The sequence below is a fragment of the Arachis stenosperma genome, chromosome 7 (genome assembly GCF_014773155.1).
Source record: "Arachis stenosperma cultivar V10309 chromosome 7, arast.V10309.gnm1.PFL2, whole genome shotgun sequence".
Taxonomy (NCBI): domain Eukaryota; kingdom Viridiplantae; phylum Streptophyta; class Magnoliopsida; order Fabales; family Fabaceae; genus Arachis; species Arachis stenosperma.
In genome coordinates this window covers 27,131,422-27,203,510 of record NC_080383.1, presented here as the reverse complement: position 1 = coordinate 27,203,510, position 72,089 = coordinate 27,131,422, and the positions used below count along the sequence as shown (strand labels likewise).

The 72,089-nt window shown below is 37.6% G+C and overlaps 1 protein-coding gene, 2 non-coding genes and 1 pseudogene across 3 annotated transcripts; 3 read left to right on the top strand and 1 right to left on the bottom strand.

Annotated features, from left to right (window-relative positions):
* Positions 1–33,367: 33,367 nt before the first annotated feature.
* Positions 33,368–33,475, bottom strand: LOC130943183 (small nucleolar RNA R71). Its single transcript, XR_009071712.1, has one exon. It is a non-coding gene; the product is annotated as a small nucleolar RNA R71 (small nucleolar RNA).
* Positions 33,476–40,877: 7,402 nt separating this feature from the next.
* On the top strand, positions 40,878–40,985 carry LOC130942546 (small nucleolar RNA R71). The gene has a single exon (XR_009071114.1). It is a non-coding gene; the product is annotated as a small nucleolar RNA R71 (small nucleolar RNA).
* Positions 40,986–55,512: 14,527 nt separating this feature from the next.
* On the top strand, positions 55,513–59,846 carry LOC130941292 (sorting nexin 2B-like). Its single transcript, XM_057869737.1, has 6 exons — positions 55,513–56,489; positions 56,634–57,044; positions 57,222–57,431; positions 57,830–58,090; positions 58,775–58,861; positions 59,484–59,846. The coding sequence occupies exons 1-6, from the start codon at positions 55,863–55,865 to the stop codon at positions 59,562–59,564; spliced, it is 1,677 nt and encodes a 558-aa protein (XP_057725720.1). The 5' UTR covers positions 55,513–55,862; the 3' UTR covers positions 59,565–59,846.
* Positions 59,847–66,026: 6,180 nt separating this feature from the next.
* LOC130940813 (inositol transporter 1-like) overlaps positions 66,027–72,089 on the top strand; it is a 6,341-nt pseudogene continuing 278 nt past the window's right edge.

Below are 72,089 nucleotides of genomic sequence, written 5' to 3'. Positions count from 1 at the left end.
ATGAAAAAGGAGACATGTTACTGAGGATCTGAAAAATCATAAAAATGATTCTTGAAGCAAGAAAAAGCAGTGAATACAAAAAAAAAAGGGGGAGAAAGAAGAAGAAAAGAAAAAGAAAGAAATAAAAGTTGTGATCCAAGGCAAAAAGAGTGTGCTTAAGAACCCTGGACACCTCTAATTGGGGACTCTAGCAAAGCTGAGTCACAATCTGAAAAGGTTCACCCAATTATGTGTCTGTGGCATGTATCTATCCGGTGGTAATACTGGAAGACAGAGTGCTTTGGGCCACGGCCAAGACTCAATAAGTAGCTGTGTTCAAGAATCATCATACTTAACTAGGAGAATCAATAACACTATCTGGATTCTGAGTTCCTAAAGAAGCCAATCATTCTGAATTTCAAAGGATAAAGTGAGATGCCAAAACTGTTCGGAGGCAAAAAGCTACTAGTCCCGCTCATCTAATTTGGAGCTAAGTTTCATTGATAATTTGGAGTCTATAGTATATTCTCTTCTTTTTATCTTATTTGATTTTCAGTTGCTTGGGGACAAGCAACAATTTAAGTTTGGTGTTGTGATGAGCGGATAATTTATACGCTTTTTGGCATTGTTTTTAGTATGTTTTTAGTAGGATCTAGTTAGTTTTTAGTATATTTTTATTAGCTTTTAGTTAAAATTCACTTTTCTGGACTTTACTATGAGTTTGTGTGTTTTTCTGTGATTTCAGGTATTTTCTGGCTGAAATTGAGGGACCTGAGCAAAAATCTGATTCAGAGACTGAAAAGGACTGCAGATGCTGTTGGATTCTGACCTCCCTGCACTCGAAGTGGATTTTCTAGAGCTACAGAAGCCCAATTGGCGCGCTCTCAACGGCGTTGGAAAGTAGACATCCTGGGCTTTCCAGAAATATATGATAGTCCATACTTTACCCAAGATTTGATGGCCCAAACCGGCGTTCAAAGTCACCCTCAGAATTCCCAGCGTTAAACGCCGGAACTGGCACCAAAATGGGAGTTAAACGCCCAAACTGGCATAAAAGCTGGCGTTTAACTCCAGGAAGAGTCTCTACACGAAAATGCTTCATTGCTCAGCCCAAGCACACACCAAGTGGGCCCGGAAGTGGATTTTTATGTCATTTACTTATCTTTGTAATTCTTAAGCTACTAGTTTCCTATAAATAGGACCTTTTACTATTGTATTTTCATCTTGGTTCTTCTGGTTCCCTCTCTGGGGCCGAAACCAATGATCACTCTTGTTCTTATGTATTTTCAACGGTGGAGTTTCTACACACCATAGATTAAGGTGTGGAGCTCTGCTGTACCTCGAGTATTAATGCAATTACTATTGTTCTTCTATTCAATTCCGCTTGTTCTTTGGCCAAGATATCACTTGTTCTTCAACTTGATGAATGTGATGATCCGTGACACTCATCAACATTCTCACCTATGAACAAGGTGACTGACAACCACTTTTGTTCTACAAGCAACCAAGGCTCTAGTGAATATCTCTTGGATTCCTGATACACGATGCATGGTTGATCGCCTGACAACCGAGTGCTCGCCTGACAAACGAGCCAGCCATTCCGTGAGATCAGAGTCTTCGTGGTATAGGCGAGAACTGATGGCGGCATTCAAGAGAATCCGGAAGGTCTAACCTTGTCTGTGGTATTCTGAGTAGGATTCAATGATTGAATGACTGTGACGTGCTTCAAACTCCTAGCAGGCGGGGCGTTAGTGACAGACGCAAAAGAATCACTGGATTCTATTCCGGCCTGACCGAGAACCGACAGCTGATTAGCCTATGCTGTGACAGAGCATAGGAACGTTTTCACTGAGAGGATGGGAGGTAGCCACTGACAACGGTGAAACCCTTGCATAAGCTTGCCATGGAAAGGAGTAAGAAGGATTGGATGAAGACAGTAGGAAAGCAGAGAGACGGAAGGGAAGGCATCTTCATACGCTTATCTGAAGCTCCTACCAATGAATTACATAAGTACCTCTATCTTTATCTTTATGCTTTATTCGTATATCACTATACCCATTTGAGTCTGCCTGACTAAGATTTACAAGGTGACCATAGCTTGCTTCATACCAACAATCTCCGTGGGATCGACCCTTACTCGCGTAAGGTTTATTACTTGGACGACCCAGTGCACTTGCTGGTTAGTTGTGCAAAGTTGTGTTTATGCCATGGTATTGAGCACCAAGTTCTTGGGGCCATTACTAGGGATTATTTGAGTTGTGAAAAGTAGTGATCACAATTTCGCACACCAGAAGTCAATATCCTCGTTTTGGCCTTTTGCTTCTAGTTTTTTCTTGGAGCTTCAATCCAAGAATTTTTTAATTTTTTTTGAAGACCTATTTGTAATCAATCGCTCTTTCTCGTTAAGAAGTTGCACCAGTTTTTATGTCTAATTTTTGTAAAGAGATTCAAGTTTCAAATTTATTCCAATAGCCAATGCATAGGCTATAGGAACTACCTCTGTTGGATCAAATGCATAAGATACATAATCCACATAACTTTGAGGTTTTTGGATTTGTCATTTTTCTCTTTGTCAGTTGCAATATTGTATCGTTCTTCTTTTCTAATTTCTTCACATGTATTTCTACCATCTAATTCATCTTGTTGTTCTACTTTAAGTTGAGCAGCACCTAAAGTACTAGGTTGATTTTCTTTTTCTTGCTTTAACTTCCCACCATCAATTTCTAACTAAACCTGCTTATGGAAGCCATGATCTATATCTGCATGATAATAAACTTAGGGCAACCTACTTTCTCTATACACCACAATTTGTAGCCTTACTTTCACAACTCGTGCATATTCTAGAAATATACATTTATTTGCACTCGCCATAAGTTTACCGACACTCGTATGGGCATACGTAGTGAAATCAAATATCTTTAAATCTAAATAACTTATAGGTTGACCGAAGCATACTTCTTGTGGAATTTTTAAATCGATTACAGTTGATTAAGATCGAGTTTCTCGATAAACGGCTATATTGATCGCCTAAATCTAAAATGATTTGGGAAGACCATCATTGATTCTCATGCATCGTGTTCACTTCAAAGGTGTTCTATTCATCCATTTTGCAATTCCATTCTGCTGTGGTGTTCTAGGCAGTACAGTATGGTGCCTTACTGTGCTAGTATTTCTGCAGAACTCAACAAATTCTTGACTACAAACTCTCTACCATTGTTGGTTCTGTGTCTCTTAATTGATCGTCTAGTTTATTTCTCGAGCATGATCTTTCATTGCTTGAATTTACCAAAGCGCTTCATCTTTTTTCTTCAGGAAATAAACTTATATTTTTTTTTTTGGAATAATCATCATCAATGAGAGAAAATAATGAGCTCCACCTAACGAGTTAATAGGGACAGGAGCCAAATGTCTAAGAGGACATACTCCAATACTCTCTTGCTATTTTATTTACCATAATTGAACTTCACTTGTTTTTGTTTTTTAAAGACACAGTTTTCACATAATTACAACTCTTTATATCTTTTAGCAAGTCTTTACTAACAAGTATGGACATTCCTTTCTCATTTATGTCACCAATCTTTATATGCCACGGTTGTATAGCATCATTATCGCCTTTTTTAGAGGATAGAACAATACAATTTTCAATGACTATGTTTTTTTACAATGGATAAATCCCACCATGAAAGCTTTTTTTTCATTACCCCCATTGAGCCTTTCAATACTTTCATGAAATAACATTCTCACCAATAAATTTGTAATCTTTTTGACAAAGGCATTTAATGAAACGAGGTCTCTAATTCTAATGTGTCATGAATAAATCAAAACTGATATCATCATCTAATTCTATTCGCACCTCTCCTTTAGCTACAACTGGAATAAATATGCTATCCTCTAGCCTGATCTTTTCTTTATTACTTTTGTAGGAGGTAAAAAAAAGTATCTATTAAGCGTCATAGTGAAAGATGCATCATAATTCAATCCAATAAAGACGATTAAAACAAAACTAGTGATCAGTATCACCGTCATTAAATCTTTCCAATGGACTTCTACAACGTGCTGAAATTTGCATGGCAGATTTAGATTTTTTCATATGAAATCTTGTCAATGGGAAGTACTAAATAAATGTATATCGAGAATCCATTAATCAAACAAGGTATATCTTCTGATCAATATAGTAAAGCTCTACATCCAAGCAAAATCCTTATCTAAGTTTATCCAAGTTGTTGTAACAACTTTTCAAATCTCGCGCTCCTTCTCCTTCTCCATTTCTTTCTCCTTCTCCTTCTCCTCCTCTGATTTCTTCTTCTTCTTTTTCCAAATTTGCTCAGGTTCTTCTTCTTCTTCCAAATTTGTACACGCAGGTTTTTCTTCTTTCCTTCTTCTTATCCTCCTCTTTCTTCTCCTTCTCTTAGAGATTATCAATTCAATTCAATTCAAATCAGAACACCTGCGTCCATTTAGTTCAATTCAATTTATAATTAACCGAACATGTTATTAAGGTAAAACAATGGTATAGTACTAAGTGTATGGAACATTCTCCATTATATAAAATCAAATTCAAAATAGCTTTCTGCATAATGAACCGAACACGTTATTAAGGTGAAACAATTGTATAGTACTAAATGAACGGAACATTATCCATTATATAAAATCAAATTCAAAATAGCTTGCTGCATAATGAACCGAACACGTTATTAAGGTGAAACAATTGTATAATTCTAAATAAACGGAACATTATCCATTATATAAAATCAAATTCAAAACACCTGTGTCTACAATTTAGAGATTATCAATTTAACTCAATTCAGAATACTTGCGTCTATTCAATTCAATTCAATTCAATTCATAATGAACCGAACATGTTATTAAGGTAAAATAATTGTATAGTACTAAATAAACGGAACATTATTCATTATATAAAATCAAATTCAAAATAACTTTCTGCATAATGAACTGAACACATTATTAAGGTAAAACAATTATATAGTACTAAATAAATAGAACATTATCCATTATATAAAATCAAATTCGAAACAGCTTTCTGCATAATGAACCGAACACGTTATTAAGGTAAAACAATTGTATAGTACTAAATGAACGTAACATTATCCATTAATAAAATAAAATTTAAAATAGCTTTCTGCATAATGAACCAAACACGTTATTAAGGTGAAACAATTGTATAGTACTAAATGAATGAAATAATATCCATTACATAAAATCAAATTCAAAACACATGTGTCTACAATTTAGAGATTATCAATCCAATTCAATTTAGAACACTTGCGTCCATTCAATTCAATTCAATTCAATTTAGCAATTGCATTCCGAGGAGAAGGAGGAGGTATGCGTGAATTTGAAAGAAGAAGAGGACGTATGCGTGTATTTGAAAAAAGAAGAAGCACGGGAGAAGAGAAAAAGAAAAAGCGCATGTAGTGACGTTCTTTTAATGAGAGTGGTTTTTGTTGGTGTTGGACTTACTTGGATAAACTTGGATGAAAAAAAATACTTGGACGTGTAGTAATTCTGTTCGCTAATTACTCTGAAGCCAAAAACCTAAAAGAATACTATCATGAGAACGAAGCATCACATTTGGTTTTTGGCATCAAACGAATTTAACTAGAAAATTTATGAGTTTTCAATTAATATTACTTAACTCTTGGTCTTTTATTTTTTCTTTAAATTTTCAATATTAAATTATAAATTTTTTATCTGAAATAATCCTTTATTTTTAATCTTAAACCTTTTAAAATAATGAAGGTATTAAAAATAAGAGTAAAGTGACAATTAGGTCCATGAGCATTTCGCGTTCGGACAATTTAGCCCTTGAAAAAAAAAGTACAAATAGATCCCTCAGGAAACAAAACATGGACACATTACATCCTTCTATTAGTAAGACAAACGGCGCCTCTGACATAGACTGTTAATGTGTTGAGGTGTCCGTTAAATGCCACAGTGGAATTACTCTGAATGGGGAGGACAAATTAGTCCTTCTATATTGCTTGGATTTAAAATGCTTCAAAACCCTAAGTTTTCAGAATTTCCAATTATTCACTCTGAAACTAAACCCTAGCACAACGCATAATGAATAGCACCGAAAGCTCCAGAAGCACAAGGCGGCAAAGAATGGAAAGGAATAAAGACAGCGGTGGAAGTTGTAGGGGTGACTCAACACATGGAAGAGGCTTCAGCAATAAAATCGCGCCCAGGTATAATTGTTAGCTATATGCAACAATATACAAGTCTGAAACAGTAGAGAATCCAGATAGGTTGTTTTTAGGATGCCCAAACTATAGGGTAAATGTAAATTCAAATTGTTTTTTTTATGAGTTCTGAGTGTTCCTGTTGAATTGAAATTTATAGCTGCTATTCATTGTATATTTTTTGTTGTATTTACAGGACAATTTGCCATACTGCAAATTCTTTAGATGGTTGGATGATGTTGCTGGAGATGTGGAGGTTGAAAGTTCTAAGCAGGGAGTGGAGGATAGATTAATTGATTTAGAGGAGAGAATTCTAAGAATGGAAATAGATTGTAGAAATAAGGAAACTCCAAGAGAAATTACTGGTAGTAGATTTAGGAATATTGTGTATTTTATGGCTGGTTTCTAAGTTGCAATAATTGTGAATGTGTGGAGCAAGGGTTCTGGGTGAATCAAGTTAGATAGTTGAAGCATGAATGTAGTAGTATTTGTAATTGTATTATTATGAATGCGATAATGAATAACTATTTTTGAATCATTGTATAATATATGATGGATGTTGGTGTTAATGAATCTGATGTTTACATAGATGAACTGAAAGAAATCAAGTAACTATAATGAGCATAAAAGCATTGTTATATTATCTAAGCTTCCAAAATATTGTTTCCAGTTATATGGGTTGATCCAAAAAGAGGCTGAACACTTGTCTATGTTACTAAATCAAAAGGAAACCTACATAGCAACATTATCATAACTGCACAATATATTGTGCCTAATTCAAAACAGGATTTAAGCCCAAAGAAAGTTTATCCAAAATATTAATCGATTACAGCCAAGTTACTAATCCATTATATCCAAAATACTAAAGTTTCATAGATTGAAGACTTCAACTAAGGCTTAAATCTAGGGGTGGGAATGAAGTGAAACATTCTTGAAGCTATTTTCGAACTTGTTGCAGCCAGAGTTTTTGCAGAAATACCATCAGTTGATCTTATTGGTTGTTGTGGTGGAGGTTGTTTGGGCCTTATAATTGATTGCTTTTTTCTGAACAAGGCTGGATTCGGTGGCCTAGCATCACAGGATTTTGACTGGACCTGAGTTGGATTTTTTCCTTAGGTAGTAGTTGTTGAAGGGGGCTTAGTATAGCCTTGAGATTGGGTTGTAAATCTGATTTGGTTTTGAACTGGAGCAGGAGTCCTAAGTTGGGCTTGGGCTTGACCAGGACGCCTGAACTAGGCTTGGGCTTGACCTGGAGACCTGAACCTTGTGGACCTTCTTGTTTTCCTTTTTTCTCTCTTTTACAGCATCTTCCAATTGGCCCTGCGATGTTGACAAAAAAAATCATTATGAACCACATCCATTTGATATTAAACACACAAATACAGTAGACACAACATCATCCACAAAGAACTTACAGTTGCATCAGTTACATTAGTGTCAGTGCCAGTTGTTACAGGTCCATGTTGAACAGCATCATCAGAATTATTTGCAACATTTGTATTAGTGACAGCTCCATTAGTCACAGACCCAGGTGGTGCAACATTTTGAGTAGTGACAACAGGATTATAATTTTCTTCTTGGACTGGCTTTGCCTAAATAGACATGAATGGTACAATTGCTCCAATATCACACTAAGCTTCTAAATAATCGATGAACTATTTTTCAGTCTAGGACCACTAAACCCTCACAAGTTAGTGATAGGATATTTACATCCCTAATACAAACTATAACAGACAACTAAATCCTTAAAAATAGTGCAAATATACAATTAACTAAGATTACCTGTGGTTGTGGGTCCGGTGAAGCAATGGTTTCTTGATTCTCTGCTTGGGGAGCACTGTCAGCCTATGGTATATCTTCTTGTGTATCATTCTTTGAAGAGGACCTGTCTCTTTTTTTTTTCTTTCTTAGTTATTGGAGCTCCTTTGCATGTTTTGGAGTAATGGCCAGATTTGCCACACTTGGTGCAAGTCACACTGAAGTTTCTCCTAACTTTATTTGCATTCAGTAGTGGCTCAACAGTATCTTTTCTTCTTGCATGTAGCTTTGGTTGCCCAATGGGTCTCTTAAACTTGGGTGGAATAGGTCTTGATCCTTTTGCCCTCTCCCAATATTGCTCACTCGGAACAGGTTGAACACAATGTTGGTATGTAGCATTGAATGAGCTCATTTGCAGCCATCGGTGACAATAGTCTTCAGGTCACTCATTTCTCCAGGCTATAGCAAATATAGCATGCACACACAACATTCCTGACACAAACAAGTTAACAACAACAACAAACCAAATCAGAAAAGCTAACAAACTATATCTACAGCTACTGTCCAGAAAGCTCTATGGATAGGAAATGTTTGATACTACCTGTGAGTTGCCACACATTACATGTGCAGGTGCTCTGGCCTAGATTTATTGACACCTTCTTTCCATCACACTGAACCTCATATTTGACTCGATCATCATCACTAATCCATTGTGGCTGTCACTTATCGCTAGCCTTCTTTAGTATCTCCATCTTTTTTTTGTTGAACTGGTGCAATATTTCCCTTGTACCCACCCAAAAGTCTCTTGTGATTTGTCATCCTTCTCATAATATAATATCTGAGTTCTTCACACATAGTCAATACTGATTTTGCCCTGTAATCCACAATCCTTGAGTTTTAGACCTCACACATGTTATTGGTCAAATTATCTATCTTAGGCCAGTGGCTAAAGTATGCTTTGACCCATACAGCAGGCTCAAACTTAGCCAAATAGGCCCATGCTTTATCATTTATCTTCTTTAACTTGTCCATGCTTCTTTTAACTCAACTGCAGTCATACATCTAGCACACTCCCACACAGCACCTTTAGTTTGCTTATTTTTGTATTACTTCAAAACATTTTTTCAGATGTGCATCACACAGTTTCTGTGATGTGCATTGGGCATCACTTCTCGAAGTGCAGGAACCAGACCCTAACAAGAAACACATATAATTCAAACCATGCTAACATGTGAAGAATACATCTAAATTTTTACCTTTTGTTGGTCAGATATAAAGCTCCATCTGTGTGTTTGGATGTCTCCCAAATCTTTTAGCAATAGAGTCAGAAACCATTTACATGTTTTCTTGGTCTCTGATGCAACCACAACATAAGCTACCACATAGAAATGGTTATTTGAGTCTTGAGCCATAGCAGATAATAACTGTCCCTCGTAATAGCCCTTTAGAAAACACCCGTCCAACCCAATCAATGGGCGACATTCTGCCTTGAAACCTTGCTTACATGTATCTAGACAAATATAAAGCCTGTCAAAAAGTGGAAGAGATTGTAGAATTGGCTCAACTCCTAACAAGGCTGTGCTGCCAGAATTATTTCTCAACATCTCAGCTAGGTAATCTCTTAATTTACCATACTGTTCACTTTCCTTGTCAATTACTAACTCCCTTACCTTTTTAAGTGCCCTTTGCATACTTTTGTAGTGAATTTGCATGTTATAATCCTTTTGTGTGAGCTTTGGACGTGTCTGTAATCGCTTCTCAAGTTTCTCAGTAAGCCATCTCACATCTGCCTGATTGCTTCCAAAGTCTTGATTGCATGTATGCTCATGAAAAAAAAGTCTTGATTTGAAAACAATCTTCACTTGAATTTCATGAGCAAAAAATTAAGGAGGGACAATATTCCTCAACACACTTGGCTCTTAACCTCAGCTTGTCATTCTTTTGCCACTGTAATTCTCTACCTTGAGCTACTGTCTAGTCTTTTAGCACCCTTTTGAACTAGTCCAAAGTGTCAAAATTTATACCAATTTCTAGTTTCACTTCTCCAAATTCAGCATCCTCCTAGAAGTCATCAAAACCAGTCATGTGAACATCATTCTTTTCATTGCTTCCAACAGGAGTGTACAAGTCTTCTAATTCATAATCAAAGACTTTTCCATCATCTGACTCCTTATGAGCACGTGTTTCCCCCAAAAAGGATCCTACAAAAGGGTCATCCCCAGCCTCTTCAGCATTATGTGCATGTTCATGATGTTCATGATGGTCTTCATCCCCATCATCTCCAATTTCAATTGGGGTTTGACTTGAGTTGGAGTTCCCCACATGTTTTCTGGTCTGTTGTTGCAATCTTGAACTCCTCCTCACCTTCTTATATTCCTTCTTCTTTTAAGGTTTATGGGAATTGCTAGTTACATGAGTCTCTTTGTTAGTAACTTTTTTTCCTTTTAGAGAAATCACGTTCTTTCTATTTGGAGAACGGTTACTGTCCGCAACCTTCTTCTTTTTTATCATTCTTGGAGGCTCCTCTTCAATATTAGTGTCTGATTCGTCAATACCAGCCGGTGGAAAGCTTGTACAGCTCATCTTCAATGCTCTTGTAACCATCATCATCACTATTGTCATCATAAAAAATAGGAGGATCCACAGCTTCATCACACCCTATAGCATCTTCTCAAAATATATATAGAACTCCTCTCACTTCTTGTTTTGCATTTTGTGCTCCCTTAAAGCATTGATATCTGAATCTCCAAAAATAGGATGCAAACTGGCTTCAAAACTAGCAGCATTCGGATAAAACTACATCATTGCTTTGTAATCATCGTATCCCAAACTCTTGAACAATTCCTTCAAGTCAAAGAAGTTCATAAGGTCCAGATCCATCTCTAGAAACCTCTCAACTAACACATCCCGGTAACTCAACTCTCCCCATTTGTTCCTCACAAATTTTTCTCCATGGTGGAACACAGGAATAGCAAATTCCTCCATCTTTTCAATACAAATAAAATTATCATTCGAATAAATTGGGACAACAATTAACTCAAGAATCAGGAATATGTATGTCTTTTTTTATTATGACATAAAGTGATACTAGTCTTTCTGCTAATCATTAGTTTCAACAAATGCATAAATATTTCTAAATGTGACAAAATGTGTCATGCAGACATGTTAAAAAATATGGGACCACCATTCTTTGCAGAAGACTAAACAATTTGTTCCAATCAACGGGACCACCATAAAAGTAACTGATAAAGGGTTACACTAACTGACAAAAGTATCACCATTTTTTACCTTACTCGAGGATGTCCCCGCTAACACCAGTTCCCTTGACGCTGTCTTCGTCCTTTCCGATACGTTGAAGAAGGATCGTCACTTTTGTTACTATAGAGCCAACACTCTTTGACTCCAGCATCTCCTTAGGGTTAATAGGTAATAACAATGGGTAACTGAAGGTTAAAGGCAAAGTGAAACAAATATAAACGAAGGAAACCAAAAAAACAACGTCGTCCTATTACATATATGGCAGTAACGGACACGTCTCAGAACAGCAAGGCAATTCCGTTCCGTTTTGACACATGGACTGACGGAAGGATGTAACGTGTCCACGTTTCGTTTTCTGAGGGATCTATTTGTTACTTTTTTTTCAGGGGCTAAATTGTCTAAACGCGAAATCCTCAGAGGCCTAATTGTCACTAATGGGGCTAATCGTCGGTCTAGAAATTCACTAATGAGAATCGCGTTGCAAGTATGGTTCCAAACCGACAACTAACCCTTTATCAAAGTTTAAATTTTGGTTGTCACAAGTTCAACCCCAATAAAAATTAACTGAGAGTATTACTCTCGGGTCGTTCTCCCTAGGAATTACAATCAAGTGCTCAATTATTGGTTATGAAGGAAATCAGAAGTTGAGGTAGCAATTAATAAGAAATCTAAATAACAAGAAAATAAATGACAATCAACTAATAAGAGAAAGGAAAAGAACTCTTGGCTAAGGCGTAGAAATTGAGATCACCATCCTTGTCTACAAACCATATATTGACAACTATGAGGAACCAATCTCATCAAGTCTACTTCTATTTTTGAAGTACGTTATATAGGTTTGATCAACATCAACCCATAAGTTCCAACCTAGCTACTAATTAACTTAGTAGTGGGTTAGTGTTAACAGGTATCGAATTGACCAACAAGGGTTCCCAAATCATCAATCCAATTAGATCCAATGACTCAAGATTATTAAATTCTCTTAGCCTAGGCCAAGAGTGTAGAAAACTACTCCATAAATAGTGAAAATATTTTGTCGAACACTTGGTAGGCAATAAAAGCAAACTTCATGCAATTCAAAAATTAATAGAAACTATAATTAGACCAAGCAAGAAATCAATAATAATAATGAAAGCAAATATCAAAAGATATGAAAATGTAAAATTGCATTTAAAAGGAATTGAGTTTAACAAGAGAGTTTATGAACTAAAATTGCCAACATAAAGAAATTAACAAGGGAAGTAGATAAACTAGGACACTCGAACAATAAAGAGTGAGGAAAACTGGATTCAAACAAGATTGAAACCTAACCCTAAAAAAATTGAAATAAGATACCCTAAATTATAGAGAGAAGAAAGAGTTTCTTTCTCTAGAATTTTATCCTAAAACATGATCAAAACCTCCACTATGACTTCCCTCCCATTCCCCTTTAAAGGCTTCAATCCTTAGCCTTTATCCATTCAGAATCACGTTGGATTTGGGCCTGGAGCCTTGCAGAAATTGCCAGCCACGTTTTTCATAATTGAGTCATGTGCTGGACGTTACGCGTGCGCGTCGGATGAGCTCTTCACAAGTCACGCGTACGCGTCATGTTGCACATGCGCGTCGGGACCAACTTTTCCAAATCTCTATTCTTCATGTTCCTTCCACTTTTGCATGCTTCCTTTCCATCCTTTAAGCCATTCTTGTCCTATATATAGATCCTGAAATCACTTAACAACACATCACGGCATCGAATGGTAATATAGGACAATTAAAATGTAGCATTTTTATGGCTAAAAAAGCATGTTTTGAACTATGAAGCATAATTAGAAAGAAATCATAAAAGCATGCAATTTATATGAATGAATGTGAAAAACATTGATAAACCCATCAAATTCAACACAAGATAAACCCTAATATTGTTATTTTTATTTAATTTTATAAACTTGTTTGTCATTTATTATTATAGCTTATAATTATTAGACATTATCAAAAATATATATATAATATTATGTGTAATTTATTATAATACGCATATAATATTTAAGATAATATTTTATATAATAATATATGTTCTAATTTAAAATTTTATAATATAAAAATTGTTAAAATAATAATATTAAAATTTAATTTAATCTTTACTTTTTTAATAATTTCATATTTAAAAGTGATTTTATTTATTTATTATTTAAATAATATTTTATTAATTATAATTATTTTTGAATTTAAATACCCAGACATAAATCACGTTAAAATAAATTTAATTTTAATTAAAATTAATTTCTTCACCAATTCATTGTCATATTTACCTTGGTGCACAAAAATACCACTAGGAGTTTGTTTGATTTGAAGTCCAAGGAAGAATGTGAGTTCTCCCATCATACTCATATCAAACTCACTAGTCATTAGTTTTTCAAATTCTTCACACAAGGTTTCATTTGCCGATCCAAATATAATGTCATCCACATACACTTGAATAAGCAAGAAATGATCATCAGATTCTTTAATAAAAAGAGTAGTATCCATAGTACTTATTTGAAAATTATTTTGCAACAAGAAAGTGCTAAACCTTTCATATCAAACTCTAGGAGCTTGTCTCAAACTATAAAGTGCTTTTACAAGTTTAAAAACATGATTTGAAAAATTTTTGTTTTCAAAGCCGGGGGGTTGAGCTACGTAAACTTCTCTATCAATAAATCCATTCAAAAAGACACATTTGACATCCATTTGAAATAATTTAAAGTCTTTGTGGGCAACATAGGCAAGCAATAATCTTATTGCTTCTATTCTAGCCACCAGAGCAAATGACTCATCAAAGTCAATGCCCTCTTCTTGATTGTAACCTTGGGCCACTAATCTAGCCTTGTTACGAATCACACTACCATCCTTATCCAATTTATTTCTAAAGATCCACTTGGTACCGGTTACCTTCTTGCCATTAGGGTAAGGAACAAGAGTCCAAGACTCATTCTTTTCAAATTGGCTTAACTCTTCTTACATAATTTTAACCCAAGAAGGATCTTCAAGTGCTTCTTTCACATTTTAAGGCTCCAATTGGGATAAAAAGGTAACGTTGTTGACATTGGCTTTCTTCTTGCTTGAGGATCTAGTGGTGACTCCATTAGAAGGATCCCCAATAATAAACTCATGAAGGTAGTTCTTCAAGAATTTCCACTCTCTAGGTTTATCTGACGGGTTTTTAGTTTGGCTTTGACTTGGTTCATCAATGCTCACAGATCCAGAATCTCCTACTTCATCAGGAGACAAAACCAGATTATCTCCTACACTCTGATCTGTAGGGTTAGAGCCATCATTCTCCACGAATGGTGTTGGTTTATCATTTCTTTGTTTCTCTTGTGGATTCAACTCAGTTTCAATTCCGGCGTCATCCTCTATAATAGAACTTGGAATGCTGTTAGTGTCACAAAATAAAACATGTATGGATTCTTCTATGGTTCTATGTTCTTTGAGATAAACTCTATAAGCTTTACTAGTGGTTGAGTATCCTACAAACATACCTTCATATGATTTTGGATCAAATTTTTTAAGATTATCTTTATTATTTAACACAAAGTATTTGTGTCTAATATGTGAAAGTACTTAACATTTAGAGGTGTTCCTTTCCATAGCTCATAAGAAGTTTTCTTTAACCCTTTTCTAATGATGGTTCTATTTAAAATATAGCAAGTTATGTTCACAGCTTCTGTCCAAAGAAATTTTGGAACTTCATTCTCATAAAGCATTGCCCTAGTCATTTCTTGGAGACTTCTATTTCTCCTTTCAACAACCCCGTTTTGTTGGAGAGTTCTATGACATGAAAAATTATGAGAAATTCTAAATTCATCATAAAACATTTCAAAGTCTTGATTCTCAAACTCCTTTCCATGATCACTTCTTAGACAAGCTATTTTTAAATCCTTCTCATTTTGAATTCTTTTACAAAAAAAAGAGAAAGCTTTGAATGCATCATTTTTGTGGGCCAAGAAAAGAACCCATCCAAATCTAGAGTAGTCATCAACCACCACTAAACCATAGTATTTTTCTCCCAAACTTTGGACTCTAGTAGGACCAAAAAGATCAATGTGTAGCATTTCTAATGGCCTTTTGGTAGAGATTCCATCCTTGGGCTTAAAAGAAAATTTGGTTTGTTTGCCCAATTGACATGCATCACAAGTGATATCTTTGTCAAACTTTAAGTTAGGAATACATCTAACCAAATTTTTCTTTACAAGCTTAGAAATTTGGTACATGCTTGCATGTCCTAATTTCTTATGCCAAATCCATTTTTCAGATTCTATGGAGTTAAAATATGCTACATTTTATTCTTTAAGGCTACGTTTGTTTATTGTCTTTCAAATACATGGATATAGATACAAATACACAATGATACATAAATTTTTTACAAGACACACCAGTATAAACTAAATATAAATTTTACCCCTATATTATCACCAATGGGATAAGGATAAGAGTAAATTACTAAGGATAAAAGAGTAAATATTTGTGTCTTATTCAATGTGTCTCAGTGTCTCATCTTTTTTGAAGGACACCAAATACATGTCTTTTATGTATGTTTGTGTATCACAGTGTCCTTCAAAAATCCGTGTCTTAGGAAACAAACAGTGAACGTCTACCACTGTGTCTATGTATTAGTGTCTGTGTCCATCAAACAAATGCAGCATAAGTTGTTCTAGAGTGAGTCCATACACATTATTACACCTCTTTGCTACAAACAACGTCTCACCGGATTTTTCATAAATGACTAAGTATACCAATTTTTTAAAAATGACCAAGTATTCTAGGTCGCATAATTGACTAATGCTTAGTAAGTTGTGTTTTAATCCGTTAATAAGAAAAACATCATTTATAAAGGAAAAGAAATTTTTACCTACTTTACCTATGACCACTATTTTTTCTTTACCATTATCACCGAAAGTCACGAAGCCTCCATCATACTTGTCTAACTTGATGAAGAACGTTGACTTTCTGGTCATATGCCAAGAGCATCCGCTGTCTAAGTACCGCATGTTGTCCTTCCTATTGGATGCTAGGTACAACTACAAGAAAAATTCTCAAGTGACCTTAGATATCCAAATCTTTTTGGATCCTTTAATGTTAAACCATCTCCTTTGGCCAAGATCATTAAAATTGCCAACTATTTTGTAGACCTTATCACCAATTAGTTTTTCAATTATAAGTCATTGAATGGAAAAATGTCCATCTCGATTGCATAAATGACAAAATCTTTTTTGACGCTATTTTTTTTAGATTAGTTGGGTTTTGAAATCTTATGTCATCTGAGGTAGAAGCCATGTTTGCAAATGGTGATCATTCAAAAATAATTTCAGATTTCTCATGAAAATCCAGCCTTATCATAAAGAGGTTTTTGACTAGACAATAATTTATTTAAATTTTAAGAAATTTGAGTAAATTTGGCCAGATCTTGTTTTAAATGTTTGACCTCTTTGTGCAACCTATCATTTTCTTCAAAATAGTTTAAATATGCAATCACTGAATGTTGTTTCTCACAACCTTTAATTTCAGCCTTAAGCCACTTGTTTTCTTCAACAAGATCAACAGCGGTTTCGGCTTCCGTTAATTTATCTTTGAGAAAAGCATTTTCAACTTTTAAGATGTCATTTTGAGTTTCAAGATCATTATTTTCATTTAAGAAACATCTTACTTTTTCAGTGAGATGATCAATCATGAGATGAAGGTCTTTATTGGAATGTTTAATATACAAAAATTACCTCATCTGGTTGGCTATGGTTGGCCATGAGGTAGGTTTGAGAGTTATTTTTTGGATCCTTATTTTCATCTGAATCATTCTCCAGATCTTCCCAAGAGGCCATAAGCCCCTTCTTTTTGTCTTTTCTGATCTTATCTTCTTTCTTCAGTTATTTTGCTTAAGTCCTTCTTTGGTCTTCTTGAACTGCACCCTTGCTTCTCTTCCTTTCACCTTCATCATTTTTCTAAATTTCTTAGCAAAAAAATAATCTCGTCATCAGATAAATTATCATTGGATTCATCATCCAGAGACTCAGCAAATGATTTGAGAGCAATTCCTTTTTTGTGTGTGTGATGAGCGGATAATTTATACGCTTTTTGGCATTATTTTTAGTATGTTTTCAGTAGGATTTAGTTAGTTTTTAGTATATTTTTATTAGTTTTTAATTAAAATTCACTTTTCTGGACTTTACTATGAGTTTGTGTATTTTTCTGTGATTTCAGGTATTTTCTGGCTGAAATTGAGGGACCTGAGCAAAAATCTGATTCAGAGACTGAAAAGGACTGCAGATGCTGTTGGATTCTGACCTCCCTGCACTCGAAGTGGATTTTCTGGAGCTACAGAAGCCCAATTGGCGCGCTCTCAACGGCGTTGGAAAGTAGACATCCTGGGCTTTCCAGCAATATATGATAGTCCATACTTTGCCCAAGATTTGATAGCCCAAACCGGCGTTCAAAGTCACCTTCAGAATTCCCAGCGTTAAACGCCGGAACTGGCACCTAAGTGGGAGTTAAACGCCCAAACTGGCACAAAAGCTAGCGTTTAACTCCAAGAGAAGTCTCTACACGAAAATGCTTTAATGCTCAGCCCAACCACACACCAAGTGGGCCCGGAAGTAGATTTTTATGTCATTTACTCATCTTTGTAATTCTTAAGCTACTAGTTCCCTATAAATAGGACCTTTTGCTATTGTATTTTTAATCTTTTGATCACTTTAGATCTCTAGATCATCTTTGGACATCTAGTTCTTAGATCATTGGGAGGCTGGCCTCACGGCCATGCCTAGACCTTGTTCTTATGTATTTTCAACGGTGGAGTTTCTACACACCATAGATTAAGGTGTGGAGCTCTGCTGTACCTCAAGTATTAATGCAATTACTATTGTTCTTCTATTCAATTCCGCTTGTTCTCGTTCCAAGATATCACTTGTTCTTCAACTTGATGAATGTGATGATCCGTGACACTCATCATCATTCTCACCTATGAACGTGTGACTGACAACCACCTCCGTTCTACCTTAGATTGGGTGAATATCTCTTGGATTTCTGATACACGACGCATGGTTGATCACCTGACAACCGAGCGCTCACCTGACAACCGAGCCAGCCATTCCGTGAGATCAGAGTCTTCGTGGTATAGGCTAGAACTGATGGCGGCATTCAAGAGAATCCAGAAGGTCTAAACCTTGTCTGTGGTATTCTGAGTAGGATTCAATGATTGAATGACTGTGACGAGCTTTAAACTCCTGAGGGCGGGGCGTTAGTGACAGACGCAAAAGAATCACTGGATTCTATTCCGGCCTGATTGAGAACCGACAGATGGATAGCCGTGCCGTGACAGGATGCGTTGAACATTTCCACTGAGAGGATGGGAGGTAGCCACTGACAACGGTGAAACCCTTGCATAAGCTTGCCATGGAAAGGAGTAAGAAGGATTGGATGAAGACAGTAGGAAAGCAGAGAGACGGAAGTGACCAAGCATCTTCATACGCTTATCTGAAATTCCTACCAATGAATTACATAAATATCTCTATCTTTATCTTTATGTTTTATTCATCATCTATACCCATTTGAGTCTGCCTGACTAAGATTTACAAGGTGACCATAGCTTGCTTCATACCAACAATCTCTGTGGGATCGACCCTTACTCGCGTAAGGTTTATTACTTGGACGACCCAGTACACTTGCTGGTTAGTTGTGCGAAGTTGTGATAAAGAGTTGAGATTGCAATTGTGCGTACCATGTTGATGGCGCCATTGATGATCACAATTTCGTGCACCAAGTTTTTGGCGCCGTTGCCGGGGATTGTTTCGAGTATGGACAACTGACGGTTCATCTTGTTGCTTAGATTAGGTATTTATTTTTCAGAGTTCTTAAGAATGAATTCTAGTGTTTCAAGGTGATGTTCTTATCATCACCAAAGCTGATTGATTCTCATCAATTTAGCTCTTGAATGCAATGTCCTGCTGAAGCTTGGCTAGCCATGTCTAATTTCTTTAGACTAAAGCTTTAGACTAACATTGCATGATTCCTGGAATTCTCATTAAGAAATTTGATACCTTTATTTTCTTCTTCCACTTAATTTTCGAAAAATCCAAAAAAATTTTACAAAACCATAAAAACCAAAAATACTTTATGTTTCTTGTTGAGTCTAGAGTCTTATTTTAAGTTTGGTGTCTTGCATGCATTGTTTATTTGATCTTGGTTCTATTTTCAAGTCAATAGTACAGGGAACTGAAGATTCAGAACATGCAGCAGAGGAATTACACAGAAAAAGCTGGGCGTTCAAAACGCCCAGTGAAGAAGGACAGACTGGCGTTTAAACGCCAGCCAGGGTGCCTGGTTGGGCGTTTAACGCCCAAAAGGGTAGTGCATTGGGCGTTAAACGCCAGAATGTGCACCATTCTGGGCGTTTAACGCCAGGATGGCACAAGAGGGAAGATTCTGTTTTTAATTCAATTTTTTTTTCAAGTTTTCAAAGTTTTTCAAAATCAAATCTTTTTCAAATTATATCTTTTCAATCAAATATTTTCAAAATCAATTTCTTTCCTTTTTCAAAGATACTTGCTAACAATTAATGATTTGATTGAACAATTCAAGTATGTTGCCTTTTCTGTTGAGAAAGGTTTAATGTTTGAATCATATCTTTTCTTGTTAGGCAAGTCATTAATTTTTAAAATCAAATCTTTTTAAATTGTTTTTCAAATCATATCTTTTCAATCATATCTTTTTAAAACCATGATTTTTCAAACATATCTTTTTAATCACATCTTTTTCAAAATAGTTTTCAATCATATCTTTTTAATTTCTAATTTCAAAATCTTTTTCAAAAATTACTTGATTTCTTTCCCACTCTTGGTTTTCGAAAATCAATTAAAGTTTTTCAAAATGTTTTTAAAATCTTTTTAATTTAATTTTCGAAATTTCTTCCTCTCTTCTCACATCCTTCTATTTATGGAGTACCACTCCTCCTCAATGCACAATTCGAACTCTATCTCACTAAGTTCGAATTCTTCTACCTCTTTCTTCTATTTTTCTGTTCCTCTGACACCTCAAGGAATCTCTATACTGTGACATAGCGGATTCCATATTTTCTTGTTCTCTTCTCTTTCATATGAGCAGAAGCAAAGACAAAGGCATTCTTGTTGAAGCTGACCCTGAACCTGAAAGGACCTTGAAGCGAAAGCTAAGAGAAGCTAAGGCACAACTCTCTATAGAGGACCTAACAGAAATCTTCAAAGAAGAAGAACCCATGGCAGCCGAAAACAACAACAATGCCAACAATGCAAGGAAGGTGCTGGGTGACTTTACTGCACCTACTCCCGACTTCTATGGGAGAAGCATCTCTATCCCTGCCATTGGAGCAAACAACTTTGAGCTTAAGCCTCAATTAGTTTCTCTAATGCAACAGAATTGCAAGTTCCATGGACTTCCGTTGGAAGATCCTCATCAATTCTTAGCTGAATTCTTGCAAATCTGTGACACTGTCAAGACTAATGGGGTTGACCCTGAGGTCTACAGACTTATGCTATTCCCTTTTGCTGTAAGAGACAGAGCTAGGGCATGGTTGGACTCACAACCTAAAGAAAGCCTGAACTCTTGGGAAAAGCTAGTCAATGTCTTCTTGGCAAAGTTCTTTCCACCTCAAAAATTGAGTAAGCTTAGAGTGGAAGTCCAAACCTTCAGACAAAAGGAAGGAGAATCCCTCTATGAAGCTTGGGAAAGATACAAACAACTGATCAGAAAGTGTCCCTCTGACATGCTTTCTGAATGGAGCATCATAGGTATTTTCTATGATGGTCTTTCTGAACTATCCAAGATGTCTTTGGATAGCTCTGCTGGAGGATCTCTTCATCTGAAGAAGACGCCTACAGAAGCTCAAGAACTAATTGAAATGGTTGCAAATAACCAATTCATGTACACTTCTGAAAGGAATCCTGTGAACAATGGGACAAATCCGAAGAAAGGAGTTCTTGAGATTGACACTCTGAGTGCCATATTGGCTCAGAACAAGATATTGACTCAGCAAGTCAATTTGATTTCTCAGAGTCTGTCTGGAATGGAAAATGCACCAAGCAGTACTAAGGATGCTTCATCTGAAGAAGAAGCTTATGATCCTGAGAACCCTTCAATGGAAGAGGTGAATTACATGGGAGAACCCTATGGAAACACCTATAATTCTTCATGGAGAAATCATCCAAATTTCTCATGGAAGGATCAACAGAGACCTCAACAAGGTTTCAACAATGGTGGAAGAAACAGGTTTAGCAATGGCAAGCCTTCTCCATCATCTTCTCAGCAACAGACAGAGAATTCTAAGCAGAACCACTCTGACTTAGCAACCATGGTTTCTGATCTAATCAAAACCACTCAAAGTTTCATGACTGAAACAAGGTCCTCCATTAAAAACTTGGAGGCACAAGTGGGACAGCTGAGCAAGAAAATTACTGAACTCCCTCCTAGTACTCTTCCAAGCAATACAGAAGAAAATCCAAAAGGAGAGTGCAAGGCCATCAACATGGCCGAATGTGGAGAGGAGGAAGAGGCAGTGAACGCCACTGATGAAGATTTCAATGGACGTCCACTGGCCTCCACTGAGTTCCCCAATGAGGAACCATGGGAATCTGAGGCTCAAAATGAGACCATAGAGATTCCATTAGACTTACTTCTGCCTTTCATGAGCTCTGATGAGTATTCTTCCTCTGAAGAGGATGAGTATGTCACTGAAGAGCAAGTTGCTAAATACCTTGGAGCAATCATGAAGCTAAATGACAAGTTATTTGGTAATGAGACTTGGGAGAACAAACCTCCTTTGCTCACCAAAGAACTGGATGACTTGTCTAGGCAGAAATTACCTCAAAAGAGACAAGATCCTGAGAAGTTTTCAATACCTTGTACCATAGGCACCATGACCTTCAAGAAGGCTCTGTGTGACTTAGGGTCAAGTGTAAACCTCATGCCTCTCTCTGTAATGGAGAAGCTTGGGATCTTTAAGGTACAAGCTGCAAGAATCTCACTAGAGATGGCAAACAATTCAAGAAAACAAGCTTATGGACTTGTAGAGGATGTTTTGGTGAAGATTGAAGACCATTACATCCCTGCTGATTTCATAAGTCCTAGAGACTGGGAAGTGCATGGATGAATCCATCATCCTTGGCAGACCCTTCCTAGCCACAGCAAAGGCTGTGATTGATGTTGATAGAGGAGAATTGATCATTCAAGTGAATGAAGAATCCTTTGTGTTTAAGGCTCAAGGATATTCCTCTGTCACCATGGAGAGGAAGCATGAAGAGCTTCTCTCAAAACAGAGTCAAACAGAGGCCCCACAGTCAAACTCTAAGTTTGGTGTTGGGAGGCCACAACCAACCTCTAAGTTTGGTGTTGAACCCCCACATTCAAACTCTAAGTTTGGTGTTGGGAGGTTCCAACATTGCTCTGAGTATCTGTGAGGCTCCATGAGAGCCCTCTGTCAAGCTACTGACATTAAAGAAGCGCTTGTTGGGAGGCAACCCAATGTTATATTTTATCTATTTTCTTTTGTTATTTTATGTTTTCTGTACGTTGATGATCATGAGAAGTCACAAAATCAATTGAAAAAGCAAAAACAGAATGAAAAGCAGGAAGAAAAACAGCACACCCTGGAGGAAGAACCTACTGGCGTTTAAACGCCAGTAAGGCTAGCAGGTGGGCGTTTAACGCCCAGTCTGGCACCCTTCTGGGCGTTTAACGCCAGAAAGGGGCACCAGACTGGCGTTAAACGCCAGGAAAGGGCAAGAACCTGGCGTTAAACGCCAGAAATGGGCACCAGCCCGGCGTTTAACGCCAGAATTGGCTCAAAACGCATTTTCTGCATGCCATTTGGTGCAGGGATGACTTTTCCTTGACACCTCAGGATCTGTGGACCCCATAGGATCCCCACCAACCCCACCACCCTCTTTCTTCTTCACCCATTCACCAATCACGTCAATACCTCTTCCCCAAAAACCCTTCACTTATCAAATCCCATCTATTCTCTTCACCACTCACATCCATCCTTCATAAAACCCCACCTACCTCACCATTCAAAATTCAAACCACTCTCCCTCCCAAACCCACCCATAATGGCCGAACCCTACCCCTCCCCTCACCCCTATATAAACCCATCTTCACTCCTTCATTTTCATACACCCTAAATACTACTTCTTCCCCTTCTGACCGAATCACAGAGCCATCTCCCTCTCCTTTATTTCTTCTTCTTCTACTCTCTTCTTTCTTCTTTTGCTCGAGGACGAGCAAACCTTTTAAGTTTGGTGTGGTAAAAGCATTGCTTTTTATTTTTCCATAACCATTTATGGCATCCAAGGCCGGAGAAACCTCTAGAAAAAGGAAAGGGAAGGCAAAAGCTTTCACCTCCGAGTCATGAGAGATGGAGAGATTCATCTCAAGGGTGCATCAAGACCACTTCTATGAAGTTGTGGCCATGAAGAAGGTGATCCATGAGGTCCCTTTCAAACTCAAAAAGGGTCAACTTTGATCAAAGGTTGGACCAAGTCCTCACAGACATTTGTGAAGAGGGCGCCCAATGGAAGAGAGATTCAAGAGGGAAGCCGGTTCAATTAAGAAGGCATGACCTCAAGCCCGTGGCTAGAGGATGGTTGGAGTTTATCCAACGCTCAATCATTCCCACTAGCAACCGGTCTGAAGTTACTCTAGACCGGGCCATCATGATCCATAGCATCATGATTGGAGAAGAAGTAGAAGTTCATGAGATTATAGCCCAAGAACTCTATAAGTAGGAGTTGACATAGAAGGAGACATCCTCATTGATGAGGACAAGCCCATCACTAAGAAAAGGATGGAGCAAACAAAAGACCCCACTCATCATGAAATCCCTGAGATGCCTCAAGGGATGCACTTTCCTCCACAAAACTATTGGGAGCAAATCAACACCTCCCTAGGGGAACTGAGTTCCAACATGGGACAACTAAGGGTGGAGCACCAAGAACACTCCATTCTCCTCCATGAAATTAGAGAAGATCAAAGAATCATGAGAGAGGAGCAACAAAGACAAGGAAGAGACATTGAGGAGCTCAAGCACTCCATAAAACCTTCAAGAGGAAGAACAAGCCGCCATCACTGAGGTGGACCCGTTCTTTAATCTCCTTGTTCTTTATTTTTCTGTTTTTTTTGAATTTTATGCTTATGTTTATCCATGTTTGTGTCTTATGATCATTAGTGTCTTAGTGTCTATGCCTTAAAGTTATGAATGTCCTATGAATCCATCACCTTTCTTAAATGAAAAATGTTTTAATCACAAAAGAACAAGAAGTACATGATTTCGAATTCATCCTTAAAACTAGCTTAATTATTTTGATGTGGTGACAATACTTTTTGTTTTCTGAATGTATGCTTGAACAGTGTATATGTCTTTTGAATTTGTTGTTCATGAATGTTAAAATTGTTGGCTCTTGAAAGAATGATGAAAAAGGAGACATGTTACTGAGGATCTGAAAAATCATAAAAATGATTCTTGAAGCAAGAAAAAGCAGTGAATACAAAAAAAAAAACGAAAAAAGGAGAAAGAGAAAAAGAAAGAAAAAGAAAGAAATAAAGTTGTGATCCAAGGAAAAAAGAGTGTGCTTAAGAACCCTGGACACCTCTAATTGGGGACTCTAGCAAAGCTGAGTCACAATCTGAAAAGGTTCACCCAATTATGTGTCTGTGGCATGTATGTATCCGGTGGTAATACTGGAAGACAGAGTGCTTTGGGCTACGGCCAAGACTCAATAAGTAGCTGTGTTCAAGAATCATCATACTTAACTAGGAGAATCAATAACACTATCTGGATTCTGAGTTCCTAAAGAAGCCAATCATTCTGAATTTCAAAGGATAAAGTGAGATGCCAAAACTGTTCGGAGGCAAAAAGCTACTAGTCCCGCTCATCTAATTTGGAGCTAAGTTTCATTGATAATTTGGAGTCTATAGTATATTCTCTTCTTTTTATCTTATTTGATTTTCAGTTGCTTGAGGACAAGCAACAATTTAAGTTTGGTGTTGTGATGAGCGGATAATTTATACGCTTTTTTGCATTGTTTTTAGTATGTTTTCAGTAGGATTTAGTTAGTTTTTAGTATATTTTTATTAGTTTTTAATTAAAATTCACTTTTCTGGACTTTACTATGAGTTTGTGTGTTTTTCTGTGATTTCAGGTATTTTCTGGCTGGAATTGAGGGACCTGAGCAAAAATCTGATTCAGAGACTGAAAAGGACTGCAGATGCTGTTGGATTCTGACCTCCCTACACTCGAAGTGGATTTTCTGGAGCTACAGAAGCCCAATTGGCGCGCTCTCAACGGCGTTGGAAAGTAGACATCCTGGGCTTTCCAGCAATATATGATAGTCCATACTTTGCCCAAGATTTGATGGCCCAAACCGGCGTTCAAAGTCACCTTCAGAATTCCCAGCGTTAAACGCCGGAACTGGCACCTAAGTGGGAGTTAAATGCCCAAACTGGCACAAAAGCTGACGTTTAACTCCAAGAGAAGTCTCTACACGAAAATGCTTCAATGCTCAGCCCAAGCACACACCAATTGGGCCCGGAAGTGGATTTTTATGTCATTTACTCATCTTTGTAATTCTTAAGCTACTAGTTCCCTATAAATAGGACCTTTTGCTATTGTATTTTTAATCTTTTGATCACTTTAGATCTCTAGATCATCTTTGGACATCTAGTTCTTAGATCATTGGGAGGCTGGCCTCACGGCCATGCCTAGACCTTGTTCTTATGTATTTTCAACGGTGGAGTTTCTACACACCATAGATTAAGGTGTGGAGCTCTGCTGTACCTCAAGTATTAATGCAATTACTATTGTTCTTCTATTCAATTCCGCTTGTTCTCGTTCCAAGATATCACTTGTTCTTCAACTTGATGAATGTGATGATCCGTGACACTCATCATCATTCTCACCTATGAACGTGTGACTGACAACCACCTCCGTTCTACCTTAGATTGGGTGAATATCTCTTGGATTCCTGATACACGACGCATGGTTGATCGCCTGACAACCGAGCGCTCGCCTGACAACCGAGCCAGCCATTCCGTGAGATCAGAGTCTTCGTGGTATAGGCTAGAACTGATGGCGGCATTCAAGAGAATCCGGAAGGTCTAAACCTTGTCTGTGGTATTCTGAGTATGATTCAATGATTGAATGACTGTGACGAGCTTCAAACTCCTGAGGGCGGGGCGTTAGTGACAGACGCAAAAGAATCACTGGATTCTATTCCGGCCTGATTGAGAACCGATAGATGGATAGCCGTGCCGTGACAGGGTGCGTTGAACATTTCCATTGAGAGGATGGGAGGTAGCCACTGACAACGGTGAAACCCTTGCATAAGCTTGCCATGGAAAGGAGTAAGAAGGATTGGATGAAGACAGTAGGAAAGCAGAGAGACAGAAGGGACCAAGCATCTTCATACGCTTATCTGAAATTCCTACCAATGAATTACATAAATATCTCTATCTTTATCTTTATGTTTTATTCATCATCTATACCCATTTGAGTCTGCCTGACTAAGATTTACAAGGTGACCATAGCTTGCTTCATACCAACAATCTCTGTGGGATCGACCCTTACTCGCGTAAGGTTTATTACTTGGACGACCCAGTACACTTGCTGGTTAGTTGTGCGAAGTTGTGATAAAGAGTTGAGATTGCAATTGTGCGTACCATGTTGATGGCGCCATTGATGATCACAATTTCGTGCACCAGTGTGTCATTTTTCAAGTAAGTGGTTTCAAAAGCAGGTAATTTTCCTCTCAATTCATCATAAGTCATTTGACTAATGCCGCTACTTTCGGCTATGACTATGGCCTTAGCTTCCACTCTTTTTAGAGACTTCTCGAAAATTTTCTCACTAATATAGGTTAAAGATGAGTAATTCTCATAGTATATAAACCGTTGATGATGACGGTGAATCTTTCGAACATTTTGTCAATAGATTTTCCTTTCTTTATAGAAAATATCTCGTACTCTTTACACAACATGTCTATTCTGGTCTGCTTTACTTGGATAGTGCCTTCGTGTGTGACTTGGAGCTTATCCCAGATCTCCTTTGCTATTTTACACCTTGATACCTTTCGATATTCCTCGAAACTGATAGCACAGTTAAGCATGTTGACAGCTTTAGCATTAAGCTCTATTTTCTTTTTGTCTTCATCATTCCATTCAGCTTCAGACTTGAGAACAACTACACTATCTGCTCCTGTTTTGGTAGGGACTTGGGGACCATTCATGATGATCTTCCATATGTTATAGTCCAGCGATTAAACAAAGATCTTCATTCTTTCCTTCCAATAGATGTAGTTATTTCCATTGAAGAATGGATGTCTGTTGTTGGATTGCCCTTCTATTAGAATATAGGCCACCACGTTGGAACCATTGTTTCTCGCCATTAGGATCTTTCCTCGAAGCTGCAAAGTTTGATCTCTTTGTGACCAAGCTCTGATACCAATTGATGGTTATCAGTAGCTAAGAGAAAGAAGGAGGTTGAATCTTAGCCTCCTTTTCTTGATAACTTTTAACTTAGCTTAACCAAGAGACTTTGAAGATATTTTAGTTTTTCTCTCGTATCGAAATACGAGACACTTTCTTTTTGTCTCCTAAATTTCAGAAACTGAGATAAAGTAGAGAAAAGAAAATTACACACAGATGTATCCTGGTTCAGCAACCCAGTGCACTGTAGCCTACATCCAGTCTCCATCAATTTGTGACGGAATTTCACTATCTTTCAATGGATTACAATGTAACACCCTACCACACAGAGTCTTATGCTTAAGTCATAAAACAGAGGTAGCGAGGTAGTATGACCTCTAAAATAAAATTTAGTACGTATAGTATTGCAAAAATGTTCATAACTAGGAGCCTTTGAAGAAAGTGGGTAATTTAAAACCAATAAATCGAAAAGCGCGACACTCCGATCGTTAACGCAAACAAACAGCTAGAGATCAAACTATGGCGAAGAGTTATACAAAAGAGTGCCAAAATACATATATCAAATATTTTTGGTTTTTATGATTTTATAATTTTTTTTTTTCGAAAACTAAGTGGAAAAAGATATCAAAATTCTTAATGAGAATTCCAGGAATAAGTGCAATGCTAGTCTAAGACTCCGGTCCAGGAATTAGACATGGCTTCACAGCCAGCCAAGCTTTCAAAGAAAGCTTCGGTCCAAAACACTAGACATGGCCAAAGGCCAGCCAAGCCTTAGCAAATCACTGCTCCAAAAGCAAGATTGATAAAAATCAACAAGCTCTTGTGATGATAAGTTGAAACCTCGGTCCAATGAGATTAGACATGGCTTCTCAGCCAGCCAGATTTCAACAAATCATCATGAAACTCTAGAATTCACCTTCAAGAATTTCGAAAAAAAAATACCTAATCTAAGCAACAAGATGAACCGTCAGTTGTCCATACACAAACAATCCCCGGCAACGGCGCCAAAAACTTGGTGCACGAAATTGTGATCACTACTTTTCACAACTCAAATAATCCCTAGTAATGGCTCCAAAAACTTGGTGCTCAATACCATGGCATAAACACAACTTCGCACAACTAACCAGCAAGTGCACTGGGTCGTCCAAGTAATACCTTACGTGAGTAAGGGTCGATCCCACGGAGATTGTTGCTATGAAGCAAGCTATGGTCATCTTGTAAATCTTAGTCAGGCAGACTCAAATGTATATGGTGATGAACGAAAATAACATAAAAGATAAAGATAGGGATACTTATGTAGTTCATTGGTAGGAACTTCAGATAAGCGCATGAAGATGCCTTCCCTTCCGTCTCTCTGCTTTCCTACAGTCTTCATCCAATCCTTCTTACTCCTTTCCATGGCAAGCTTATGCAAGGGTTTCACCGTTGTCAGTGGCTACCTCCCATCCTCTCATTGGAAATGTTCAACGCACCCTGTCACGGCACGGCTATCCATCTGTCGGTTCTCAATCAGGCCGGAATAGAATCCAGTGATTCTTTTGCGTCTGTCACTAACGCCCCGCCCTCAGGAGTTTGAAGCACGTCACAGTCATTCAATCATTGAATCCTACTCAGAATACCACAGACAAGGTTAGACCTTCCGGATTCTCTTGAATGCCGCCATCAGTTCTCGCCTATACCACGAAGACTCTGATCTCACGGAATGGCTGGCTCGTTTGTCAGGCGAGCACTCGGTTGTCAGGCGATCAACCATGCATCGTGTTATCAGGAATCCAAGAGATATTCACTAGAGCTTTGATTGCTTGTAGAACAAGAATGGTTGTCAGTCACCTTGTTCATGAGTGAGAATGATGATGAGTGTCACGGATCATCACATTCATCAAGTTGAAGAACAAGTGATATCTTGGACAAAGAACAAGCGGAATTGAATAGAAGAACAATAGTAATTGCATTAATACTCGAGGTACAGCAGAGCTCCACACCTTAATCTATGGTGTGTAGAAACTCCACCGTTGAAAATACATAAGCATAAGGTCTAGACATGGCCGAATGGCCAGCCTCCCAAAGAGGGTTCAATCATAAAAACATGATCGAAAGATTAAAATACAATAGTAAAAGGTCCTATTTATAAGAAACTAGTAGCCTAGGGTGTATAGAGATGAGTAAATGACATAAAAATCCACTTTCGGGCCCACTTGGTGTGTGCTTGGGCTGAGCAATGAAGCATTTTCGTGCAGAGACTCCTCTTGGAGTTAAACGCCAGCTTTTATGCCAGTTTGGGCGTTTAACTCCCATTTGGGTGCCAGTTCCAGCGTTTAACGCTGGGATTTCTTGAGGTGACTTTGAACGCCGGTTTGGGCCATCAAATCTTGGGCAAAGTATGGACTATCATATATTGCTGGAAAGCCCAGGATGTCTACTTTCCAACGCCGTTGAGAGCGCGCCAATTAGGCTTCTGTAGCTCCAGAAAATCCACTTCGAGTGCAGGGAGGTCAGAATCCAACAGCATCTGCAGTCCTTTTTAGTCTCTGGATCAGATTTTTGCTCAGATCCCTCAATTTCAGCCAGAAAATACCTGAAATCACAGAAAAACACACAAACTCATAGTAAAGTCCAGAAAAGTGAATTTTAATTAAAAACTAATAAAAATATACTAAAAACTAACTAAAAGATACTAAAAACATACTAAAAACAATGCCAAAAAGCGTACAAATTATCCGCTCATCACCTGACAACCGAGTGCTCGCCTGACAAATGAGCCAACCATTTCGTGAGATCAGAGTCTTCGTGGTATAGGCGAGAACTGATGGCAGCATTCAAGAGAATCCGGAAGGTCTAACCTTGTCTGTGGTATTCTGAGTAGGATTCAATGACTGAATGACTGTGACGTGCTTCAAACTCCTAGCAGGCGGGGCGTTAGTGACAGACGCAAAAGTATCGATGGATATTATTCCGGTCTGACCGAGAACCGACAGCTGAATTCCGCTATGCCGTGACAAGGCATATGCAATCGCTTTCACTGAGAGGATGGGAGGTAGCCATTGACAACGGTGAAACCCTACACGAGCTTGCCATGGAAAGGAGTAAGAAGGATTGGATGAAGACAGTAGGAAAGCAGAGAGACGGAAGGGAAGGCATCTTCATGCGCTTATCTGAAGTTCCTACCAATGAATTACATAAGTATCTCTATCTTTATCTTTTATGTTATTTTCGTTCATCACCATATACATTTGAGTCTGCCTGACTAAGATTTGCAAGATGACCATAGCTTGCTTCATAGCAACAATCTCCGTGGGATCGACCCTTACTCACGTAAGGTATTACTTGGACGACCCAGTGCACTTGCTGGTTAGTTGTGCGAAGTTGTGTAATGCCATGGAATTGAACCACCAAGTTTTTGGAGTTCATGACCAAGGATTATGAGAGTTGTGAAAAGTATTGTTCACAATTTCGCGCACCAAGTTTTTGGCGCCGTTGCCGGGGATTGTTCAAGTTTTGAGCAAGCTTTTGGTAACAATGCCAGGGATTGTTCAAGTTTTGAGCAAGCTTTTGGTAACAATGCCAGGGATTGTTCAGTTTAGACAACTGACGGTACATCTTGTTGCTTAGATTAGGTACTTTTTTTTTCGAAATTCTTGAAGATGAATTCTAGAGTTTCATGATGATTTGTTGAAATCTGGCTGGCTGAGAAGCCATGTCTAATCTCATTGGACCGAGGTTTCAACCTATCATCACAAGAGCTTGTTGATTTTTATCAATCTTGCTTTTGGAGCAGTGATCTGCTAAGGCTTGGCTGGCCTTTGGCCATGTCTAGTGTTTTGGACCGAAGCTTTCTTTGAAAGCTTGGCTGGCTGTGAAGCCATGTCTAATTCCTGGACCGGAGTCTTAGACTAGCATTGCACTGATTCCTGGAATTCTCATTAAGAATTTTGATATCTTTTTCCACTTAATTTTCGAAAAACACAAAAAAATAAAAAAAAATTTCATAAAAACCAAAAATATGTTATGTTCATTGTTGAGACACTAGTCTCATCTTAAGTTTGGTGTCAATTGCATACATTCATTCATGTATCTTAAGGATCTTCAAGTAATTCTTGATGATTTCTTACTTTGATCTTTGAATTCTTTTGGCTTGAGTGTTTATGCGTCTCATATAGTGTCAGTAGTATACAAACTGCTAAGTTTGGTGTCTAGCATGCATTGTTATTTCATTCTTGTTGCATTTTGATTATTAAAAATCCAAAAATACTTTTAATTTGTGTCTTTTCAAGTCAATAATACAAAGAATTGAAGATTCAGAACATGCTGCAGAGGAATTATACAGAAAAAGCTGAGCATTCAAAAATGCCCAGTGAAGAAGACAGACTGGTGTTTAAACGCCAGCCAGGGTACCTGGTTGGGCGTTTAACGCCCAAAAAGGGTGCATTTTGGGCGTTAAACGCCAGAATGGATACCATTCTGGGCGTTTAACGCCAGGATGGCAAAGGGGGAAGATTTTGTTTTTCAAATCATTTTTTTTCAAGTTTTCTAAGCTTTTCAAAATCAAATCTTTTTCAAATCATATCTTTTCAATCAAATGTTTTCAAAGTCAATTTCTTTCCTTTTTCAAAGATACTTACTAACAATTAATGATTTGATTGAACATCTCAAATTTGTTGCCTTTTCTGTTGAGAAAGGTTTAATGTTTGAATCATATCTTTTCTTGTTAGGCAAGTCACTAATTTTCAAAATCAAATCTTTTAAAAAAATTGTTTTCAAAACATATCTTTTAAAATTGTTTTCAAATCAAATTTTTTTTCAATCATATCTTTTTAATCACATCTTTTTCAAAATAAGTTTTCAATCAAATCTTTTTGATTTCTAATTTCAAAATCTTTTTCAAAAATCACTTGATTTCTTTTCCACTTTCAATTTTCGAAAATTATCAATCAATTTTTAAAATGTTTTTAACATCTTTCTAATTAATTTTCAAAAATTCTCTTCCCTCCTTCTCACATCCTTTTATTTATGGAGTACTACTCCTTCTTAATGCACAATTCGAACTTTATCTCATCAAGTTCGAATTCTTCTACCTTCTTTCTTCTATTTTTCTTTTCCTCTGACACCTCAAGGAATCTCTATACTATGACATAGAGGATTCCACATTTTCTTGTTCCCTTCTCTTTCTTATGAGCAGGAGCAAAGACAAAGGCATTCTTGTTGAAGCTGACCCTGAACCTGAGAGGACCTTGAAGCGAAAGCTAAGAGAAGCTAAAGCACAACTCTCTTTAGAGGACCTGACCGAATTCTTCAAAGAAGAAGAACACATGGCAGCCGAAAACAACAACAATGCAAACAATGCAAGGAAGGTGCTGGGTGACTTTACTGCACCTACTCCCGACTTCTATGGGAGAAGCATCTCTATCCCTGCCATTAGAGCAAACAACTTTGAGCTTAAGCCTCAATTAGTTTCTCTAATGCAACAGAATTGCAAGTTCCATGGAAACCCATTGGAAGATCCTCATCAGTTCTTAGCTGAATTCTTGCAAATCTGTGACACTGTCAAGACTAATGGGGTAGACCCTGAGGTCTACAGACTTATGCTATTCCCTTTTGCTGTAAGAGACAGAGCTAGAATATGGTTGGATTCTCAACCTAAAGAAAGCCTGGACTCTTGGGAAAAGCTAGTCAATGCCTTCTTGGCAAAGTTCTTTCCACCTCAAAAATTGAGTAAGCTTAGAGTGGAAGTCCAAACCTTCAGACAGAAGGATGGAGAATCCCTCTATGAAGCTTGGGAAAGATACAAACAATTAATCAGAAAATGTCCCTCAGACATGCTTTTTGAATGGAGCATCATAGGTATTTTCTATGATGGTCTCTATGAACTATCCAAGATGTCTTTGGATAGCTCTGCTGGAGGATCTCTTCATCTGAAGAAGACGCCTACAGAGGCTCAGGAACTAATTGAGATGGTTGCAAATAACCAATTCATGTACACTTCTGAAAGGAATCCTGTGAACAATGGAACAAATCAGAAGAAAGGAGTTCTTGAGATTGATACTCTGAATGCCATTTTGGCTCAGAACAAGATATTGACTCAACAAGTCAATTTGATTTCTCAAAGTCTGTCTGGAATGCAAAATGCACCAAGCAGTACTAAGGAAGCTTCATCTGAGGAAGAAGCTTATGATCCTGAGAACCCTTCAATGGAAGAGGTGAATTACCTAGGAGAGCCCTATGCAAACACCTATAATTCTTCATGGAGAAATCATCCAAATTTCTCATGGAAGAATCAAGAGAGACCTCAACAAGGTTTCAATAACAATAATGGTGGAAGAAACAGGTTTAGCAATGGCAAGCCTTTTCCATCATCTTCTCAGCAACAGACAGAGAGTTCTAAGCAGAATACCTCTGACTTAGCAACAATGGTCTCTGATCTAATCAAAACCACTCAAAGTTTCATGAATGAAACAAGGTCCTCCATCAGAAATTTGGAAGGACAAGTGGGTCAGCTGAGCAAGAAAATTACTGAACTCCCTCCTAGTACTCTCCCAAGTAATACAGAAGAAAATCCAAAAGGAGAGTGCAAAGCCATAACCATGGCCGAATATGGAGAGGAAAGAGAGGAGGTGGACGCCACTGAGGAAGACCTCAATGGGCGTGCACCAACCTCCTCTGAGTTCCCCAATGAGGAACCATGGGAATCTGAGGCTCAAAATGAGACCATAGAGATTCCATTGGACTTACTTCTGTCTTTCATGAGCTCTGATGAGTATTCTTCCTCTGAAGAGGATGAGTATGTCACTGAAGAGCAAGTTGCTAAATACCTTGGAGCAATCATGAAGCTAAATGACAAGTTATTTGGAAATGAGACTTGGGAGAATGAACCTCCCTTGCTCACCAAAGAACTGGATGACTTGTCTAGGCAGAAATTACCTCAAAAGAGACAAGATCCTGGGAAGTTTTCCATACCTTGTACCATAGGCACCATGACCTTCAAGAAGGCCCTGTGTGACTTAGGGTCAAGTGTGAACCTCATGCCTCTCTCTGTAATGGAGAAGCTAGGGATCTTTAAGGTACAAGCTTGGTGCGCGAAATTGTGAACAATACTTTTTCACAACTCTCATAATCCCCAGTCATGAACTCCAAAAACTTGGTAGTTCAATCCCATGGCATTACACAACTTCGCACAACTAACCAGCAAGTGCACTGGGTCGTCCAAGTAATACCTTACGTGAGTAAGGGTCGATCCCACGGAGATTGTTAGTATTGAAGCAAGCTATGGTCATCTTGTAAATCTTAGTCAGGCAGACTCAAATGTATGATGGTGATGAACGAAAATAACATAAAAGATAAAGATAGTGATACTTATGTAATTCATTGGTAGGAACTTCAGATAAGCGCATGAAGATGCCTTCCCTTCCGTCTCTCTGCTTTCCTACTGCCTTCATCCAATCCTTCTTACTCCTTTCCATGGCAAGCTCGTGTAGGGTTTCACCGTTGTCAATGGCTACCTCCCATCCTCTCAGTGAAAGCGATTGCATATGTCCTGTCACGGCATAGTGGAATTCAGCTGTCGGTTCTCGGTCAGGCCGGAATAATATCCATTGATACTTTTGCGTCTGTCACTAACGCCCCGCCTGCTAGGAGTTTGAAGCACGTCACAGTCATTCAGTCATTGAATCCTACTCAGAATACCACAGACAAGGTTTAGACCTTCCGGATTCTCTTGAATGCCGCCATCAGGTCCTGCCTATACCACGAAGATTCCGATTAAAGAATCCAAGAGATATTCACTAGAGCCTCGGATGCTTGTAGAACAAGAGTGGTTGTCAGTCACTTTGTTCATGAGTGAGAATGATGATGAGTGTCACGGATCATCACATTCATCAAGTTGAAGAACAAGTGATATCTTGGACAAAGAACAAGCGGAATTGAATAGAAGAACAATAGTAATTGCATTAATACTCGAGGTACAGCAGAGCTCCACACCTTAATCTATGGTGTGTAGAAACTCCACCGTTGAAAATACATAAGCATAAGGTCTAGGCATGGCCGAATGGCCAGCCTCCCAATGATCTAAGATAGCATAAAACGAAGATAGCTACCAAAGTCTACAGATACAATAGTAAAAGGTCCTACTTATAGATAACTAGTAGCCTAAGGTGTACAGAAATGAGTAAATGACATAAAAATCCACTTCCGGGCCCACTTGGTGTGTGCTTGGACTGAGCAATGAAGCATTTTTCGTGTAGAGACTCTTCTTGGAGTTAAACGCCAGCTTTTATGCCAGTTTGGGCGTTTAACTCCCATTTTGGTGCCAGTTCCGGCGTTTAACGCTGGAATTTCTTGAGGTGACTTTGAACGCCGGTTTGGGCCATCAAATCTTGGGCAAAGTATGGACTATCATATATTGCTGGAAAGCCCAGGATGTCTACTTTCCAACGCCGTTGAGAGCGCGCCAATTGGGCTTCTGTAGCTCCAGAAAATCCACTTCGAGTGCAGGGAGGTCAGAATCCAACAGCATCTGCAGTCCTTTTGAGTCTCTGGATCAGATTTTTGCTCAGATCCCTCAATTTCAGCCAGAAAATACCTGAAATCACAGAAAAACACACAAACTCATAGTAAAGTCCAGAAAAGTGAATTTTAACTAAAAACTAATAAAAATATACTAAAAACTCAACTAAAACTACCAAAAACATACTAAAAACAATGCCAAAAAGTGTATAAATTATCCGCTCATCACAACACCAAACTTAAATTGTTGCTTGTCCTCAAGCAACTGAAAATCAATTAAGATAAAAAGAAGAGAATATGCAATGAATTCCAAAAATATCTATGAAGATCAGTATTAATTAGATGAGCGGGGCTTTTAGCTTTTTGCCTCTGAACAGTTTTGGCATCTCACTCTATCCTTTGCAACTCAGAATGGTTGGCTTCTTTAGGAACTCAGAATCCAGATAGTGTTATTGATTCTCCTAGTTAAGTATGATGATTCTTGAACACAGCTACTTATTGAGTCTTGGCTGTGGCCCAAAGCACTCTGTCTTCCAGTATTACCACCGGATACATACATGCCACAGACACATAATTGGGTGAACCTTTTCAGATTGTGACTCAGCTTTGCTAGAGTCCCCAATTAGAGGTGTCCAGGGTTCTTAAGCACACTCTTATTGCCTTGGATCACAACTTTATTCCTTCTCTTTTTTTTCTTTTCTCTTTTTTTTTTCGTTTGCTTCTTTCTTTTTTTTTTGTATTCACTGCTTTTTCTTGCTTCAAGAATCATTTTTAATGATTTTTCAGATCCTCAGTAACATGTCTCCTTTTTCATCATTCTTTCAAGAGCCATCATTCATGAACCACAAATTCAAAAGACATATGCACTGTTCAAGCATACATTCAGAGAACAAGAGTATTGCCACCACATCAAATTAATTAAACTATTATAAAATTCAGAATTCATGCAATTCTTTCCTTTTTCAATTAAGCACGTTTTTATTCAAGAAAGGTGATGGATTCATAGGACATTCATAACTTTAAGGCATAGACACTAAAGACACTAATGATCATAAGACACAAACATGGATAAACATAAGCACTAAAATTCGAAAAACAAGAAAACAAAGATCAAGGAGATTAAAGAACGGGTCCACCTTAGTGATGGCGGCTCTTTCTTCCTTTTGAAGATCCTATGGAGTGCTTGAGCTCCTCAATGTCTCTTCCTTGTCTTTGTTGCTCCTCTCTCATGATTCTTTGATCTTCTCTAATTTCATGGAGGAGAATGGAGTGTTCTTGATGCTCCACCCTTAGTTGTCCCATGTTGGAACTTAGTTCTCCTAGGGAGGTGTTTACTTGCTCCCAATAGTCTTGTGGAGGAAAGTGCATCCCTTGAGGTATCTCAGGGATCTCTTGATGAGAGGGGTCTCTTGTGTGCTCCATCTTTTTCTTGGTAATGGGCTTATCCTCATCAATGGGGATGTCTCCCTCTATGTCAACTCCAACTGAATAACAGAGGTGACAAATGAGGTGAGGAAAGGCTAACCTTGCTAAGGTAGAGGACTTATCCGCCACCTTGTAGAGTTCTTGGGCTATGACCTCATGAACTTCCACTTCTTCTCCAATCATGATGCTATGAATCATGATGGCCCGGTCTAGAGTAACTTCGGACCGGTTGCTAGTAGGAATGATTGAGCGTTGGATGAACTCTAACCATCCTCTAGCCACGGGTTTGAGGTCATGCCTTCTCAATTGAACCGGCTTGCCTCTTGAATCTCTCTTCCATTGTGCGCCCTCTTCACATATAACTGTGAGGACTTGGTCCAACCTTTGATCAAAGTTGACCCTTCTTGTATAAGGATGCTCATCTCCTTGCATCATAGGCAAGTTGAACGCCACCCTCACACTTTCCGGACTAAAATCCAAGTATTTCCCCCGAACCATAGTAAGATAATTCTTTGGATCCGGGTTCATACTTTGATCATGGTTCTTGGTGATCCATGCATTAGCATAGAACTCTTGAACCATCAAGATTCCGACTTGTTGAATGGGGTTGGTAAGAACTTCCCAACCTCTTCTTCGGATCTCATGTCGGATCTCCGGGTATTCACCCTTTTTGAGTGAAAAGGGGACTTCGGGGATCACCTTCTTCAAGGCCACAACTTCATAGAAGTGGACTTGATGCACCCTTGAGAGGAATCTATCCATCTCCCATGACTCGGAGGTGGAAGCTTTTGCCTTCCCTTTCCTCTTTCTAGAGGTTTCTCCGGCCTTGGATGCCATAATGGTTATGGAAAAATGAAAAAGCAACGCTTTTACCACACCAAACTTAAAATGTTTGCTCGTCCTGGAGCAAAAGAAGAAAGAAGAGAGTAGAAGAAGAAGAAATGAAGAAGAGGGAGATGGTGGTGTGTTCGGCCAAAGAGGGGGGAAGTGGTGTTTAGGTTGTGTGAAAATGAAGGGTTGAAGAAGGGTATATATAGGAGAGAGGGGAGGTAATGGTTCGGCCATTATGGGTGGGTTTGGGAGGGAAAGTGGTTTGAATTTGAAGGGTGAGGTTGGTGGGGTTTTATGAAGGATGGATGTGAGTGGTGAAGAGAAAGATGGGATTTGATAGGTGAAGGGTTTTTGGGGAAGAGGTATTGAGGTGATTGGTGAATGGGGGAAGAAGAGAGAGAGTGGTGGTGGGGTCCTGTGGGGTCCACAGATCCTGTGGTGTCAAGGAAAAGTCATCCCTGCACCAAATGGCATCAAAATTCACGTTTTGAGCCATTTCTGGCGTTAAACGCCGGGCTGGTGCCCATTCCTGGCGTTAAACGCCCAGAATGGTGCCAGACTGGGCGTTAAACGCCCAACTGCTAGGCTTACTGGCGTTTAAACGCCAGCAGCATCTTCCTCCAGGGTGTGCTGTTTTTCTTCCTGTTTTTCATTCTGTTTTTGCTTTTTTCATTGTTTTTGTGACTTCTTATGATCATCAACCTACAAAAAAGATAAAATAACAAAAGAAAATAGTTAACTATAAAACATTGGGTTGCTTCCCAACAAGCGCTTCTTTAATGTCATTAGCTTGACAGAGGACTCTCATGGAGCCTCAGAAATACTCAGAACCGTGTTGGAACCTCCCAACACCAAACTTAGAGTTTGGTTGTGACCTCCCAACACCAAACTTAGAGTTTGACTGTGGGGGCTCTGCTTGGCTCTGTTTTGAGAGAAGCTCTTCATGCTTCCTCTCCATGATGATAGAGGGATGTCCTTGGGCCTTAAACACCAAGGATTCTTCATTCACTTGAATGATCAACTCTCCTCTATCAACATCAATCACAGCCTTTGCTGTGGCTAGGAAGGGTCTGCCAAGGATGATGGATTCATCCATGCACTCCCCAGTCTCTAGGACTACGAAATCAGTAGGGATGTAATGGTCTTCAACTTTTACCAGAACATCCTCTACAAGTCCATAGGCTTGTTTTCTTGAGTTGTCTGCCATCTCTAGTGAGATTTTTGCAGCTTGCACCTCAAAGATCCCTAAATTCTCCATTACAGAGAGGGGCATGAGGTTTACACTTGACCCTAAGTCACACAAGGCCTTCTTGAAGGTCATGGTGCCTATGGTGCAAGGTATAGAAAACTTCCCAGGATCCTGCCTCTTTTGAGGTAATTTCTGCCTAGACAAGTCATCCAGTTCTTTGGTGAGCAAGGGAAGTTCATCTTCCCAAGTCTCATTTCCAAATAACTTGTCATTTAGCTTCATGATTGCTCCAAGGTATTTAGCAACTTGCTCTTCAGTGACATACTCGTCCTCTTCAGAGGAAGAATACTCATCAGAGCTCATGAAAAGTAGAAGTAAGTCCAATGGAATCTCTATGGTCTCATTTTGAGCCTCAGATTCCCATGGTTCCTCATTGGGGAACTCAGAGGAGATTGGTGCACGCCCATTGAGGTCTTCCTCAGTGGCGTCCACCTCCTCTCTTTCCTCTCCATATTCGGCCATGTTTATGGCTTTGCACTCTCCTTTTGGATTTTCTTCTGTATTACTTGGGAGAGTACTAGGAGGGAGTTCAGTAACTTTCTTGCTCAGCTGACCCACTTGTCCTTCCAAATTTCTGATGGAGGACCTTGTTTCATTCATGAAACTTTGAGTGGTTTTGATTAGATCAGAGACCATTGTTGCTAAGTCAGAGGTATTCTGCTTAGAACTCTCTGTCTGTTGCTGAGAAGATGATGGAAAAGGCTTGTTATTGCTAAACCTGTTTCTTCCACCATTATTATTATTGAAACCTTGTTGAGGTCTCTCTGATTCTTCCATGAGAAATTTGGGTGATTTCTCCATGAAGAATTATAGGTGTTTCCATAGGGTTCTCCTAGGTAATTCACCTCTTCCATTGAAGGGTTCTCAGGATCATAAGCTTCTTCCTCAGATGAAGCTTCCTTAGTACTGCCAGGTGCATTTTGCATTCCAGACAGACTTTGAGAAATCAAATTGACTTGTTGAGTCAATATCTTGTTCTGAGCCAGTATGGCATTCAGAGTGTCAATCTCAAGAACTCCTTTCTTCTGACTAGTCCCATTGTTCACAGGATTTCTTTCAGAAGTGTACATGAATTGGTTATTTGCAACCATTTCAATCAGCTCTTGAGCCTCTGTAGGCGTCTTCTTCAGATGAAGAGATCCTCCAGCAGAGCTATCCAAAGACATCTTGGATAGTTCAGAGAGACCATCATAGAAAATACCTATGATGCTCCATTCAGAAAGCATGTCTGAGGGACATCTTCTGATTAATTGTTTGTATCTTTCCCAAGCTTCATAGAGGGATTCTCCATCCTTCTGTCTGAAGGTTTGGACTTCCACTCTAAGCTTACTCCATCTTTGAGGTGGAAAGAACTTTGCCAAGAAGGCATTGACTAGCTTTTCCCAAGAGTCCAGGCTTTCTTTAGGTTGAGAATCCAACCATATTCTAGCTCTGTCTCTTACAGCAAAAGGGAATAGCATCAGTCTATAGACCTCAGGGTCAACCCTATTAGTCTTGACTGTGTCACAGATTTGCAAGAATTCAGCTAAGAACTGATGAGGATCTTCCATTGGAAGTCCATGGAACTTGCAATTCTGTTGCATTAGAGAAACTAATTGAGGCTTAAGCTCAAAGTTGTTTGCTCCAATGGCAGGGATAGAGATGCTTCTCCCATAGAAATCAGGAGTAGGTGCAGTAAAGTCACCCAGCACCTTCCTTGCATTGTTGGCATTGTTGTTGTTTTCGGCTGCCATGGGTGCTTCTTCCTTGAAGAATTCGGTCAGGTCCTCAACAGAGAGTTGTGCCTTAGCTTCTCTTAGCTTCCGCTTCAAGTTCCTTTCAGGTTCAGGGTCAGCTTCAACAAGAATGCCTTTGTCTTTGTTCCTGCTCATAAGAAAGAGAAGAGAACAAGAAAAATATGGAATCCTCTATGTCACAGTATAGAGATTCCTTGAAGTGTCAGAGGAAAAGAAAAATAGAAGAAAGAAGGTAGAAGAATTCGAACTTGATTAGATAGAGTTCGAATTGTGCATTAAGAAGGAGTAGTACTCCATAAATAGAAGGATGTGAGAAGGAGGGAAGAGGATTTTCGAAAATTCAATTAAAAAGATTTTTAAAATATTTTGAAAAATTGATTGATAATTTTCGAAAATTGGAAGTGGAAAAGAAATCAAGTGATTTTTGAAAAAGATTTTGAAATTAGAAGTCAAAAAGATTTGATTGAAAACTATTTTGAAAAAGATGTGGTTAAGAAGATATGATTGGTTTTAAAAAAATGTGATTGAGAAAATATGATTTGAAAACAATTTTAAAAGATATGATTTGAAAATAATTTGAAAGATTTGATTTTGAAAATTAGTGACTTGCCTAACAAGAAAAGATATGATTCAAACATTAAACCTTTCTCAACAGAAAAGGCAACAAATTTGAGATGTTCAATCAAATCATTAATTGTTAGTAAGTATCTTTGAAAAAGGAAAGAAATTGATTTTGAAAGCCTTTGATTGAAAGGATATGATTTGAAAAAGATTTGATTTTTGAAAAACTTTGAAAACTTGAAAAAAAAATTGATTTGAAAACAAAATCTTCCCCCTAGCACCATCCTGGCGTTAAACGCCCAGAATGGTATACATTCTGGCGTTTAACGCCCAAAATGCTACCTCTTTGGGCGTTAAACGCCCAACCAGGTACCCTGGCTGGCGTTTAAACGCCAGTCTGTCTTCTTCACTGGGCATTTTCGAATGCTCAGCTTTTTCTGTATAATTCCTCTGCAGTATGTTCTGAATCTTCAATTCTTTGTATCATTGACTTGAAAAGACACAAATTAAAAATATTTTTGGATTTTTAATAATCAAAATGCAACAAGAATCAAATAACAATGCATGCAAGACACCAAACTTAGCAGTTTGTATACTACTGACACTATATGAGACACATAAACACTCAAGCCAAAAGAATTCAAAGATCAGAGTAAGAAATCATCAAGAATTACTTGAGGATCCTTAAGACACATGAATGAATGCAAGCAATTGACACCAAACTTAAGATGAGACACTAGACTTAAGCAAGAAACATCAAATATTTTTGGTTTTTATGATTTTGTAAATTTTTTTGTGTTTTTCGAAAATTAAGTGGAAAAAGATATCAAAATTCTTAATGAGAATTCCAGGAATCAGTGCAATGCTAGTCTAAGACTCCGGTCCAGGAATTAGACATGGCTTCACAGCCAGCCAAGCTTTCAAAGAAAGCTTCGGTCCAAAACACTAGACATGACCAAAGGTCAGCCAAGCCTTAGCAGATCACTGCTCCAAAAGCAAAATTGATGAAAATCAACAGCTCTTGTGGTGATAAGTTGAAACCTCGGTCCAATCAGATTAGACATGGCTTCTCAGCCAGCCAGACTTCAACAAATCATCATGAAACTCTAGAATTCATCTTCAAGAATTTCGAAAAAAAAAAAATAAATACCTAATCTAAGCAACAAGATGAACCGTCAGTTGTCCAAACTAGAACAATCCCCGGCATTGTTACCAAAAGCTTGCTCAAAACTTGAACAATCCCCGGCAACGGCGCCAAAAACTTGGTGCGCGAAATTGTGAACAATACTTTTTCACAACTCTCATAATCCCCGGTCATGAACTCCAAAAACTTGGTAGTTCAATCCCATGGCATTACACAACTTCGCACAACTAACCAGCAAGTGCACTGGGTCGTCCAAGTAATACCTTACGTGAGTAAGGGTCGATCCCACGGAGATTGTTAGTATTGAAGCAAGCTATGGTCATCTTGTAAATCTTAGTCAGGCAGACTCAAATGTATGATGGTGATGAACGAAAATAACATAAAAGATAAAGATAGTGATACTTATGTAATTCATTGGTAGGAACTTCAGATAAGCGCATGAAGATGCCTTCCCTTCCGTCTCTCTGCTTTCCTACTGCCTTCATCCAATCCTTCTTACTCCTTTCCATGGCAAGCTCGTGTAGGGCTTCACCGTTGTCAATGGCTACCTCCCATCCTCTCAGTGAAAGCGATTGCATATGTCCTGTCACGGCATAGTGGAATTCAGCTGTCGGTTCTCGGTCAGGCCGGAATAATATCCATTGATACTTTTGCGTCTGTCACTAACGCCCCGCCTGCTAGGAGTTTGAAGCACGTCACAGTCATTCAGTCATTGAATCCTACTCAAAATACCACAGACAAGGTTTAGACCTTCCGGATTCTCTTGAATGCCGCCATCAGGTCCTGCCTATACCACGAAGATTCCGATTAAAGAATCCAAGAGATATTCACTAGAGCCTCGGATGCTTGTAGAACAAGAGTGGTTGTCAGTCACTTTGTTCATGAGTGAGAATGATGATGAGTGTCACGGATCATCACATTCATCAAGTTGAAGAACAAGTGATATCTTGGACAAAGAACAAGCGGAATTGAATAGAAGAACAATAGTAATTGCATTAATACTCGAGGTACAGCAGAGCTCCACACCTTAATCTATGGTGTGTAGAAACTCCACCGTTGAAAATACATAAGCATAAGGTCTAGGCATGGCCGAATGGCCAGCCTCCCAATGATCTAAGATAGCATAAAACGAAGATAGCTACCAAAGTCTACAGATACAATAGTAAAAGGTCCTACTTATAGATAACTAGTAGCCTAAGGTGTACAGAAATGAGTAAATGACATAAAAATCCACTTCCGGGCCCACTTGGTGTGTGCTTGGGCTGAGCAATGAAGCATTTTTCGTGTAGAGACTCTTCTTGGAGTTAAACGCCAGCTTTTATGCCAGTTTGGGCGTTTAACTCCCATTTTGGTGCCAGTTCCGGCGTTTAACGCTGGAATTTCTTGAGGTGACTTTGAACGCCGGTTTGGGCCATCAAATCTTGGGCAAAGTATGGACTATCATATATTGCTGGAAAGCCCAGGATGTCTACTTTCCAACGCCGTTGAGAGCGCGCCAATTGGGCTTCTGTAGCTCCAGAAAATCCACTTCGAGTGCAGGGAGGTCAGAATCCAACAGCATCTGCAGTCCTTTTGAGTCTCTGGATCAGATTTTTGCTCAGATCCCTCAATTTCAGCCAGAAAATACCTGAAATCACAGAAAAACACACAAACTCATAGTAAAGTCCAGAAAAGTGAATTTTAACTAAAAACTAATAAAAATATACTAAAAACTCAACTAAAACTACCAAAAACATACTAAAAACAATGCCAAAAAGTGTATAAATTATCCGCTCATCAAAGCTGCAAGAATCTCATTAGAGATGGCAGACAACTCAAGAAAACATGCTCATGGACTTGTAGAGGATGTTTTGGTGAAGATTGAAAACCATTACATCCCTGCAGATTTCATAGTCCTAGAGACTGGGAAGTGCATGGATGAAACCATCATCCTTGGCAGACCCTTCCTAGCCACAGCAAAGGCTGTGATTGATGTTGATAGAGGAGAACTGATCATTCAAGTGAATGAAGAATCTTTTGTGTTTAAGGCTCAAGGATATCCCTCTGTCACCATGGAGAAGAAGCATGAAGAGCTTCTCTCAAATCAGAGACAAACAGAGCCCCCACAGTCAAACTCTAAGTTTGGTGTTGGGAGGCCACAACCAAACTCTAAGTTTGGTGTTGAACCCCCACAGTCAAACTCTAAGTTTGGTGTTGGGAGGTTCCAACATGACTCTGAGTATCTGTAAGGCTCCATGAGAGTCCTCTGTCAAGCTAATGACATTAAAGAAGCGCTTGTTGGAAGGCAACCCAATGTTTTATAATTAACTATTTCCTTTTGTTATTTTATCTTTTTTGTAGGTTGATGATCATGAGAAGTCACAAAATCAATGAAAAAAAGCAAAAACAAAATGAAAAACAGGAAGAAAAACAGCACACCCTGGAGGAAGATGTTGCTGGCGTTTAAACGCCAGTGAGGTTAGCTGTTGGGCGTTTAACGCCCAGTCTGGCACCATTCTGGGCGTTTAACGCCAGAAAGGGGCACCAGACTGGCGTTAAACGCCATAAAAGGGCAAGAACCTGGCGTTAAACGCCAGGAATGGGCACCAGCCCGGCGTTTAACGCCAGAAATGGCTCAAAACGTGATTTTGAGCAACATTTGGTGCAGGGATGACTTTTCCTTGACACCACAGGATCTGTGGACCCCACAGGACCCCACCACCACTCTCTCTCTTCTTCCCCCATTCACCAATCACCTCAATACCTCTTCCCCAAAAACCCTTCACCTATCAAATCCCATCTTTCTCTTCACCACTCACATCCACCCCACAAAACCCCACCTAACCCTCCATTCAAATTCAAACCACTTCCCCACCCAAACCCAACCATTATGGCCGAACTCCATCTCCCCTCTCTCCTATAAATACCCTCCTTCACTCCTTCATTTTCACACACCTTAAACACCACTTCTCCCCTTCTTTGGCCGAATACAAAGCCACCCCTTTCTCCCTCATTTCTTCTTCTTCTACTCTCTTCTTTATTCTTTTGCTCGAGGACGAGCAAACCTTTTAAGTTTGGTGTGGTAAAAGCGTTGCTTTTTCGTTTTTCCATAACCATTTATGGCATCCAAGGCCGGAGAAACCTCTAGAAAGAGGAAAGGAAAGGCAAAAGCTTCCACCTCCGAGCCATGGGAGATGGAGAGATTCATCTCAAGGGTGCATCAAGACCACTTCTATGAAGTTGTGGCCTTGAAGAAGGTGATCCCCGAGGTCCCCTTTTCACTCAAAAAGGGTGAATATCCGGAGATCCGCCATGAGATCCGAAGAAGAGGTTGGGAAGTACTTACTAACCCCATTCAACAAGTCGGAATCTTGATGGTTCAAGAGTTCTATGCCAATGCATGGATCACAAAGAACCATGATCAAAGTATGAACCCGAATCCAAAGAATTATCTTACTATGGTTCGAGGGAATTACTTGGATTTTAGTCCGGAAAGTGTAAGGTTGGCATTCAATTTGCCCATGATGCAAGGAGATGAACATCCTTACACTAGAAGGGTCAACTTTGATCAAAGGTTGGACCAAGTCCTCACAGTCATATGTGAAGAGGGCGCACAATGGAAGAGAGATTCAAGAGGCAAGCCGGTTCAATTGAGAAGGCATGACCTCAAACCCGTGGCTAGAGGATGGTTGGAGTTCATCCAACGCTCAATCATTCCCACTAGCAACCGGTCCGAAGTTACTCTAGACCGGGCCATCATGATTCATAGCATTATGATTGGAGAAGAAGTGGAAGTTCATGAGGTTATAGCCCAAGAACTCTATAAAGTGGCGGACAAGTCTTCCACCTTGGCAAGGCTAGCCTTTCCTCATCTCATTTGTCACCTCTGTTATTCAGTTGGAGTTGATATAGAAGGAGATACCCCCATTGATGAGGACAAGCCCATTACCAAAAAAAGGATAGAGTACACAAGAGACCCCACTCATCATGAGATCCCTGAGATTCCTCAAGGGATGCACTTTCCTCCACAAAACTATTGGGAGCAACTAAACACCTCCCTAGGAGAACTGAGTTCCAACATGGGACAACTAAGGGTGGAGCATCAAGAACACTCCATCATCCTTCATGAAATTAGAGAAGACCAAAGAATCATGAGGGAGGAGCAACAAAGACAAGGAAGAGATATTGAGGAGCTCAAGCACTCCATAGGATCTTCAAGAGGAAGAAAGAGCCGCCATCACTAAGGTGGACCCGTTCTTTGATTTCCTTGTTCTTTATTCTTCTGTTTTTCGAATTTTTTGTGCTTATGTTTATCCATGTTTGTGTCTTGTGATCATTAGTGTCTTAGTGTCTATGCCTTAAAGTTATGAATGTCCTATGAATCCATCACCTTTCTTGAATAAAAACGTGCTTAATTGAGAAAAAAGGAAAGAATTGCATGAATTTTGAATTTTATAATAGTTTAATTATTTTGATGTGGTGGCAACACTCTTGTTCTCTGAATGTATGCTTAAACAGTGCATATGTATCTTGAATTTGTGGTTCATGAAGGTTGGCTCTTGAAAGAATGATGAAAAAGGAGACATGTTACTGAGGATCTGAAAAATCATTAAAAATGATTCTTGAAGCAAGAAAAAGCAGTGAATACAAAAAAAAAGCAAGCGAAAAAAAAAAGAGAAAGAGAAGAAGAAAGAAAAAGAAAGAATAAAGTTGTGATCCAAGGCAAAAAGAGTGTGCTTAAGAGCCCTGGACACCTCTAATTGGGGACTTTAGCAAAGCTAAGTCACAATCTAAAAAGGTTCACCCAATTATGTGTCTGTGGCATGTATGTATCCGGTGGTAATACTGGAAGACAGAGTGCTTTGGGCCACGGCCAAGACTCATAAAGTAGCTGTGTTCAAGAATCATCATACTCTACTAGGAGAATCAATGACACTATCTGGATTCTGAGTTCCTAAAGAAGCCAACCATTCTGAATTTCAAAGGATAGAGTGAGATGCCAAAACTGTTCAGAGGCAAAAAGCTAAAAGCCCCGCTCATCTAATTAATACTGATCTTCATAGATGTTTTTGGAATTCATTGCATATTCTTTTCTTTTTATCTTATTTGATTTTCAGTTGCTTGAGGACAAGCAACAATTTAAGTTTGGTGTTGTGATGAGCGGATAATTTATACACTTTTTGGCATTGTTTTTAGTATGTTTTTGATAGTTTTAGTTGAGTTTTTAGTATATTTTTATTAGTTTTTAGTTAAAATTCACTTTTCTGGACTTTACTATGAGTTTGTGTGTTTTTCTGTGATTTCAGGTATTTTCTGGCTGAAATTGAGGGACCTGAGCAAAAATCTGATTCAGAGACTGAAAAGGACTGCAGATGCTGTTGGATTCTGACCTCCCTGCACTCGAAGTGGATTTTCTGGAGCTACAGAAGCCCAATTGGCGCGCTCTCAACGGCGTTGGAAAGTAGACATCCTGGGCTTTCCAGCAATATATGATAGTCCATACTTTGCCCAAGATTTGATGGCCCAAACCGGCGTTCAAAGTCATCTCAAGAAATCCCAGCGTTAAACGCTGGAACTGGCACCTAAATGGGAGTTAAACGCCCAAACTGGCATAAAAGCTGGCGTTTAACTCCAAGAAGAGTCTCTACACGAAATTGCTTCATTGCTCAGCCCAAGCACACACCAAGTGTGCCCGGAAGTGGATTTTTATGTCATTTACTCATCTCTATACACCCTAGGCTACTAGTTTTCTATAAGTAGGACCTTTTACTATTGTATTTTCATCTAAGGACTTTTGGTAGCTATCTTCGTTTTATGCTATCTTAGATCATTGGGAGGCTGGCCATTCGGCCATGCCTAGACCTTATGCTTATGTATTTTCAACGGTGGAGTTTCTACACACCATAGATTAAGGTGTGGAGCTCTGCTGTACCTCGAGTATCAATGCAATTACTATTGTTCTTCCATTCAATTCCGCTTGTTCTTTGTCTAAGATATCACTTGTTCTTCAACTTGATGAATGTGATGATCCGTGACACTCATCATCATTCTCACTTATGAACAAGGTGACTGACAACCACTTTTGTTCTACAAGCAACCAAGGCTCTAGTGAATATCTCTTGGATTCCTGATTGCACGATGCATGGTTGATCGCCTGACAACCGAGTGCTCGCCTGACAAACGAGCCAACCATTCCGTGAGATCAGAGTCTTCGTGGTATAGGCGAGAACTGATGGCAGCATTCAAGAGAATCCGGAAGGTCTAACCTTGTCTGTGGTATTCTGAGTAGGATTCAATGACTGAATGACTGTGACGTGCTTCAAACTCCTAGCAGGCGGGGCGTTAGTGACAGACGCAAAAGTATCGATGGATATTATTCCGGCCTGACCGAGAACCGACAGCTGAATTCTGCTATGCCGTGACAGGGCATATGCAATCGCTTTCACTGAGAGGATGGGAGGTAGCCATTGACAACGGTGAAACCCTACACGAGCTTGCCATGGAAAGGAGTAAGAAGGATTGGATGAAGACAGTAGGAAAGCAGAGAGACGGAAGGGAAGGCATCTTCATGCGCTTATCTGAAGTTCCTACCAATGAATTACATAAGTATCTCTATCTTTATCTTTTATGTTATTTTCGTTCATCACCATATACATTTGAGTCTGCCTGACTAAGATTTGCAAGATGACCATAGCTTGCTTCATAGCAACAATCTCCGTGGGATCGACCCTTACTCACGTAAGGTATTACTTGGACGACCCAGTGCACTTGCTGGTTAGTTGTGCGAAGTTGTGTAATGCCATGGAATTGAACCACCAAGTTTTTGGAGTTCATGACCAAGGATTATGAGAGTTGTGAAAAGTATTGTTCACAATTTCGCGCACCACCTGCAAACCTCCCAATCACCAACAGTAATAGATGCAAGCACAAGTATATCAAACAAGGAAATACACAAGTAGGAAGCAGATAAGACAATTAAGCAAGTAGCAAGTAATGATGCAATGAATTAGGCAATCCAGGCAAACCACATATAATGCACATGATGCATGCCTGTCCTAGTGGCTAATGAGTCTCATCTGTCAGTTAACTAGCCAACCCGGGCACAGTCTCTCTGTTGCGCCTTAATATCATTAGAGGGTATATGCACCCTGTCGCCATTAGAGGGTATTTGTGCCTGTCACCATTTTACCATTAGAGGGTATACGTGCCCTGTCGCCACTTTACCATTATAGGGTATACGTGCCCTATCACCATTAGAGGGTATCGGTGCCCTATCACCCTTACAACCAGAGAGAAAGCAAACAAACATACTCACATCCAATCTTTTCGTTCATTATTCATTTATTACATCCATCCATGAATTATACATGCATTTATCCTCAGCTATGACTCAACATTCATCTCAGCCATTCGATGGCTTAAGTTCATGATTCACAATCAGCCATTTGGCTCATAACATACACAGCCATTCGACTCACGACATGTACAGTACTCCACCATCTTCATCGTCAACTCATACTATCATCATTCATTGTACTCATCATAACTCAGCACAATATCCACTTTCTCCCTCCACAAGTTACCCTCTTCACTAGCCTACTTTCATTCACTAGGCATTTTACATCAAATTAAGATTTAGGGGATGAGATTTCGGGGATTATAAGTGTGAAATAACATCTCGGAAGGTTACGAGCTTGTTGGGAATGTGAAAAGCTTGAAAACAAAGTTTTTTAAAAGAACTTGGTCGCGTGCGTACGCACAGAAAGCAAAATCTTCAGGGTGGGGCACACGCACAATGTGTGCTAGCACCGCCACCAGTGTGCCATTCCCAACGTGTGCGTGCGCACAGGCTTGTGCATACGCACAACTCGAAATCCTTCGTTGGTTGCGCGTGCGCACAAGGCGTGTTAGCGCTGCCACCAGCAGCCCTGTCTTTGCGTGTGCATACGCACAAGGCTGTGCGTGCTCACAGGACCAAATTCTCGACGAGTGTGCGTGTACACAGGGCTGTGCGTGCGCACATAAACCAGAAATGACAAATTCTGTAAAAGTCACAGAATTAAGATTTTTGGCCCGAACTTCCAATGATCATATCTCCTTCCACAAAATTCAGATTTCAACCAAATTTAAACCATTTTAAATCTTATGAAATTGTCTTTCAATTGATATAAAAATCATCAAATTCTGAAAATAATTGCTCAAGATATGATCTGTTGAAGTTCACCCGAAATTCCAGTTTTACCAAAACTTATAAACTCCCCATTTTCAAACATACATTTACCAACCCATACAAAATCAATCAAAAACTCAACCATTCCAATCCTCAATCATTCCCAAACCTCATCCAATCATCAATCCACCAATTCCACTATATTTGACCAAATCTCAATTTTACAAACCTCTCCTCACAATCAACATTTCATATCTCAATTCAATAATCATCCTTTCCTCTCTCAATTTTCAAAACAAATAATCAATTTCATCAATCACCACATATATTCACACATCAATATCATACTCCAAAACATGCTCATCAACAAGTGCCTCAACCTTTTCACCAATTAAACATATCAATCCATGCCACACATAACCCCACATGCTTTGCCCACAATTAACATTACTCACAATCATTCAACCACTACTCATATATTCATCTCAATCCAATTCATTCATCAAATATATCAACATGCCACAATCCACCAAGTTCATGCATAACAACACAATTTTACATCATTTATCAACTACTTCATTATTTTAAAACCTTATCCTAAGGCCACTAGCCTACGTTTTCACAACCACATTACATTTTAGATACAGGAAACAAAAACCATACCTTGGCCGATTTCCGTTCCACCCGGAACACTTAGATTTTCACTTTTCAAGGTTCCCAAAGCCTCACTAACAGATTTTCAAGCACCAAGCTCCTTTCCAAACTTTCCAAAACCACCAATTAAGCTCCAATACACATATATACAATGCATAAGCCACAATATCACACCAAAACACAATAATCTCAATACCCAAAACCACAAATTCAATATTCTTACTAGAGTTTGAGGTTTTTTACCTTACCAAAGGATCAAGGGAGCAAGAACAAGCCTTTCCCTCAAGTTAATTTGATCCTATAACACAAAGGAGCTCAAAATCTCAACATTTTACCTAAGAAACTCGAAAATCAAGGCTGAGAATTCGAAGAAGAAAACGTGGCTTACCTCAAGATTGCTTTTATGGGTTTGTAGAGCTCAACGCCACGGTCGCGTGGCTGTAAACGGTGCATCAATCGGAGCTCCGGATCAAAAGTTATCAACCATGGAAGATTGAGATGAATATGAGCAATGGTTTTCTTGTTTCCCTCTCCATATCCAGCGTGTGTGTGTGTGTGTTGTGAAGAGAAAGAGAGCTGAGCTCTCTTTAATTAATGAGGCTTAGCTGGGCCCTTGGGCCCAACTTGGGTTCGGTTAGTCCAGTTTGGCCCGTTCGGCCCAATCTTGGGCCGATTTCTTTAAAATTTGTGTTGAAATTCTCGTTTCGAATTTCTCTACCACATAAAACCATAAAAATCTCATTTCTTACTTTCTAGAATATATTTTAATTTGTGGGTTAATTAACCATAAATTAACCGAGTTTTACAACAGTCACCAATTCTCCCTAGGATCTATCCAATCATATCTGGGACAAATCCAGATTCTAACCCAATCTGAATTTGACTAGAACTTAACCTAGATTTCAACAGCCAAGTGCTAACCCAACTTGAAAGAAAATTCTCACAGGATCATGAGACAAAATAAAAATATGTACAAAGAAAATCTGAGACATCTTATGACTTTTTCTCCAAGTTTAACTCACTGTCTTTTACCTTTCACTGGCTTTTTCTTACAAACCTCACCATGTTTGCCTTTTTCAATGAGACTCATACAGACTAAACTGAGAAAAAGAAATACTCAATGAGAACCAAGAAGGAGAAGAACTCAAAGCAGCTTAGGTAGCTATGAGAATCGAACTCAGTTCACCCTTGCCTTCAACCCTTGGCCGTTCCCCCTTATTATAGAAGAGTGAAGCTTCCAAGGTTGAAATAATTCAAACCTGTTGCTGTCTTCTTCTTCAGCATCAGACTTTACAGCGGTGTCATCAAAACATAGAGAGAAGGCCGAATCTTTAACATACAACTTACCTTCTCTTTCATCTTTTTTCTTCAAGCTTCTTTGATCTTGACCGTGAACCTTTTCTTTGGTCCCAAGTTTAGATTCGGGTCGTGGATTTTCTACTGACCATGTTTGACTTCATTTTTTTCATGGTTGCTTGATCTGTACTTAAGACTTGGCAGATTTCTTCATGGTTCCTAGGTGTAGCACAAATGGAAAAAGATGCTTTTTGATGTGCTCTGACCTAATGAGAATTGTTTCTTTGTTGTAGCCCTTCTTCTTGCTTGGATTTGGAAATAAACTTTTTGTTAGCTTCGGCTCTTTCCACTTTCTTCTTTCTTGGTTCTGAGCTTTTGATGAGAAAGAGTGAAAAAGAAGAGAGAGTGTGTTCGGTAGAATTGAAAGGAAATCAAATGAGTTTGAATTTTATTTACTTTGTTGCTGACCTAGTGATTTGTGTGGATTCGGCTTTGGGATTACCAAGTGGGCTTGGAAGGGTTTAGGCTCAATTCCTTCTTTCTTTAAAGTGCTCTCTTTTCTCTCCTCCTTCAGTTCTAGTTAGCTTTTTTTGCTCTATCTTTTTCTTCATGAAATCAGGACCAAAGTACTCTCTCCCTCTCTTTTCCTTTGTTCTGACCACCACCAACCATCTTGCACCGCCGCGACGTCTTCTTTAGCCCCAGATAGTGTGGCGGTGAACGAAAGTGAGCTGAACTGTTGAAGTGAGTTCTGATAGTATGGTAATTTCTGGGGTGAGTAGTGAGCTCCCGACTATTTGTGACTTGTAAGGGAGATTGGGGTGTATGAGATGTGTTTCAGAGAGCTGTGAGAGACTGAATCAGGTGTCAACTAGCCGTGTCACACCATCTCTTCAGTGACGGAAATAGACTGAAGGACTAATTTAAATTACGTCTTAAAATTTTAAGATATAAATTGGGTCAATTGAAAATTGGAGGCCAAATTAAGTCGATGGTCAAATTTTAATAGTCATTTTAAGTAGAGTAAAGTATCATTTTTGTCCCCAACGTTTAGGGTAAGTTCTAAAGTTGTCCCTAACGTTTCAATCGTCCTATTTAAGTCCCTAACGTTTCAAAATTGACTCAATATTGTCTTGCCGTTAGGGATCCGTTAACAGAATTGACGAAGGGACTAAATTGATACGATTTTAAAACGTTAGGAACTTAAATAGGATGAAAACGTTGGGGACAAAAACGATACATAGAAATAAATTTTAGTTTTATCCTTCAATAATATCAATTTTTTACTGTACATAGTATTCAATTATTTTTTAATCACATCTAAGTAAATTACACTTAATCACATTTGAAATAAATTTATTTTTTTATAATTTTACACTTAAAGTTATAAGTTAATATAAAAATATAAAATTTTTTATTTAGAATAAAAGTAGCGTGATTAAGTATAATTTACTTAGATGTGATTAAAAAATAATTGAATATTATATAAGTAAAAAATTGATATTATTGAAGGATAAAATTAAAATTTATTTCTATGTATTGTTTTTGTCTCCAACGTTTTCGTTCTATTTAAGTCCCTAACGTTTCAAAATCGTCTCAATTTTGTCCTGCCGTCAATTCTATTAACGGATCCTTAACGACAGGACAACATTTAACCAATTTTAAAATATTAGAGACTTAAATAGAACAATTAAAATATTAGAATTGAAATTTATCCCAAACGTTAGAAATAAAAACGATAATTTACTCTTTTAAGTATTAGGTTCAAACCCCTTCCTCCAGCATAAAGCAAGCATGCTTCTACCACCAAGTTGAAATGTTTCTCATCAATTAATATACTAATTGTAATACATATAGCATATTTTTTTTCACTTATATTCAATTTATTTTAATTTCAAAGTCACTAATTTTTAAATCAATTACATTTTATTTAACTATAAATTTTATTAAATATATACAAATTAAAAAGATAAACAAAACATTTAATTAATCACAATTTATTTTTTTAATGATTATATGATATCTATTAATATTATTTTTTTAATATATTATTTTATTTTTTGTCTTTATATAAAATTATAATTGAAAATTGTTAGATGATATTTAGTTAAACTAATCAAATAATTAAATTTTATATAATTATTTAATTATATTGAATTAACCAGTTCAATCAATAATCTACTGATTGAACCAGTGACTCAATGACCTAATAACGTCATCGGTTCGATCACTGATTCGGTCCTGACAACTATGACAGGACTACCCGCACGCAAGACAGTATTCCTGGCATTCGGTTCTGTAATTTTATCAGCTGCACCTGCGAAAACCAACCCCACGTGATCCTCGTGCCTGGACCACCACCACTGCAACCATCTTCTTCTTCTTCTTCATACCTTACTCTTCCAACCCAAACCCATTAACCCTATTTTGTTACACCCCCGGCGTACGTTAGCCCGCACCACTGAACACTCTCACCTCCCTCCTCCTTTTTCTCTTTCTCTCTCAGCAGCGGCACCACCAGCACCAAATCCCTAAAAGATGCCAACCACCCCCAACTCCATTTTCTTCAACCCCAAGCCTTCCTGATTCACCAAGGAACATCAGTTTCAGCCACAATTTCATGTCAATTTCAATTTCAATTTCATTTTGATTTCATTAAAGCGCAATGATGGGCTCTGAGAACCAGAGCTCCGAGGTTTCAGAACCCACAGAGCAAATGCACAACCTCGTACTCCACGACGAACACGACAACGACAATAACGACCACAACGGCGACGATCCCCTCGGCATCAAATCGTACTCCAACTACCGCAGTGCCATGTCCACCCTTTCCGACACCCACCACCCTCTCGCCGACACCGATCCCCTCTTATCGCCGCCGTCGCCCCGCCGCCACCACTTCCCTGACACCTCCTCTTACATCGACCCTCCTTCCTATAACGACGCCGTTTTCAGCCCCTTCAACGGCGCTGCTTCCTCCGTCGATAGCCCCTCCGGTAGCTCCGACAGCCCCTCCTTCTCTGGATCTCGTTCCCCGACCTCGGAGTACATAAAGATCACCGTGTCGAACCCTATCAAGGAGCAGGAGAATTCCAATTCCATCGTTCCCGGCGGTAACAGCTATGTTACCTACTTGATCACGACGAGGACGAACGTGCCAGAGTTCGGAGGGAATGAATTCGGAGTCCGGAGAAGGTTCCGGGACGTGGTCACGCTTTCCGACAGACTGGCAGAGTCGTACCGGGGCTTCTTCATCCCACCAAGACCAGATAAAAGCATAGTGGAGAGCCAGGTAGTTAGAAGTTTGTTACAATTTCAGTTGCTACTGACTAGTTCAATTCTGTTATACAGACTATACTTGATGAATTTGATGCATATAAATTTGGTAAGTTTGGTTGAGCAATACAATTTTCTCATTCACTTGTTTGAATAACAGGTTATGCAGAAGCAGGAGTTTGTGGAGCAGAGGAGGGTGGCCCTGGAGAAGTACCTGCGGCGACTTGCAGCACACCCCGTGATAGGAAAGAGTGATGAGTTCAGGGTGTTCCTGCAGGTTCAGGGGAAGCTCCCATTACCAACGACTACTGATGTGGCGTCGAGGATGCTGGACGGTGCGGCAAGGCTTCCCAAGCAGTTGATGGGGGAAAGTGTGATTGGGCCACAGGAGGTTGTGCAACCCGCGAAAGGGGGAAGGGATTTTATGAGGCTGTTTAAGGAGTTGAAGCAGTCGATGGCCAATGACTGGGGAGGTTCTAAGCCGCCAGTTGTGGAGGAAGATAAAGAGTTCCTTGAAAAGAAGGAAAGGATTCAAGAGCTTGAGCAGCAGATCACTAATGCATCTACACAGGTGTTCCTCTGCTCATGGAACTGTCAATTGTGTGTACTTATCAGTAACTTTTTTATTTTATCTTCCATGTGTCTGATAGCTTGTTTGATTTATCTTGTAATATGTTTTGCAGAGTTTTTTGATTCGATTATTGTTTGTTACTGTGAATTTTTCTCATCATTGGCATATTTTGTGCAGGCTGAATCACTTGTCAAAGCTCAGCAAGATATGGGAGAAACCATGGGTGAACTAGGGTTGGCATTCATAAAACTGACTAAATTTGAGAATGAGGAAGCTGTCATGAACACGCAGAGGGTACGGGCTACGGACATGAAGGGTTTAGCAACAGCTGCTGTCAAAGCTAGCAGATTCTATCGAGAATTAAATGCTCAAACAGTGAAGCATTTGGTAAATTACGAAATCATTGTTTATATTATTTTCAACTTCGTACTTTGCTGATTTTCTGGTTTGGATGATCCCTTTTCAAACTCTATAAAATCAATTGCAAGTTGCAAATTTTCTTAAAGTGGTGGATTATAAGCTTTGCATGATTATAACCATACTAGGTGTACATCAAAATCAGCTACCAAAGTTAGCCACTAGTGTAGAATACACATTGAAGTACAAAATACTCATTAAAATGAGTTAAACTACACATGTACACAAATATATAGTGGCTGATTTTTGGTGTGTACATAGCATTTTTGTTACCACAAGATGCAATATTCTTATGACGATCGTGCTCATACCAAAGGACTACTCACCAAATAATTTGGCTTGGTCATTTTCCAATTTATGCATAGCAGGATACACTTCACGAATATCTTGGATTGATGTTGGCTGTCCATGGCGCATTCTCAGACCGTTCAAGTGCATTATTGACAGTGCAGACTCTCCTATCAGAACTATCCACCTTGCAGTCTAGAGCTGAAAAACTTGAAGTGGCATCATCCAGAGTTTTTGGGGGTGACAAATCAAGGATGCGGAAGTTAGAGGAGCTACAAGATACCATAAAAGTTACTGAAGATGCTAAAAACGTGGCAATTAGGGAATATGAGCGGATCAAGGTATGGCGAACATTCAAGTGTTCGTAAAATTTTATTTATTGTTTGAAGGTAGTTTTTCAACATTATATAGCTTTCTGGTTTGAGGACAGTTTGTGATCCAAATTTATATGAATTTCCAGTTAAAAGTATTTGTTGATGTTATCTATTTTTGATCCATTAAAGTTGTGCCTTTTTTGGTTTTTTTTTTTTTTAATAATTTCCTTGATAATTAAACACCTATAAATTGTAACAGGTGATTAATATGTGTTAGTGAAGTTGCACCACCTGATTAATATACATCACTGATCTCTTTATCAATAAGAATTAGTCTTACATCACTGTTATTGTCTTGATTTTATGTAAAAATTTATGGCAATACTTTTGGCTGCTGCTAGAAATTTCCAACTCAGCCTGATTTATAAGGGCTCTGTCTCCTATTTATGTTCAAAGTCTGTCATTTACAGATCCATTTCAAATTAACTTCACAAGCCTGCATATGATTCTTAGCTATAGCTGAAATGTTTCAGACTTAATTATTTATCTTTGCTTACTCTTTATGGTTAAATCATTTAATCTTCAATTCTGAAATTGGTTGCAATGCGACTTTCCTTGCATTATGTTTTATGCAATTCTTATTTAATATACATGTTTTATTTTATTGCTGAATATTCAATTGGCTGATGGCGTGCCAAATTTTCAATGCAGGAGAACAATAAGAGTGAACTTGAAAGGCTTGATAGAGAGAGGCGAACAGACTTCTTAAACATGTTGAAAGGATATGTTGTTAGTCAGGTATGACTTAGGGTTTGTTTGGGTGAGTTTTTAAGAAAAGATCTTTTTTCGAGTTATCTTTTGTTAAAAGATCTTATAGAGAAGTAAAAGTAATTTTATGTTTGGATATCTCATGTAAAAAGGTCTTTTTATTTATCAATTATGTTTGGATATAACAGTATAAAAATACTTTTTTGTTTATTTATTACATGAAAAACATCTTTTTTTAAAGGAAAAAAGATCTTTTAAAAAAAGATGTAAATTACAGCTTCTCAAAAAAGATCTTTTTTTTTTTTATTTTACTAGTGCTTTTACTTTTACTACTAGAAATTTGCCAAACACGTTAAAAAATAAAAAAAGATCTTTTTTTCATTGAAAAAAGATCTTTTTTTAACAAAATAATGGCGCCTAAACATGCACTTATGTTGTTTGAAAAGAGTATATATGACATGATATGGCACTCAATCAATCATAATTCTTCCTGCTCGTCTCTGAATGAAGCTCGTGAAAATTCGCGGCAAAAATTTTTCATTTCAAGTTCTAAGAATGAGTATAGTAGATTTTGATTCAGCTGCTTTTGAATTCAGTAGTGCATGCACGCTTCTGATTTAGTTCCTTACCATCTTTGTGAATTAACAAACAGGTGGGGTATGCTGAGAAAATAGCAAATGTATGGACAAAAGTTGTTGAAGATACTGGTGGATATGTGAAAGAAAGCACTTGATAACTGTGGCTGTAATTTTAAATGTTCATCTTTTATTCATTTATGTGCCACAATCTGGAAATACATTTGTACCTATGACCAATAAACTAAAAGGAAGCACTCTCAGGTTTCTAGGTTCTCTGTCACACTTGTACTCCTCAGTTCTTACAACCTTTCTTACACATCAGTTAAAGGCATTCTTGATGTTGTAAATTCGCCTTTCTTGTTTTGTGGTTGACTGAATGCAGGTTTTGCAATTTTTTCCCCTTTTCTTTAAGCTGTGCAATATGATTTTTTTTTATCTTTTTCTTTTCTTTTTGGTTACACTTGCTCCTCCACTATCTAGCATCACTTTTTAATTTGAGAAAAAGACAAATAGGTCTCTGACCTTTTGTCACGCAAACATTTTGGTCTTTGAGGATTGAAAAATATATTTACGTTCCTGATTTTCTCAAAACCAGGACATTTGGATCCTTCCGTGCAACTGAGATTGTGAAATGTAACGGAGATGTCTGATATGGATGCCGTTATGTTAACCTAGCCATAACGGTATCCCACGTGGATGTGGGTGTCCTACGTGGATGTGGCAGAATGGTTTAGGGACAAAAAAGTCCCCCAATCTTAAAATGACACCGTTCCATGCTCAACTCAGAAACCTGACCCAACATTGCAATCCCTCTTCCTTCTCATGCTCGCTGAACCTTTTCCCTCCTCCATGGCATCTTCAACGCTTGCTGAACGGCAACTGCCTTGCTGCTGTTGGTTGGAAATGGAAACGCTGCCCCCAACCTCTTCATTATCATCATCCGTTGGTTACTCTCTCTTTCACTTGCAATGTCATTGTTGCATTTCCTTTGAACCAAATTCTGCACCAGCCTTCTTCAAAGGACAATCATGAACATCGCCCACCTCGCTGCTATTGGTTGGACTGGCAACTTTGCCCTCATTAACCGAGTAAGAGTTTTAAAAGGAAAAAAATGGACAGAAAAGAAACAAAAAGGAACAGAAAATTGAAGCAGGCATGTCACGTAGAGAATGAAGGTAGGAAGAGAGGGTGATGCTTATTCGAAGCAATTTGACAATGAAATGAATGAAGGTAGGAAGAGAGGGTGATGCTTATTCGAAGCAATTTGACAATGAAATCTTTGTTCAGACAAGTTCGGTGGGCAAGTTAAATGCTAAGTTCGCGTTGCAGCAAGGGTTCGTTCATAAGGATGCTAATGAACGAAAGGAATGTTACGGAAATTTTTCAGAGAAAACTAATCAAACACCTGATGCATTCTCATAGTTGCGGCCGGCGGTTATGGATGATCTTTGTAAGACCCAGAATTTTTGAAAAGTTGTTACAAATTGATTTCAAATTATATATTTTTATTTACAATTTTAAAGTTCATAAATTATTTTATTGCAGATAATTAAAGGTAATTTTGATTAATTGGATTTGAAATAAATTAAGATCTTTGTCGAAATTCGATAATTTTGAATTATTTTTCTATTTACTATTTAACGTGTTAGAAATGCAAAATAATGATGTTTGGATATTTATATTAGAATTTTAACTAATTTTATAATTTTTGAATTATTTCTTATATTTAAAATTATAAAATTAATAGCAATAAAATAATAAAATTTTTATAGGATAATATTTTTATAAATAAATACTTTAGATTTTATTAATAAAAAAATTAGTTATAACGTTATATCTTTTTAATTAAAATATTTTTATACCATAAATAATATTTTAAAATAATTTTAAAAATTAAATTAAATTTCAAAATAAATACCATATAATCGAAATTGATTTAGGGATTTTCAAAGCCTAGTTAACCCAAATCTTTAATTCCATACCCAAACCCTAATTCTGGTTATATCAATTTTTTTTCTTTCTGTCCCAAACGAAACCCTAGCTGCTACCCCCACCCCCCTTCAGCCACCGAAACCCTTTTTCCCCCAATACCAACACAGCAGCTTCATGGAAGGGGAGAGAAGCGACAGAGAAGAGGAGGAGGAGAGGGGGGCTGCGCCGGCGCCACTGGGTTTCGCCACCACCGCCGATGCCGCTGAAGTAAGGAGACGCCGAGCTGCTGCACGCGGGGAGCCGTTCTGTCGCCGCGCCCTGCCCAGTTGAGGCCGCCGCTGCTGTCCGCAGGGTCGTCTTCGTCACGGACCGGAACTAAGGCGAGAGAGAAAGAGACTCATGGGAGGGCATGCACGCGAGAAGGGAGGAAGGCCTCGCGAGGAGCGTCGCGCCGCCGCTGCTGTCCGTGCCGGTGCCGTCGCCGTCGCCACTGGTCCACCTTGGAGCCGCCGTCGAAGCTGAATCACGGAGAGAGAGTTCGCGAGTCAGAGAGGGCTGCGAACCTGGAACCGCCGCGCCCAGTCACGTCGTCGCCGTCTCTGCCCAGCGCCGCCACTGGTGATGGGTTGCCGAGAAACTACGCCGCCATCGCCGGAAAAACACTGCCGTCGCCTTTGCCGCCGAAAACAGCCGCTGAGTCTTCTGTGTTGGTAAGCCCTTATTCTCCATTACCATGAGAGTTGTTGCTAAGGCTGTTTGTGCTAGGAGTTTATCGCGAGTTGTCGCCGTTCTGGTCACTGGCTGTGGCGTTGGTGTTGCCGGAACCGCCACTTGTGCTGCCATTACTTGGTTCCCTCGAGTATGGTAAGCGTTTTTGTTTTGAAGAGTCCTTTAATGGCTTCTTGTTATCTTACGCTGAGGTTTTGTGGCGCAAAATGCTATAAGCTTGAGTCTCATTTATTATATGTTGCGATTAGAGTTGCTGTGGTTATTGCGAAAGTGGCTTGGAGCTGAGGTTTTGGTTGCCGTCAATTCAGGTTGAGGCGTTTGGGCTGTGGTTTTGCGTATTGAGGTAGGGGCCTTTTCAGAAAAAGCATATTTTATTATACTGGAATTATTATATATGGATATTATGTGGTAAAATTGTAGCCTTGAGTTATTGTATAAGTTTTATGTGATGTTGGTTGTCTTGGATGAATATGAATGCTTGTGGGACTGAATTATTATTGGGTTTTGTAAAGTAGACTGTTATTGAAATGCTTCTTTAAAATTGTTTCTTAAAGATTTGTTAAAATCAAGTTTAATCTGTTGTAAAGGAATTGAGTCCGAATTTGTTTTCTTGAAAGATGAGAATGATATGAATTTTCGGAATCGGTCTGATTTGAAATTGATTTGGTTTGGAACCTGTGGAAGGGGTTGTGGAATGGTTTGTTTGGGATCTAGAAAGGGTGACAGAGTCTAAGTTTTGAGGGAGGTGCTGCCGAAATTTCTATAAAAACCTTATATTTTGTTTGAAAAGTTATTTAGAAAGGCTTGGGATTTGAGAAATTGTATTATTTGATTTATTAAGAAAATAATTATATTTTCGAGTTTCATTTATTTGAGAAAACTATGTGTCTTGAGTTCGATTTACTCAGAAAGGAATTACTTTATCATTTTGAATCACTGAAGAAAAGTTCTATGTTCCAAGATTGATTTTTAATATAAAAAGGGTTTATGCTTTTAGTTAGACTTAAAGGATTTCGTTAAGAGGAACTTTTAGTGATTTTGAAGGAAATTGGATTCTTGATTGAATAATTGCGTTTGTGACATTTTGGAAGAAGTCAGAGAATTGATTTTAAGGAGAAACCTGAAAGTGGTTTTGATTTAAATGAATCGGTTCTGTTTCAAGTGAATTGGCTTTGGATTGGGTTGGGACTTGTGACTTTATATGATCCGGTTTTATAATAAACTCTGTTTTTATTTACTTAAACCAAGAATCTATGATTTTAAGAGTTTCAATGAATTTTTAAGAAATTGAGATAGGTTGTCCCTTCCTAAAATCTCGAGACTGTTGAGAAATTTCTATACCAAATTCAGTTTTGGAATGATTGATTTTTGGAGCTTTCATAAGAGATTTTTAATTTGGCTTAGTTGCCGAATTGTTTGTAAGTTTTAGAAGGATGTTGTGGAAATGTGGCTTGTTTTGAAAGAGGAAATTTCTTTTGAGAAAGATGGCTTATAAGCTAGAAGTGATTTGAGAATGCGAATTTTGAAGTTAAGAATGAGATGAATTGAATTTGATTTTCAAAGAAAAGTGCTTTGATAAAAGTGATTTACGGCTTGAATGATGATTTTATGAGTTTTATGATGTTGGATGGTGGAAGTGCTATTATGTTATGAGCCGGAATGGTTGTATATGATAATGGATTATGACTATTTGTGGAATATGTTATGAGCCGGAATGACTGTATATGATAATGAATCATGGCTGGTTGTGGAATATGTTATGAGCCGGATGACTGAGTATGAATATGAATGGTTATTAAATTGTTAAAGTGATTGTTGCACTTCCAATTATCTGAGATACGAGTTTTCCTGGGTGAGAGCAGTGGCTAGCCACCACGTGCTCCAGGTTGAGACTCGATACTCTGCTGACCCTATGTCGTAAGTGTGGTCGGACACTGTAAAAGTTCCAGATGAGCTTGCCCATGTGAATATACACCGGTGAGGGTGTTGGATGTGAATTATGATTATGATTGTGAATAACTTGAGTTGGAGATGCACGACAGATGGACAGTCCAATGGTTAGCTACCAGGACTTGTTGGGTTGGTTTTATAACCGACAGATGAGACTCATCAGCCATTAGGATAGGCATTCATCATTTGTATCTATGTGATATTGTTTGGGTGTGCATATTGTACTTGGTTTGCTTATGTGATTAATTGTGTTTAATTGTTAATTGCTCTATTTGATGTAACTGCTTGTTTATGCTTGAGCCTCCTACTTGTGTTTGCGACTGAAACTCTGTTGGATTGTGGTGGATTGGCTGCTGTTTGGATTGTTTTGGGCCTAGGGTCGTGGTTAATTATGAGATGGGTCGATGATTGGTTTTGGTTTTGTGTTTCTGATTTAGAAAAGTATGAAAAACTAATCTGGTTCAGCATAGATAAATCTTTTGAAAGACTTTTGAATTTTCAAGAAATGAACCGTTTCCTTTTTCAGAGAAGATTTCTGATTTTCTTTATAGTAAACCTTTGCTTTTGAAAAGATGCATAAGGCGGTTAATAATCACTGTAACAATTTTATCTCGTGTATCCTATTATAGTAATTCCCAAAAACCCTCTATTGAGAACCCTTTCGAGGATGATGTTCTCACCCCCTACAATTTTTCCCCTTTTAGGATATGGACGCATAAGTTACGAAGAGTGCATAAGTTACGAAGAGTTCATCTAGTTGTTGTCGTGATGTTTTGTATTGCTTTAGTTATTGCTTATTGCTCTCTCGCCTTTATCTTTATATATATTTTGTAAGAGGGATAGAAATCGTATTGGTTAATACTTATAAGATTATTTATTTAATATATAAACATATGTATGTACTCTTTGTGAGTTTTGTAAGTTGTATGGTACGTATGGATGTACGTTAGCTAACAAAAGTATTTTGGAGCGGTATTGCAGTTTAAAGTTTTAAACAGGCTCATATTTTAGTATTAAAGAGTATAAGAGTCGTTGTAATATACGAGCTATCAAAGTAGTGCAGTCGGAAGCGTGAGCTTGATAGTTAGGGTGTTACAATCTTAGGAGGGGGTTTGGACAGGAACAATGTCGTTTTAGGGTTGGGGGATTTTTTTTCTTGCTAAACCTTTCTTCCACATCCACGTGGGACACCATTACGGCCATGTCAGCATAACATCATCCACGTCAGATATCACCATTACGTTTAACAATCTCAGTTGTACAGAGAGATCCAAATGTCCTGATTTTCAGAAAGTCAGGAACGTAAATATATTTTATAATTCTCAAAGACCAAAATTTTCACGTGACAAAAGTTTAAGGATCTATTTGTCATTTTTTCTTTTAATTTTAATATTAGAAAGATGGTTATTTGTCATTTTCTCTTTTAATTTTAATATTAGAAAAATGGTTATGTTTGCTTTGTTATTGAAAGTTGTGTTTTACTCAGCTATGGAAGTCATTTTCAAAAAAATTGGATGGTCAGTTTTCGTTTACATGAAATTGGAGGGTCAGTGTTCATTCACGTACCCACAAATTTCTTAATTTTGAATTTTAAATTTTTTATTTGCAAATTTGATCTACCAATTTGTCTTACAGTAAAAATAAAAAATTAACTACTCACAAATTGAACCATCTGATTTGTGCACTCTCAAATATGAACTTATCACTCTAAAAATCTTACCTTCATATTTTAATTGAAATTTTGTCTAACTCCAAATCGAGGTCTCATATTTGATTTTTGCAATTAAAAAATCACCTCTATATTTTCCTTGACTAACAATAACACAGTAACAAATTAAAGTATTTTAATGGATTTTTTACATGATTTTTTTCCATAACATCTTTGACTTGGATTTCAATGAATTTTTGCAAATTAAAAGCCTTTTTGACTTAGATATACAAATTAAAATATTATTTTTATTATTATTTATTATTCTCATTATCAACTAGGTTTTATAATTTTGATGTTAGAATTAGTTATAGTGAAATTAATTTCTTTTATCTATACAATTATTTAATTTACAATTTTAATTCCGAAATTTCTAAAATATTTTATAGGATTTTTTTCTATTATAAAATAAAAAAATTATTTTCCAAAGAAAATGATTGAAATTTTAATTTTCAGAATTTAGCTTTTTTTTTTGTGAGGGCAAGTTCGCCATAAACCCCGATAAATTCTATAAAATTCATTAAGTTTGTCATAATCCGGGCGAATTTCAAATTCTTAAGCTTCACAACTGGTAATGACAACTATTAACTTCGACTCTAGGAGTATATAGGAATACACAGGAATAAGTTGTATTTATCAATGGTGTAGTAGGAATGGTGCTCCCCAACACCTTAATTTTGAAAAAAACCTAGTTTGATTTAATTTGGTTGAGAAAAAAGTTATGGAGTTAAATACTGTACAGACAATAAGCATGACTTCTTCAACATTGTCGACGCGGCCATGGCAACTATTATCAGAATACACAAGAGTACATATGAATAAGTCATATTTAACAATGGTATAGTAGAAATTATGCTCCCCAACATGAAAAACTTAGAAATTTGAAGTTTGCCGGAGGTACATCGAACTTGATGAATTTTATAGAGTTGGCTAGGGTTACGACAAACTTGCCCCAGACAAAAAAATTTTTGGAAATTAAAGTTCAAATTTTTTTTTTGAAAAATAAAATTTTTAATTTTAGGTTTAATTATTCTGTTGGTTCTTATAATTTCAACAAATTTTTAATTAGGTACCTATACTTTTTTTCTTTTTAATTGGGTCCATACACTGTTTTAATTTTGTAGTTAAGTCCTTCCTAATATAAAAAATATTAGAGTTAACTGAATATTTTTTCGCAAAGTGAAGGTATTTATAATTAAAAACTTAATTAAATCTTTGACTACATGTATTTTGATAAAAATATTATGTTAATTTTAATATTTTTAACATAAAAAAGACGTAATTACAAAATTAAAAGTAGTATAAGGACCCAATTGAAAGAAAAAAAGTACAGCCATCTAATTAAAAATTTGGTGAAATTATAGAGACTAACAGAGTAATTAAACATTTATTTTATAATAAAAAAAATCCTATTTTATAATATCTATCTATATAGTTATTTATTTATTGTCATATTAGTAATAAACTTAAAAATAATTATATTTATAAATTTTATTTTAGTACAAATAAAATTTTTTGCTCTCAAATCTTTTTTCAAACTCCGCCATTGGCCTCATGTAAAATATAGTGTATTTATATATACTTATATGTATTGGTTTATGAGTAAAATGTCAAATTTATCTCAAAGATCATTCATTTTTTAAATTGATTTTCGAATTTTCTTAATCAAATTCGTCTTTAATAAATTTTAAGTTACTCACATTAGTCATTCTATCACTTCTATTACTAATAATGATTTCAAAATTTGTTAACATGACATGTTAAGTGATACCACACTAATGACAGTATATACCTGGTAGTCCTCATTGGCTACTAACATAATAAATTTATGTAATTATATCAAATCATTTCCAAATTGAGGGGATCCCATGGGATATGCGGTGCCCTCCAAAAGTTAAAATCTTCATTTGGAGGCTACTTTACAATGGGATTCTAGTCCACCACATCCACGATAGATTCTAAAGTGTAGAAGACTTGTGCCCTAAGGGAGAGACTACTCTTCACTGCCCCCTTGCAAAATAGGCTTGGCAAATCTCCGACCTAAGTGCAGTGTCAATAGTCAATGACAATCAAGAACCATAATGGTGGTGGTTAGAACTGGGTTAGCTTGTAAGAAGGCGACTGCAAGAAAAGAAAGACCTAACGATGGGAACAATGCTAGTCTGGGCAATTCAGCGAGAAAGGAATGCCAAAATTTTCGAAGGAAGGGACATCACTATATTCATTTTATCTGATAAAATTAATAAATGACTAGCTTTGGAAAAAAATATTACCAACTAGCTATGATGTATAGACACTAACATGGACACGGTATACGATACGATACGAGATACAGGACACGCAGACATGTGAATTTAAAATTCTTATAAGACACAGGGATACGAGATATATATAAAATATAAAGTATTTTTTAAATAAATTGAAATAATATTTAATATTTTATTAATATTAAAATATAAATTATTTTTTTAATTATTTTTAATATTTTTTTAATTATATAAAATATTTAAAATATATTTTGTTCTAATAATTAATAATATATACTATTTCTAAACTCATTTCAAGAATACATGTTAAGAATAAAGCTAGACACGCAGACACGTGATGGTATTTAGGTATATCCAATTGTGTCTGAAGAAAAATTTTTTATTTTTTATTAAGACACGGTTGGACATAGAAGACACGGGTGTCGGATGAGTATCGATATGTGTCGTGTCCAAAATGTGTCCGACATAGAAACACGACAAATAAAAAAAGTGTTCATACTTCATAACTAACTAACCATTGGAATTAATTATTTATAATAATTTAATTAAAATAAATTCAATATAACAAGAAGGGCTAAATTGTGCATCAATAATGCAGTTATCAAGTATTTCTAAAGATTAAAAAGATTATTACATAAACATGTTATAATAGGACTTGATGACGCAATCGACCATTAAGAAATTTTGTTATATCTTTTGTTACGTCGAAATAAGTCAATTTGGTAAGTTAATGAGATATTTAGCAAGACTTGAGTTCTTATATATGTAGGATGAACCTAATATTTTTCATTATTTAAATTTCTTTCGTAGTCACATGGGTTTTTCGCATATTCAAAATAAAAAATGTTCTCATTTAGCTACTGAGATTTATTTATAAATAAAATTAAATAAGACACAAAAATATCAATTTGTTTTTTTAGACGAGAAACATAAATAAATACGATATTTTTAAATTTTAAATAAGTGAAAATCTCTTAACTAAATACATAAATATTTCCATCCAAGTACACCCTTGTGATTGTTTAAGTACTTACCAAGAAAAGTAAATAAAACAAATTAAACCTCTTCTTCCTTTCATTATTTAATTTTACCTCATGCTATAACAATAAAAGAATTGTCTTTCCTATTACAGTTATAAATATCTTTAATCAGTTTTATTTTTTACTGTTTTGTATTTATACATTGTTGCAAGTGATGAATTTTTAGCCAATTTTACCTAGAATAACCAAAATATGCCTTCAAGTATAACTAATTTTCATAAAAGAGAACTAACTAGAATACCAAACTAAGCATTTCTATTCTCTATAAAATGATGTCTCATCTTGTATGTGTAACCATAGTTGATAATCAAGGAACAAGCTAAAATGGTTGCAGTAGATATGAATATTTCTATGAGAGCAGGAAGCTTCAATTACTTAGAAAAACATCCTGAGCGTAGAATATCAATTTTTCAAAACTCTTACATTGTTGCAATTACTCTCACTGTTGGCATTGGAGGTCTTTTATTCGGCTATGATACTGGTATGTATATATGGATTTGAGTTCAATTAGAGAGCTAATTTCAGTAATTTTTTTAATTTTAAATTTTAAACACTGAATTTTAAACTCTTTACTCAATTCTAATCTTAAACTCTAAATTTTTCAAAGATAAAAGTTTAAAAAAACTAATTTTTAATTAAAGAATCAATTAATATTGACTACTTAATAATTTTTTCAATATATTTTTCTTTTAAGGAATATATACCCACACAATTGTTCATGTTTGTTTCTTTTTTATCGATAAATGAATGCAGGTGTGATATCAGGTGCTCTCTTGTATATAAAAGAGGATTTCGAACATGTCAAGAATAGTTATTTTCTTCAGGTAATAAACAAATTGTTAGATCATTCAGTCAAACATGTCAAAAAAAAAAAATTAAGCATTTATTAAAAAAAGATAGCTACTTTTATAATTACAAACTGTTAGATCATTCAGTCAAACATGTCAAATTATCTGATAATTCACGACATCGTCTCCACATGACCTTAAAATAAAGTCTCAAAAAGAAAAAAAATCTTACAAACACATGACCGACCTAAGTGAAAAAAGAATACGACACCCAATACGACTTAACAATGCTAGGCTCTTTGGAATTGATTGAAAATTATGAAAAAGGCAAGGAAAAGAAGAAGAAGAATTCAGTAACCTATACATGAATGTTAGTTTTTGTTTTGGGCGCATAATATAATATCTATTGTTATGGTGTCTACACAGTAACTTTAATTTCCATAAAATATTGTAAAATTTAAAATAATATTTTTTATTATCAAATAATACTTTTAAATATGATAGCCACCAATCCATAAACATCATAATAATAACCATAGACTTTACTTTTTATTTTTATGTTTTATATATTTGTGTGTATTTATGTGTTCATATTTGCAGGAACTTATTGTTGCTATGGCCTTGGTTGGTGCAATATTTGGTGCTACCATTGGCGGTTACATTAATGATGTTTTAGGGTGTAAGATGGCTATTGTAGTGGCAGATTTTTGTTTTGCCCTAGGATCACTTATTATGGCCATTGCACCAAATCCTTATGTTATTATAATAGGCCGTTTTTTGGTTGGCCTTGGTGTTGGTGCAGCTTCCGTTACTGCTCCTGTTTATATTGCAGAAGTATCACCATCTGAAATAAGAGGAGGATTAGTTGGCTTCAATGCTCTTATGATTACCGGTTGACAATTTCTTTCATTTGTCATCAATTATGCCTTGACAAAGGTAAACGTACATAATTTGCTAACCACCACTAGATTGTTAATAACAAGTGTAACAACAATAATAACAGTTTTTCTTGTTAAATACTCAATCATAATTTTATAGTATCTAATTAAATCTGTTAGAGATATAATTATTTATGTATTTTTTTCTTTAAACTTAAATTCTTGGGCGAAGTAATTTTATAACATGGTATCGTAGTTTCTATAATTTAAAGGTCTAGAATTCAAATCTTGTTGACTCCAAAAGAAAGAATTTAATATAAGACAAATAAAAAGAGAATAATGACCTATATATGTAAAAATTAAGGTAAACACACCATATGTTTTTGAGAAGAAGAATGTATTAGAGATATAATCATTCATACACCTCCTCCTATCAATTTAACATTTTAGTAAAAATAGTTTCCTGATAAAATCATTTTTTGCATGTAGGTCCCGGGTACGTGGCGTTGGATGCTCGGAGTTGCAGGCTCACCTACAGTGGTCCAATTAGTTTTTATGATCTTCCTCCCCGAATCCCCAAGATGGCTCTATTTTAAGGTAAAACCTATACATGCCAATACATGTAAAACATGTTCCAATTTATTGTTATTCTTCTTGTATGTGAATTTTTTTCTTTAACCTACAGAATAAGAAAGAAGTAGCCGCTAATGTTCTATCCAAGATTTACCCATCACCTCGTTTAGAAGATGAAATTGAGATTCTCGAATTTCACTTGGAGAAAGAACAGAAAAATAAGGTCAAAGTTAACTATAGTGATGTGTTCAAGCTGAAAGAAATTAGAGTTGCGTTAATATGTGGGGCTGGATTTCAGGCATTCCAACAATTCACCGGTATTAGCATTGTCATGTATTATAGTCCAATAATAATCCAATTAGCTGGGTTCAAATCAAACGACGCTGCATTGTTCTTGTCCCTAATTGTTTCTGGCTTGAATGCCGGTGGCACAATTCTTGGAATCTATCTTATCGACGCTTCAGGCCGCAAAAAGCTTACTCTTGGTAGCTTATCAGGTGTGCCTATAGCCTTGACCATCCTCTCTGTGGCATGCTTTATTATAGGACATGGCAATGCCAGTCAAGTATATGCTTGGCTTGCAATTGTGGGTTTGGCTTTGTATATCATATTCTTTGCCCCTGGTATGGGTCCTGTGCCTTGGGCAGTGAACTCAGAGATTTATCCTGAAGAGTATAGAGGAATATGTGGTGGCATGTCTGCAACTGTGAATTGGATTTGTAGTGTTATAATGTCTATTAGTTTTCTTTCAGTAGTTGATGCCATAGGACTTGGTGGGAGTTTCATGATTCTCTTGGGAGTCACTGTGGTTGCAA

Bases quoted from the DNA above. Each gene is read 5' to 3' on its own strand.
- LOC130941292 (XM_057869737.1), top strand. From the start codon at position 55,863: ATGATGGGCTCTGAGAACCAGAGCTCCGAGGTTTCAGAACCCACAGAG. The intron at 56,490-56,633 runs GTAGTTAGAAGT...TTTGAATAACAG, and splicing joins AAAGCATAGTGGAGAGCCAG to GTTATGCAGAAGCAGGAGTT. The intron at 58,091-58,774 runs GTATGGCGAACA...TTTTCAATGCAG, and splicing joins GGGAATATGAGCGGATCAAG to GAGAACAATAAGAGTGAACT.